The sequence below is a fragment of the Pithys albifrons genome, chromosome 5, assembly GCF_047495875.1.
Source record: "Pithys albifrons albifrons isolate INPA30051 chromosome 5, PitAlb_v1, whole genome shotgun sequence".
Lineage (NCBI taxonomy): Eukaryota > Metazoa > Chordata > Aves > Passeriformes > Thamnophilidae > Pithys > Pithys albifrons.
Genome location: NC_092462.1, coordinates 921979 through 992011, shown reverse-complemented (window position 1 = coordinate 992011; position 70033 = coordinate 921979). Strand labels below are relative to the sequence as shown.

Sequence of the window (70033 nt, the reverse complement as noted above, 5' to 3'; positions counted from 1 at the left end):
CCTTGCTGCAGCAGGCAAGCCCCTAGCAAGCTGCAGAGGAACTGCGGGGATCTTTTTCGGTCTATCGTAGCCTAGAGTGAGTGTGGTGTTACCTGAGAGCCTGCCTCTTCTATTCACTCACTTATCCACTTCAAACCGTATCTGAGTGTCTGAAATGCTGCCACTTATTTATTGCAATGTCCTCTTTGTCCCCCATTCCGTGTTGCAGGCAAACTGGGCTGTGCAGCAGGTGATGCTGCTGATACCCAGTGACAGACGGGCTCAGCAGTGGCTCGCTCTGGCAGGCTCTCTTCCCTGCCGAGTGTCTCCCTGTTGGGAGGAGAGCAGGCTGGGCAGTCCCAAGAGCAGCCCTCTGTGGCCCTGCTTCCTCCAGCTCCGTTTTGGAGGATATTGGCAGTTTCCATCCTCCTCCTAATTCCACTGCCATAAAACATCCTTCTTACTCATGAAGCAGAATACCTAGATCCACCTTCTTGCCTCCTGGCTAATTACTGTCATTATCTGGCTAGACAAACTTGTCATGAGATTAGAATCTCCTCACAAAACAGGGTCATCTCAGGAAGTTCTTGCTATCCGGTTTTGTGTAAATCAGTCACCTCTGCAGCAAAACAGCAGCTCAGATTGTTGGGAATTCACACGCTCCCAGGAGTGGAGCAGAGGAGCATTTCCACACAGGAGCTGCTTCAAAAGGAACTGGGTGTTCCCGCTGACATCAGTGGGGCAGAGCATACGCCCACTCTCTTGCACCTGCTCAAGGAGTTGTCCTTTAAAGATACTGAAAAGAACTAACCACTGGCAGCAATTTCATTGCCTGGATGGATCATTACTGTAATAAAGTCGTTATATTCTACTCACCTTCCCCTGGCCCGCTGTGCTGTGGCAGTTTCCCTCATCAGAGCTCTGCAGTGAGCTTTGGCATGCACAGAGTAAAGGCAGAAGCCACAAATTGACCTGGGCATTTTTTTGTGTTTTTTAAGGCTTTGGGTGATTCCAGCTGCAGATCCCACACTCAACTAAATTCAATCCCCATTTAGAACAGAAACTCAGCGCTGTGGGCATCGGGTGGTTTGCCCTCAAACCTGCAGGGCTTTCACACAGGCCCTCCCGGGGCTGGTTTTTTCCATGTGGAGAATGTAGGTCTCCTCGTGCTTAGGCAACTGGAGAGCCAGGCACCTCTTACCCAATTCCCTTGCTGAGGAGGTGAGCAGCAGGAATCCTCCTCCCATAAACCCCTGGTGACACTTCCCTTTGCACACAGGGGCCTGGCGTGCTGAGAGCACTGTGTCAGCAGAGCACTAAATAACTGGATGGCATTTTCACAGGCCTGTGGCATCAAGGAAACTTGTGTTACCCCACCAGGCTCCAAAACGGAAACGCACAGTTAGAGGTGACTGTAACCCTGGCTACAGCTAAACAAAACACTCCCTTCCTCAGCTATTGTAGCAACCTGAACTGAGATGGATGTGGCTGTCCTCTAGGTCTGTGATGCTCCAGTGACTCTCCTCATTCTTTAGGCAGAAGGACACAGTGCAGCATGAAGGTTTCCCTGTGAGTGTATCCTGAGGCCTTGCTGCAATCCACTCTTGGAATGGTACCTTGCAGACCAAGCCAGTTGGATTGGCCTTGAGCTTTTCTGTGCCCTCCATCCCTGCAATACCCGTGTCTTGTACACATCTGCTATTGAAGAACTCGGAGACCTTGGTTCATGTTGTACAGACTAAACTGAGGCTGGTAAACACCAAACCTAAACCCCCTCCATTCCTTCCTCTTGGTGTTTCTGCAGGACTAGTGCAAGGCTGTGCAGAGGAGCATTCAGCAAAGGGGGGCGTGCACACATTCTGAAGTGAGCAACCCTGAACACTTCTGGGTCATTCCTTTGCTCAGCAGGGCAGGAGAGCTGCCAGGTCCTCAGGGCAATTGGCTGCCCTAATCCTTCCTCTTCCTACAGTTTCCTGCCTCACTTACACACTATTGTCCAAATTCAGCAGATGTTGAAGCCGGGATGCTACACACAATAGTGTTCTCCTCTGATTCATCCTTAGAGCAGGCCCTGTCCTGTGTAGGAAAGGAGGCAAAATACAGCATTACCTGTGTATGCAACAAGGCTGTTTCATAATGTGTTCACTCAAGAGAGCCAAACGAGGGCTGTACAGACATGCTATTGCCAAAGGGACCCAAATAAAAGAAGCTTCCTACTTGCTTTTTAATGGCCCTTTTGGGGGCAGATTTGTGACCCAGCCAGCTCTGGGGTTAATCTGGGTTGTGCTTGGGAGTCTGAGGAGCTCAGGAATGAGCATGGTGGGTGAGTGGTTGTGTTGGAAGTAATCACACCTTTGTGTAGCAATGCTGTGCCTTGTCCCAGGGGCAGATGAGAGGGTCAGAACTGAAAAAGGATCTGTCAGCTCAACTTGGGCAGTCCTAGAAGAGGCTTCTTCAAAACCACTGGTTCTTAAATCCAACCTGTGCCTGGATTCTGGATTATAGCACCTGTAGCAGAGGATCTTCCTCTGTGTTAATCTCAGTTAATATCACTTTTTTCATACTATTGTAACTGGTCTCCATTGCCCTACTGGGTGTGCTGCTACAGCTGAGAGGGAACAGCACATTCCAGGGATCAGGTGGTGGCTGCAAGGATTGTCAATCAGCCCTCCAGAAAAGGCCCTTAGTGAGGTGCAGACTGGGGCTGGGACTGCCTCTTGTTCCTGCTGAGAACTTGTTTTTGAGCAGGCTGTTAAGCCAGCAGGAGCCACTTCTGCATCCCCTACCCTCCCATTGAAGTGCTTCTCCTTTGGATTCATCAGCTCTTTGGGACATCTGAGAAATGCTCAGGGTCACTCCCCAGGGTAACTTGTAAGAACAAGCTGTGCCATGTGCCCTCAAACCAGGGCATGCATCTGAATTCTTCCCCTCAGCTCAGCTTGCTGCTAGTGACGAGGAACAGTTAGATCAGAAGATACTGCTCTGAGAGTGCCACGTCTGTGAAAGGAGCGGGTTGTTCCTACCTTGTAGGGACAGCAGTCCTGCTCCTGGCAGCTCTGTTGGGCTTCAGAGAGGTAAAAATAGACCACTAAACACCTAATGGGGAAGGGCAGCTCCGGCAGAGCAGTTTGAGGGACAGGGAAAAAGACCCAGTTTACAGCTTGTTGGTTGGGGCACCTGCCTGAGATAAAGCACTGCTTCAAGTCCTGCTCTGCTGGTTTTGGGTCTCAAGTGATTCATTTCTCCCAGAGCCACCACCAGTGTGTGATGGAGCTGCTGACCTCCCAGGTCATGTTCCCCTTCCTCCATACCACCTCCAGCTCTGCTGGTGCTGTGATACCCTCAGGGCAGCGAGGGTTTCAGTGCTGGCTCTGACACGTGTTGCAACTCTCAGCACCTGTAGGCTGTCGAGGCAGCAAGGGCAGGTATTTCATCCTGGCAGCGAGGCCCTTGAGCATGCACAGAGAGGGATGATTGTTGTGGTGTGGGAAGGGGTTAAACACAGGTTTGTGATCTTTGCTTGGGCATGAGGGGGACAGCACCTTGAAGTTTAGTCTCCCATCCTCCTACAGGCTTCTGCTAGCAGCATGTCTATTCCCTCTGAGGTAGCTTAGGATGGTGAAGGAGTGCCTGGTGCTGCAAGATGCTTCAAAGTGACCTGCTCTGTCAGAAACTGCCAACTCTCCAGCAGTTTCTTGTACCTGCTGATCCACACAGCTCTGTAACCATTTGGGAAGTCTGGCAGAGCATAAATAAAATATATTGACACACATAGCAACCCAAGCCACCTGTCAGCTCAATGTGTAGGTTTTGCATTGAAGATGTAGAATAAATTAGACATCAAGCTGCTACTGTTGGATGCACAGTACCCAGGTTATCCATGAAGCTTCCTAGATACCCACCCTAATCTTGCCTGTGACTTAGAAATCAAAGAGAACAAGAGGTCAGCTTGTGTTCCAGCATTATTTCATGTGTGCTTGTTTGTGAAGTCTCTACTGGCTTTCCAATGAAAACAAATCAGTTGAGTCTGCAGACCTGAGTACTCACATTTTGTGGGGAAATGCATCATTTTAGGGTTAGTTTGGTTTGTTCATCCAAAGCAAGGTGAAAGCACTCTCCAGTTCCCTCCCATCTCTCTGGCTGCGCAGGCTCAGCTCAGTGGAGGAGCACGAGGCCTTGACAGGAAGGTTGCAGCCCTTGGCTGGCTTTCCTTCCCCACTGACTCCTGCCGGGGGATCGCTGCCTGCTGTTGGATTTGTGCTGGGAAGCAGCGCCCCAGCACAGCCAGACTGGTACTGCATCCCCTGCCTTTCCTCCTCCTCTTCTGCACCTGCCTCCCAGGAAAGAACCTCTCTCCATGTTGTGTCTCCACAGTGGGACCTTCCTGCCCCAGCAGTGAGGTGCCTGAGCCGTGTCGAGTGCTGCAGGGCCACAGCACAGACCTCTTGCAAACGTGCTGAATGGAGACTTGTCCTTCAGCAGCTGAGAGAAACAGCTTTTAGTCCCTTCCTCTCCCTGCTGAGGCTTCTCTGCTGCATCGAGCTATTGGGGCAGGACAGGCCGTGCCCCTTCACAAATCACCTGTGTCTGACCCATGGCAGAAAGCTCTTCCCCCACCCTATTCTGCTGTGGAAAAGAACAGCATTCATTTCCAGCACTGTCTCAGACAAAAAACTTGAGGGTTACAAGGTTGTCTTGTTTTCTGGCATGCTACTTCCTTCTCCTGTCCGGAGGATTTACAGTTTTTCCCTGGGGCAAGCAATCTCCCTGTGCCCTCTCCTCCCTCTGTTATCACTTCCTAAAGCCAGCCCCATCTCTGCAAACCCACGGGACAGTGAGGGGAAGGAAGGGATGGAGAAGAGTTAATGGCACTGATGTAAAACCAAAGTGTTTTTCAGTGTTTGTTTAGTACTTCACAAACTATAAACCACTCTGTGGGGGTGCTGGCAATAGAGATAAATAAATGAGTGACTTCAGAGACAGTCGAGGGTGGCTCTGCTGGGTCTGTGGGAATCCTCTTCCCCACAGGAAGCTGTGTGGCCACACAGTGGATATCAGCTCCCTCCTGGGCTGGACACGGGTGGATCATTTCTGGTCACGGCCACGTCAGTGCAGAGACAGTGGTCAAATGTTTATTAGGTTATGGACCCAGAACCAAACACACTCTGCTGACTTGGTCACAGGCCTTCCTAGTGACCAGCAGTACTTGACATCCAGGTTATGGCGACACATTTAGTGGAAAAAATGAAGAAGGATCCAATGAACAAACACTTGCAACTCTCAGGAAATGCTTCCAGGGCCGAGCCCATCCTTTTGGGACAACATGTTCCCCCTCTTTGCTGACAGTGCAAGGTAGCTTTCTGCTCCCTTGAAATCTGCTTTCTGGAAACATCTCCTCACATCCTCAGACCTCACTGTTGGCTCTTCACCACTGTGAAAGGTAATTACAGCCTATGGCTGAAGGCAAAGAGAAGCCCAGGAGGAACACAGGAAACTTCTGTGTCACAGCAAATGCTATATGGGCTGAAGAAAGGAAAGTGGGAAGGCAGGACAAGATTGAGGGGGGAAAAAACCCACAGAAACAATAGCATTACATTTGCACCATTATGTCCACTAGACTTTAATGATCTCTCTTTGAATGCTTTCAGGTAGTTTTTGAACCAGTGAATACTTCTGACTTTCACTTCAGGCTGTGGCAGTGCTTGTAAATGAAGTGTATTTGATAGGGAATTCTTAGGACAGTAGGCATGGCTGGTATATGGCACAGTGTAACTAAACCCTCACACTCAGAATCACAAGCAGAGCCCTCAAAAAACTCCTGGAGTTGGTGTAAACTTGCTATGACACAGTATTTTAGCCTACATATTTTGAACTGCATTTATTTGCTAATCAGCCTTCAGAATTCAGGGGTCAACCATTCCAATATCTTTCTGCAAACCTGTGGGCTACAAAGGTAGTTCTTTTTCCTTTCTTTCTCTGACATGGAAGGTGAGAATCTCATGTAATTGCAGGATTTTTAGCTGTAAAAGGGAAGGATAGCTCTGAGATGAGAGCAGGGTCACCATAGCCCATGACACTACAGGCTATTTTCTGGGAAGTGCTGCACTCCTCAGCCTTCTGGGAAACCCAAGTTGTTGATTCCTCTTTCCAATTTTGTTTTATGTGACTTTGGTGGCTGAAGCCTGTGTGTTGCACTCCTGATACTGATGACAGTGTCGGCCTGAGCTCTGGGGAGCAGCAACAGGCTGAGCCCTCGGTCTGTGTTTGGGAGTTCTGCCTGTCTGCTGTGGCACTGCTGCGGATTTTTTCCTAAGGGCTGACATCCCTTCAAGCTGCAACACTTGGTGTACTTTAAACAAGTATCACTGCTGGCATTATGGTATCACCTTCAGCCAAATACCCAGGCCAGCCATCTGTCTGTCTAGGGCTGTTTCTCTGGAACAAAGGAAGCTGTGGCTCCATCTCCCTCCCAGGACTTGCCCCTCTGGGAGGGACAGCTAAAGCTTCCCTTGTCATTCAGACGCTTTCCTCTGCTCCTTGCCCCAGCCCAGCCCCACAGTTCCCCTCTGCAGCAGCACCATTGGTGAGGAGCATGGGCTGGGAGGAATGTCACTCCTGCTACAGCTGGACAGAGACAGAAACAGAGAACACAACAAAGAGCTGTAGGTGGTTTCTGTGCAGACACAGGCACAGCTGCAGTCTTGCAGAACACAACTCTTTCCCCTGTCCTCTCAGTCAAACCCAAGCTTCCTCACTCAGCTCAGACTTTCCTCTTGTACAGTCACAGTGACCTCTCACCCGGGGCTTGCCTGCCCAATTTGTAAGCCCTTTAATAATGGTAATCCATTGTCCTACTTTGCACATCAAAGGCCCCTCCCATAGAAGAGAACTTGGCAGATGAGCCGTGGGTAAAAAGCACAGTGATTTATACAAATGATGCTGTTCAAGGGTGTCATTTCTCTTCCTCCTCAGCAGAAGGAAAAGATTTCTTCCCCTCCAAATCCTACAGAAGCAGTGTTTATAATCAAGCACTGCAGTATTGGGTTTATTCAGACACAAGACCACTCTGCTGTGGATGGACCGTGTTTTAAGGATGCAGCTGGCAAAGGCTCAGTGTGTCCCAGTGTCTCTGCAAGATCAGAGCCTGGAGAGGGGGCCTGGGTCAGGCAGCACTGCCTGTGTGTCTGTGTGCTGCATCACAGCTCTTTGTCACTCTGGGGTTTGTCCCTGTCTAAAGGGAGCTCGTGCTTTCTGTGATTAGGGAGCATCTCACACAAGAGGTCTCTAATTTGAGCTGAGCATTAGCAAAGTGTCTTCCTGGAGAAAATGAAATCATCACAACAATGTGTTTTGGCTTCTCTGAGACGCTTTGGCCTCTGGTATCACATGCAGGGGTGTTGTGTCTGTGCCCATGGCAGTCCCTCCTGAGCCACAGGTGGTGTTGGTGGGAGCTCCCAGCCCTGCAGAGGGGTGTCTGTGCCCATGGCAGTCCCTCCTGAGCCACAGGTGGTGTTGGTGGGAGCTCCCAGCCCTGCAGAGGGGTGTCTGTGCCCATGGCAGTCCCTCCTGAGCCACAGGTGGTGTTGGTGGGAGCTCCCAGCCCTGCAGAGGGGTGTCTGTGCCCATGGCAGTCCCTCCTGAGCCACAGGTGGTGTTGGTGGGAGCTCCCAGCCCTGCAGAGGGGTGTCTGTGCCCATGGCAGTCCCTCCTGAGCCACAGGTGGTGTTGGTGGGAGCTCCCAGCCCTGCAGAGGGGTGTCTGTGCCCATGGCAGTCCCTCCTGAGCCACAGGTGGTGTTGGTGGGAGCTCCCAGCCCTGCAGAGGGGTGTCTGTGCCCATGGCAGTCCCTCCTGAGCCACAGGTGGTGTTGGTGGGAGCTCCCAGCCCTGCAGAGGGGTGTCTGTGCCCATGGCAGTCCCTCCTGAGCCACAGGTGGTGTTGGTGGGAGCTCCCAGCCCTGCAGAGGGGTGTCTGTGCCCATGGCAGTCCCTCCTGAGCCACAGGTGGTGTTGGTGGGAGCTCCCAGCCCTGCAGAGGGGTGTCCCTGCTGGTGGTGTGTGCAGTGGGCATGCTGGACTCTGGGGGGTGGGAAGGACTGTGACTGCAAGCACGTGGGCCCTTTTGCACAGTCCCTCCTCACTGCATTTGCAACTGCAGTTGACACAGCCAATCATACTTGCCACAGCAAACCTGTTGGCATCTTTTGGATCTATGGAAATTCTGGTGTAGATGAATTCAGCAGCTTCCTCTTGAAAACCTTTATTTGGGTGACTTTTACACTGCCCCCACAGAGCCCTGTTCCTTGAAGTCAGTGTCAGACCTGGGTGTGGTGAAAAGTCAAGAACAGACCTGTAAATCAGATGATAAAGAGAAGTGAATCAGTAGGAAATGCTTTTGGGGAACAACAGATTCCTTTCCCATCAATTAAAAGCACAGGGAATGGCCCAGGAATAGCTTCTCTCTGACACGTAAAGGACTGTGTTTCAACAGTGTAATGATCTCACGGGGCTTTCTGGTAGGCTGAGGACATAAAAGCACTCCTGTGCTCAGTACACTGTTCAGGCCATCTAATAGGATCCATTTCTGGAGCAGGGTATGTAAATCTGTGTGGTTACTCCAGGGATGTGCTCAGACCTCCTGTGCACTATTAGCATATCCCATGGCAGAGCCCAGTCCCCAGCCAATTGACATGCTGTGTGCTATGCCCCAAAAATGTTTGATGTGGCTACTCAGGCTTCAGGTGCTCAGCCCTAGGGAACATATTCTGCTGTGTCCAAATCTCTTAGGCACTCTGAAAGCCTCCCTTATTCACTGGCTCCTCCTGAAATACCCATGGCAGCTCACTGTGAAATTGTGTGCCACTTCTGTCCTTCGGGTTGCTGACTTTATTTAATTAGTGTTATTCCAGCTTTCTTCCTGACTTTCGTCTCCTTTCATTGTTTCATAAGCCAGTGGTACCTGGCCTGCTGTGGGTCATAAGTCATCAAAAGGTTGCCTGTGACATCATTGTGAATAAAATAAAACTGCACACAAACGTGCCCAAGCATGCGGGGAGCTGGGGCGGGGAGACGGAAAGAGCAGCTGAGCGTGCCAGGTTCCACTGCCAGCAGCTGCAGCACTGCTGTGCCCCACTCAGGTGAGCTGTGCTGGCACCAGGGCACTCTCCTGGGCTGTGTGCCCAGAGCAGGAGGTGGGCTTGCATGAACACACAGGTGGGGAAATGCTCTTGCCATGTGGGACATCCCCACTGCCATTGCCCGTGCCCCAGCACTGCCCGTGCTCCAGCACTGCCCCTGCTCCAGCATTGCCCGTGCCCCAGCACTGCCCGTGCTCCAGCATTGCCCGTGCCCCAGCATTGCCTGTGCCCCAGCACTGCCCGTGCTCCAGCACTGCCCGTGCTCCTCCCTTGCCCCTGCTCCAGCACTGCCCATGCCCCGGCATTGCCCCTACTCCAGCACTGCCCCTGCTCCAGCATTGCCCGTGCTCCAGCACTGCCCGTGCTCCAGCATTGCCCGTGCCCCAGCACTGCCCGTGCTCCTCCCTTGCCCCTGCTCCAGCACTGCCCCTGCTCCAGCATTGCCCCTGCTCCAGCATTGCCCCTGCTCCAGCACTGCCCGTGCCCCAGCATTGCCCCTGCTCCAGCACTGCCCCTGCTCCAGCACTGCCCGTGCCCCAGCACTGCCCGTGCTCCAGCACTGCCCCTGCTCCAGCATTGCCCGTGCTCCAGCACTGCCCGTGCTCCAGCATTGCCCGTGCCCCAGCACTGCCCGTGCTCCAGCACTGCCCCTGCTCCAGCACTGCCCCTGCTCCAGCACTGCCCGTGCTCCAGCATTGCCCGTGCTCCAGCACTGCCCGTGCTCCAGCATTGCCCGTGCCCCAGCACTGCCCGTGCTCCAGCACTGCCCCTGCTCCAGCATTGCCCCTGCTCCAGCACTGCCCGTGCTCCAGCATTGCCCGTGCCCCAGCACTGCCCGTGCTCCTCCCTTGCCCCTGCTCCAGCACTGCCCCTGCTCCAGCACTGCCCGTGCTCCAGCATTGCCCGTGCTCCAGCACTGCCCCTGCTCCAGCACTGCCCCTGCTCCAGCACTGCCCGTGCCCCAGCATTGCCCGTGCTCCAGCACTGCCCCTGCTCCAGCACTGCCCGTGCTCCAGCACTGCCCCTGCTCCAGCACTGCCCCTGCTCCAGCATTGCCAGTGCTCCAGCATTGCCCGTGCCCCAGCACTGCCCGTGCTCCAGCACTGCCCGTGCCCCAGCATTGCCCCTGCTCCAGCACTGCCCCTGCTCCAGCACTGCCCGTGCTCCAGCACTGCCCCTGCTCCAGCACTGCCCCTGCTCCAGCATTGCCAGTGCTCCAGCATTGCCCGTGCCCCAGCACTGCCCCTGCTCCAGCACTGCCCGTGCTCCAGCACTGCCCCTGCTCCAGCACTGCCCCTGCTCCAGCATTGCCAGTGCTCCAGCATTGCCCGTGCCCCAGCACTGCCCGTGCTCCTCCCTTGCCCCTGCACCCTTGGGGTGGTGGCTCTGCCTCTGCCACCACCCCATCCTGGGCCATTCTGTGCTCCTGGGGCAGTGTTAGGGAGCCGAGTGCCTCTTCCTGAGCTGTTTCATCACGTTGCTTGAATCGGGAACAACAGCAGGGCCAATAAAAGAACCTTTGAGTGCTCTGCAGATGGGAGATGTCATACTGGGAAAATCAATCCACAGATCTGCTCTTTGATGGAATCTAGCTGCAGGCAGATGCTTTCATGTGTAGCAGCATCTTCCCAGACAGATTATTCCCTCGCTCACATTGCGTACAGTCATGCAGGTCCTGGGATAAGCAGCTTTGCACTGCACCACTTTTCTAAACACAACCAGAGTTCCTTCCTTGTGCAGGGCACTTCTCTTCAGGAGTGTTTGGGACAGATGGGAGAAAAAGCAGCCTGGCAGTGGCCATGTGAGTGGGTCAATGCAGACCCAGGGATAACAAGTGCCAAAGCCCAGGGCATTGCAGGAGAGACCTGCTCAGCAGTGTGAGCTGCAGTCCCCTCTGCAGCCAGCCCCAGCACAGTGCACTCTGAGCAAGGAAGATGAGAGGGCAAATACCTGGCACGGCCAGTGGCTCAGAAGAAAGGGCAGGAAGTTGTTCTGTCAGCATTTCCATGTGGTTTCCTCAACAGTTTGAAAGAGAAAAGCAAAGGTACAGCCACCTCAGCTGTGAGGAGCGAATGGATAAGGATCAGCTGGGAGCTCTGTTCAGACAGCTGTGCAGAAATGCTGTGCAGTTCTCAGCAGGTGACCAGACACACTGCAACTTGTTGTGGTACTTTGTCCTGTTACTCATTATCACATTTGCACATAGAAACAGCGTGAGACTCCCAACAGGCCAAGTGTTGGCCACGCCAACCTCCCAAGAACCTCCTTCAGCAGGGAAAAGGTTCTCTTTGTACATGCAGCTCTCCTGTCTCACACCAAAACCATAATAAACCCAACCTGTGAACTTGTTACATTTTTATGTTACATTTTGGGTCAGGAGCTGCTTTTCAGTGAGATTTTGTTTGGTGTCCAACAGGTAAAACTAAAGCCAGTGAATTGCCTCCTAATCTAGCCTTGCGTGACTCAGCTGCTTTCTCCTGGGTCTGTTGGGTTTTTATCTCAGGGTCAATTATTGACTATTAACAGCCTTCCACAAGGGAATGTGTAGCCAGTGCCAGCCAGGGGGAGCAGGGGGAAATGCAGTGGGGTGTGAGTGTTTGTGAGCTTTGAGTCCTGAGCTGACCCTGCCTCCTGGAGCACCTCCCCACCTCTTTGCCTTTGTGACCCCCACCCTTCCACCCAGAGTTGTCCTAAACACACCCTGTGCCAACATGAAGAGGCATTTGTTTAAATGGAAAAGCAACACTAGGATTGTGGCAGTGTGCTCTGTCTTTGGTAGGAAAAGCAAACAGGTGGTGTCTTAAAAAAAATTGTTGCTTTTTGTCTAGTTTTTCTGTCTTATTTTATATCTCACACATGTTTTTCTGCCTCCTTTGCAGCCCGCAGCCCTGGAAGCTGGTTTTGCACCAGGAGGGGCCACTGTGCCCTTCCCACTGCCTGAGCTCTGGCACTGCAAGCAGGAGATGGATGGCTAAAGAAGGACAGGCACAGTGAACATGCACCCAGAGCAGTTTCATTCAGCCATCCCCTGATTGTCCAGTAAGTCTTGCTAACATTTACCATTTGGCAACTCTGGCTGTGGGGCACCACTCTGTCTGTCTGCCTGCCTGCCTGTCTGTCTGTCTGTCTGTCTATCTATCTATCTATCTATCTATCTATCTATCTATCTATCTATCATCTAAAGTAGTCTGTCCATCTTTCCTACACAGCACTTCAGTGACTTCCTCATAACAGTTTGGTCCCTTAATTGTTCTGCTGTTTGTTCTTCCAAAGTGCAGAAAGGTTATTCCGCTTCAGATCTCAGAGTTAATGGCAGGCAAAAGGAAGTGGGTGTGGAGTAGCTTATATGTGCACTCTGAAAACCTGGTGCCCTTTCTATTTATAGCCCTGCTTGAACTTTCATTCATTTAGTTGCTATTTTGGTATGGCAAACATTCCATCTCCTGGGGAAAGTACGTTAGCAGTGCAGGTGAGCAGGAGGGAAAACACACCGGCCATGCAGGCAAATATTGAATGGCCCAGCAGGCACTGCTGTTCCCAGAAAGCACACAGAACCAAAGTGATACTGAAGGGAAGCTTCCCTTGCACACTCATTCAGCTAACAGGCAGAGCAGTGCCTGAGGTAAACCCAAACCTTTGTATTGACTTTGAATCTTTTATTCCATGTTAAATCACAGGAATTGTTAATGTAGCTCTTCTCGGTGGCACAGGTTTGTCTGATAAAATGAACACACTTTGGTCACTTATCCCATGCTCTGCCTTCTGGGTAAAGAGCTGGGTGGCAAGCATTAAAAAGCCTCAGGGGGGCTTCTTAGTGCTGCTCAGTGTCTCACATCTCTCTGTTACAGAAACTGTTTGTTCCCACCTCCTTTTCTCCTTTTTATCCACCATTAGTTGTACCCACCAACACAGACCTTGCACCTACTCAAATGCCCTCTCACTGAACACCTCTGGGGGCTTCACAGGTGTTTTACCTGCTGAACAGGTAAACAGCCTGGCCATTTGTTCAATCAGAGCAAACTGGTGAGGGGAGACTGGACACAGGCTGGTGTGGGCTGCACGGGAGGCCCTCCCTGAGGCCCAGCTGTGAGCAAGGAGAGGGAAGGGTTTGGGAACTGGGAGTGCTGGCATTGCAGCCTCAGTGATACTGCAGGGCCAGCTGGGAGAGGGGAGGAAACTGCTGCCCTGGCATCTCCCTGGGGCTGGAGGGCACTCCAGAGAGCCATGTGCCAGTCTGCACCAGGCAGGCTGGACCCCATGGAATCAGGGAGAAACCAAGAGACTTGGCATGTGTCGCTCACTTTGTGACAAGTTACAGATAGAAATATTTAGTGTGAGGACATTAGACAGCCTGATACAGAAACTGAGAGATCCTTTTCTTCCAGTAAGAATTAAGGCTCTTGCTGTCTTTGAGAATCTGGCCCTTCTCCCACCATTTGGAGACACCCTGACATGTTCTGGCATAACCTCATATCTCAAGTCACAGGAAACATCCATATATATTTTTTGTGTGTGTGTCCATTATTGTGGAGCTGTTAGAAAGGAAAAAGAAAAAGATAAAAAAAGAAAGAGAAGTAGAAAATGGCTTTCCTAATTTGTTTCCCTGACTGTCTCTTCCTCAGAGAAGTCAGTAGAAAAACATGAGCCTTAGGAACTTGCTGGGTGGGAATGAAGGGTTTGATTGACTGCTAATAAAGAAAAGCAGAGGATTCCAGCTAGTTTACTGGTCAAGGGACTCCTTAGTGCTTTTGGGACAGGTACCTGTCGCAGGCATCTTCCCTTCCTATGGGAGAGGCACCACTTGCTGTGATTTTCCCTCAGCTAATCCTGCCTACTCACACTCAGGGCTCTTTGTTTACCAAAGCTGCCTTTACACCGTTGGATTCACCACTTTAATCAATGTTGTAGCCAGAGGAGGGTGCCAGCAGGAGGGGCACTGACAGCTGCTGAAGGCCTCCTCTAGCCCAGGGAAGCCTCTCCCTGAGCTGTGAACGTCTGCCCTGCCAGCAGGCACCTGTGGGCTCTGTTTCAGCCGGGGGTTGGCAGGGCACGTGCTGGGCCTGTTGCATTAGCGCCGGGCTGCTCGGGTTTGGGCTCCTTCCAGAACTTCCCTGGGTGTCAGTGGTGTGAGGATCTGGGTGCCCCTTCACCCAGCACCCATCCCCAGCCCCTACCCACCCTCAGTTCCCTCGCCTCTCGCTGCAAAGTGGTCTCTGCACCTCTGCTGGGCCAAGGAGGAACCCACATCAAGCAGCTCCCCTTGGCCCTCCCACCTCACCTCAGGGCTTGGGCTATGGCTGCCAAAACCTGCTGGTCAGTGAATTAACTGGCTGCTGTTGATACACATCTTTGCTTCTGGTTAGGGATGCAAAATGAGAATTTTCAGCCCATTCCTGAGAGATCCTGAGGACAGAGATGCAAAGTGGTATTTCCTTCAAGCTGGTAGTTGTTTTGTAAAAAAGGAGTTGAATACACTCAGGGATTTTGACCCAGAGGAGCTGCTTTCTGTTTGGCCCAGGGAAGGTCAGCCAGTCATTCTATGGGAAGGAATACAGTGGAGCCACTGTGTCATTTTGAAGAAAATGGAGAACCCGTTACTTTGACCTCCCTGTAACTGCAGGTGAGTTTGTCTGAAGAGCTGGGAGGTCTTCCACTAGATGGAATAATAGAAGAGAGTTTCCTTAATCCTGCTCTGCAGTCGGTTTGCAGAGGCAAACAACTTTGCCAGCAGGTTGTTCAGCAAGCCTGGCGCTTCCCCTGCGCTCTGGGGTAAGATCTGAGGGCAGCAGCCAGCACTGGGAAGAGCCCTGTGACTCTGGGGGAAGATGTGGGCATCGATAGCGACATCTCTGGCTTGAGCAATCGCGGCCGTGGGGCGAGGTCATTGGCACTTTCATGTGCCAGCCAGAGTCGGATTCTCACACCCTTATCTCTGACACTGGCTAAGGCGTGCTCTGTTTTCTCTTCTATCTGCATAACCAGGTGTTGAGCAACTGGAATGTCATTCCAGAAATTCTGACTGGCTTGGGTGTGTGCTCCTCACAGGAGTTACTTCTGGGAATCACTTTGGTGGGCCAAACAGTCTGGTTTTCAAAAACCGTGTTACTGCACAGCGTGCATTGCACCCTTTTGCCAGGCAGGGTCTCTCTCTTGCAGAGCATCACACTCCTCTGCCTGCTGCTCCAGAGGGTGCTCCAGCTCCTTGGTGTGCTATTTACATAGTTCTGAGGTTTATTTACACTGCCTATGTGTGCCAGCAGGGAATTAAGGTTTATTTCACATTTCCCATTGTTTCAAAGTTGCACAGCACTCTTCATCCTCCCACAGCCCCACAGCTTCATAATTCAGCCCCATCTTCCATTTCACTCAGCCACAAGCAGGACACATTCCCAGATGGAAGTGACACTGCAGCAGACACAGAAGTGGGGAGGGAGGAACCTTCATCACCTTTCAAACCTAGGCTACAACTGGCCTTGGATTTTAAATATGGTCCAAAGCTTGGTCATCTAAAGACAGTCAAGGGGGTTTAAATGTGGCTGTGACAGAAAAGCAGATACAGAGCCTTGAAGAGGGCACAGTGAATGTTCTCTTACCAAGGCATGGGATGAGACAGCTGCACTGGGCCCTGGGAACAGACCAGATCTGCAGGAAGAAATCAATTCTGCATTGTGTACAACACACCAGGCTGTAGCAGTAAAGGTTGAGATTGCCCCTGAAATCCTGAGGGTTCAAGGACAACATGCCATCTCTGGTGCTGAGCTGTCACTCAGGTGCCCTGAGTGCCCAGGGACCTTCTGGACATCTCCTGAGGTTCTGCTCCTGAGGGTTTGCACAGGGAGAGCAGTGACACGGCAGAGGATCATACCACAGCTAGTGGCATGACTTTGTGACTCCTTGAAATGTGGCCCCTCCATTTATGTCAAAGGTAAATCCAGCTGCAATGGTAAGGAAAGCTGCTCATTACAAACTTTGCCTGGCAATCCTGTAGCTGGGATGTGTTCTATGCTCACTGTACAACCACAGTTCAGCTGTGCATTGTGCAACTGCTATTAGCATTAATGAGTTACAAGGCTCATATACTGATACTGTTCCTAGAAACAGGCTGCCCAGGAATGTGCTCTTTTGGACTAGTTTGGGGAGTTAGATGGAAGAGAGGGCACCTGGTGCTCTGTGGGATGCCTGGATCCAAACCCAGACGTGGGTCTGGGCTTCAACTGTGGATCCAAAGTAAAATAAAAAAAAGCTGCATCTGTCTGGAGTCACATCTGGATTCTGGTTAGGCCAATAATGCCTGCCAAATGCCTGTGAGTTTGATATCCAGCCTGATGAGGATCGAGGGGACAAACTGAAAAGCAACTATTTAAAAACTACTACTAAAAACCAAAATAAAATGAATCCCCAGGCCATGAAGGTAACCTGCCCATGGAAATCTCAGTTAATTCTTATTATGAGTAAGATGAAAATAGGTGTCAAATGTTAACATTTCTGGTGCTGGTGTATAGAAAGTACACTTAGAAGAAGCTTCCTGCCTTAGCAGGGAGATCTGCAAGGCCTGTGAGTGCAGCTTCACCCACCCCTAACAGATCACTGAGATCAAGAGATTGGCACTGGTTTCTAGTGACTGAACTTCTTACTTGTTTTTGGGCTGGCAAAGTCAACCCCAGTTGTTCTGGGGCTGCCAGGGGTGAGGTTCAGGTCTCAGGTTTGGATTGTCTCTCCAAAGGCAGCACTCGCTGTCACCAAGGGCTGTTTGCTTGTCCAGCCTAGGCAGAGGTGCAGCCATGGCCTTACTGCACCAACTGGGGCGGATTTCACTGGTGCAAAATCCAAACACCCTCAACCACCTGTGGAAAATCCCGGCCAAGGCTTGGGATTTGTGATGTGCTTGGATGTGACCCGTCCTCTCCTGTGCCCTGGCAGCCGTGCAGGGAGAAGGTGGGAGCTGCAGTTGAAAGGCAGCCGGATCAAAGGCGGGTGATTGGCATCAGGACACGGTGTCTGTCTGAGCTCAGCCCGCCCCCAGTCGCACCCACAGCCGCTGGGTGAGGGGCAGCCCCGCACGGGGCACACATCCTGCAGGCACAGGCAGGAGCCAGGCCAGCCACGTGGCTGGGCCCAGCCAGATGCCACTGGAGATTCCCGGGATGCTCTCGGCCAAACACGAGACCTGACAGACCGGTGGGAGGCGGGCAGGGAAGCAGGGCACGGAGGCCGGGGTTTGCAGCACGTAAACAAGAGAAACCACAGGACAGCCGCTTGTGCTCTGCAAAATGGGCTGCACTCTTGGGGCCAAACAGCTGGCCAGATGCTCAGGCTTGAGAGGCAGTGCCTCAAACCCAGTCCCCGGCCCTGATTCGGTGCCTCCCAACATCCTCAGAGCTGTGGCAGAGCCGTGCTGGGGAGGAAATGGCCCCGTGGTATCCGTGCTGTCTGCGTGACAGGCTGCAGTGCTGAGCCTGGTGCTGAGCTGTGGGTATGCATCAGGAAGAGCCTGGCTGAAGGAAACTATTATTCCAGGGGAAACTGGGAACAAGGAAGAAGTCTGCAGACTTCACTCACACATTCTCACGGTGTTTTGCAAGCCTGAGCAATCCTGTTCTGTAGCCACATTTATGCTGTGTGCACATACCTTGTTCTGTGCCACCCAAAGACCCTGTGCTGCTTTGGGATTTCATAGAGATTTAAGGATGAAGGAATAGCTGGGGGATTTTCTGAAGCACCAGGGGTGGGGGTTCGTGAAGGGCTGTCTGCCCCATCTTACTGTGGTTGGTGGTGCTTACAGGAGACTCCTTGAGTACATCCATTGCTTCCTGCCTGTTCCCTTTGGGTTAGGGCAAACATCTTCCAAGAGCCATGCCATAACCACGGCCCCCAGTGCCTGCACTTCTCTTAATTTCCTTCTCTAGGCCCCACAGGAAGGATAGCCTTTTCCAGGTAGATATTTAGCTGTTATTATGAACATGCAGTCAGCGTGCTCTGGCATTAGCCAAGTTCTGCCAGTAGTGCTGTCACTGCTCTGCTTTAGAGGGGTCAGAGGAGCAGGGAGGGGACCCTGCCTTTGGTCAGCACCTTTCCCCAGAGCTGGTCACCAAAGCATTTACTGGACACCCCACGGTTTCCATGGCTGATGCTGACCACACTGAGCCTGTTCTGAGCTGCAGCTTTGAGTGTTGCAGTCTGTGGTGGCAATACAGGGGTCTCAGGCAAGTGCTGCCACCCCCCTTACTTCAGGCAGCTCTTCACAGAAGCCTCTTCCCCAAACGCTGCCCGTGCTAAATTCATAGTCTGGCAGTGTCACCACTTTGGGCCCTCAGCATTGGCATTTGCTTAAATAGCAGATCCCCTGTGACTCAGCAATCAGCTGCAACTTTGGAGTGAAGGTGTTTTAAAGATTAGGACATGTTTGACTATGTGGAACAGACAAATGTCTCCTTGCTCATGGACGTGGCACTTACTGAGCTGCATGGGGCAAATTCTTCTGCTTTGTGTGTCTTGTTTTCTCTTTCATGGTGATAGCTGGGCATGAGCTTGTGGGTTTCCTTGTTTGTTTTCAAAGGCAGTGGATGGAGCTGGAAGAGGTTTTCAGTGCAGGAGGTGTGAGCCTATTGGTTTAGCTCTGAATGAGGGGATTATGGAGACAGAAACATGGGGAAACCCTGTGCTGGTAGGTGCTGTACACATTCCTTCAGACTGTGCTGGCATCTCTCCAAAGCCAAAGGTGATTTATGTAAGGTGCTGTGAGAGGACAAGAGTGTGAGTGTGCACCTGTCCTTCAGTGAGAGGGCAATGTGGGCTGTTTGCAGCTTGCTGGGGGCACAGAGAGGGACAGGAGTGTGAGTGCACACCTGCCCCTCAGTGAGAGGGCAATGTGGGCTGTGTCACTGCAGCTTGCTGGGGGCACAGAGAGGGGCAGGAGTGTGAGTGCACACCTGCCCCTCAGTGAGAGGGCAATGTGGGCTGTTTGCAGCTTGCTGGGGGCACAGAGAGGGGCAGGAGTGTGAGTGCACACCTGCCCTTCAGTGAGAGGGCAATGTGGGCTGTGTCACTGCAGCTTGCTGGGGGCACAGAGAGGGGCAGGAGTGTGAGTGCACACCTGCCCCTCAGTGAGAGGGCAATGTGTGCTCTGTCACTGCAGCTTGCTGGGGGCACAGAGAGGGGCAGGAGTGTGAGTGCACACCTGCCTTCAGTGAGAGGGCAATGTGGGCTGTGTCACTGCAGCTTGGTGGGGGCACAGAGAGGGACAGGAGTGTGAGTGCACACCTGCCCCTCAGTGAGAGGGCAATGTGGGCTGTGTCACTGCAGCTTGCTGGGGGCACAGAGAGGGACAGGAGTGTGAGTGCACACCTGCCCCTCAGTGAGAGGGCAATGTGGGCTGTTTGCAGCTTGCTGGGGGCACAGAGAGGGGCAGGAGTGTGAGTGCACACCTGCCCCTCAGTGAGAGGGCAATGTGGGCTGTTTGCAGCTTGCTGGGGGCACAGAGAGGGGCAGGAGTGTGAGTGCACACCTGCCCTTCAGTGAGAGGGCAATGTGGGCTGTGTCACTGCAGCTTGCTGGGGGCACAGAGAGGGGCAGGAGTGTGAGTGCACACCTGCCCCTCAGTGAGAGGGCAATGTGTGCTCTGTCACTGCAGCTTGCTGGGGGCACAGAGAGGGGCAGGAGTGTGAGTGCACACCTGCCTTCAGTGAGAGGGCAATGTGGGCTGTGTCACTGCAGCTTGGTGGGGGCACAGAGAGGGGCAGGAGTGTGAGTGCACACCTGCCCCTCAGTGAGAGGGCAATGTGGGCTGTGTCACTGCAGCTTGCTGGGGGCACAGAGAGGGGCAGGCAGGTGGCACGCTGGGGAGGAAGGCAGGCATTGCCAGTCTTCATTGAGGGCACTGGGATGCTTTCTCACATTAGTGTGCCTCCTCCTCCCATTTCCAGGTGAACAGTTCCAAAAAATTCAGCCTGACCCTGCCTGAAACTGTAAGAGCTTTGGCAGAGAGGTCCAGTGTCATTGGTCCAGTTCAAACTCCAGTGCTTGGGAACCCCCCGGGTGTGCAGGGATGCCAAGGCTGGGATTGCTAGGCTGTTCCAGCTGCAGCTGTACCACATAAGGAGGCTTCTGCCCCTATCACAGCCCCACCCAGGGGGAGGATGCTGCTCCCCACCAAGCTGATGCCTTGGGGCTGATCCCCAGTCTTGGCTCCAGGAGGAGGCAGGCTGAAAGCAGCAGCTTCATTCACTGTCAGGAGTCTGTCTCACCTCCTCTGTGGCCAGATCCCACCCTCCCTCCTTTCTTCTTCCACCTTCTTGAGGAATGAATGTTGATTTGCATGGTGGAAGTGTTCCTCTCCTTGTGGGCATGTGTGTTACATCCCCCATAAAGCTCTGCTAAGTTCTGTTTAGTGCCCAAATTGTCCCTGGCCCCAAACACAGCTCTCATGGACCCAATTTTTGTCCCTGTACTAAATTTCCGCCCCCAAAATAGGGGAAGTGTGTTGTTCCCCCTTTTCCTGCCTACCCTATGAATGAACAAACCTCTTCTCAAGTGCCAAACCCATCATTTTACCTCTTCGATTGCTGCAGGCAGAGGTGGTGGCAGCATCTCCTGGTGAAGCTCAGCCAGCCCACCACGTGTGGTGTGGGAGGTCGGTGTCCTCTGTGCCCAGGGATCCCCAGCACCTTCCACAGGGTGGCAGAGCCCTGCAAAGCCACGGTGAAGGCTGCCACCTACTGAGTCCCCAGGGCTGGCTCTGGGGACACCTGGGCTTGCCTTTGGCAGGCAGGCCCAGCTTGGTGCAGCGCTGGAGGGCAGGATCTCGGTCAGGGCCCCTTGGGTATCTGAAGTTTTTACTGGCAGCATCAATCTCTTGCACTGAGTTTGTGCTTACACACCTTTTGTTTGGATAGCAGGACTTGGGGATGAGTTTGCTCTGTGCAGTCTTTCCTCTGGAGGAATAATCATCTTCAAAACCACCCCAAGGCAGGGTCTCTGTGTCACTGTTCATAGCACAGGGCTCCCCTGGAGGCTGTTGGAAACTGCTGCTTCTCAGGACAGCTGAGTGAGTCTGGTGCCTGTCCATTCAGTGGGTAAATGTGGGCTGGGTGAACACAGCATTAACTTCTGTAGGTAATTCAGTACTTCAGAGCCCACTGAAGCAGAAAAGACCCCAGGAGATGGACTGACTTGGTTTAGCAGCTGAGATTTGGCCACAGAACTCTTTAACAGGAGTGGTACTAGAGGCCAGATTTACTAGAATCACATTCTTAAAGCAATTAAGATCCGATTGTATAATGAATGAATTGGAGATCTCCACAAAGCTGCGAGTTTCCCACCCTTGAGTCAAGTTGCAAAGACCTGGGATCATCTCATTTAAGCATCTGTTGCAAATACAATTTCTGGTGCTGTTGCTGGGAGGATTCTGATAAGGGAACAAAGCTGCAGAGTGCATTCATTAGTGGCAGTCGGCGGTGGGTGGGAGCTCTGCGAGGCTACAGGGTTTGCAGCCTGCCTTTCACAGGGCCCTGTTGCCCTGGAATGTGCTCGTGGCTGCTGCTGGAGGTGGGAGCAGCTTTGATGTGCAGTCCCAGCCAGTGGGGGTGGGCACTGCTCTGTCAGGCTCCACGGCAGGAGCAGGTAAAGCCCTTTCTGTAGGGGATGGCCTCGGAACGGGAGAAGCCAACAGCCCCAAAATCACATGGCACAGTCTGCAGGGCTGGGCTCTGGGGTGCCTGGGAGGGTCTCACTCTGCAGCTCACACTCACTGGGGGAAAACACACTGTTGCTGGTTGTATTAAGTGAACATGGTCAGGAAAAGATTGTTTCCCTTGACTTTTCCAGTGCATGTTTTTTTTCAACAATCGAATAAGCCCGAATGGGTTTTAGGTTTAGTTGGTGGGAAGTTTAGTTCGGTGTGACAACCTGCTGACAGAGGCAAGGCTGAAGAGCTCCAAGTGCCAGCACTGAAAGGGAATGATAGCAAGGTATTGCCTTCAAAGCTTCAAACACACGCCTTTATCACCGTGTGATTCAAGGCATCACTCAGCAAGTTGCTGCAGATGTAACTTATCAGCTGAATACCAAGCACATTCCAATAACTGCCTCTGAAAGCAGGAGAGTGCTTTTCCCAGTGTTGGGCATGGTGCATCCTTCCCCTTTTGAACAGATGGGAGAACTTTCTTCTTAGGAGAGGTGAGAGGCTGGGAAGTAGCAGCAGTGTCTAGCAAGGACTCAGCACTTTAAAACGTGCCTGGTTGTTTAGAAAAAGAAACAAAATATTTTCAAAAGCTCCGGCAGTCCAGTGGGGAGCCTGGGCTTTCAGAGGCAGAGGGAGCCATGGGAGCTGCTTCCCTCTGTATGTGTATGCTCTGGTTTGCTCCCTGCAGGAGCAGTCTCCTGGGATTCAAACTGAGCTGGCCAGAGGGGGAACTGCAAGGCAGTCAGAGAGCCCACAGGCTCCAGCTCTGGACATCAGTCCAGAGGAAACCTGGGATCATGAGCTCCTGGGGAGCAAGTGCTTTAAGCAAGCAGGAAGGGGACTGACAGAGGAGAGGAGAAACCTGTAGGAAAAAGCCCTTCTAAAGCCCATCCTTCCTTCATTTATGCAAACAGGCCAATAAGCCTTAGGGAGCTGAACCCGTTGGCTGCTGGTGTGAGCAGCTGTCAGTGCTCTGCAGGGGGAAGGACCCTGTGAACCAAGGGCTGCTTTGGCACTCCTGGCCTGTGTCAGCAGCCCAGAGCAGACACAAAGTGGGCACCTTTCTCTCAGCTGCAGAGCACAGCTGAGACTGGTCAGAAGGGCATTCAGCTACAGCTTTTTGTTATAGATCATGAGGCATGGAAAAGTAAATGACTGGGCCTCCTCATCTTGCCACTGCATAGAAACTGTATCATTCTCATAGAAATGTGTGTTACAGACACTTTCTTGTTCGCCAACTGGTTTCTCAGTTTGTTGGGTGCACTAAAATCATGTTTTCAGTTCTTTTGTCCATAGCCCTGAGGGAACAGAACATGTATTAAGGTAAAACACATTGATTCCCATTTCATACAGAAATCCCCATCTTCTGGGGTCTTGAGGAGCACTCAAAATATTCCCAAATTAGCAAGAACTGGCAACTCTTCATCTATTGTGTCAGAAAAGTTTGCATGGGTTGTGCATACAAATGGGTAATGCTATGCCAAGCATTTTGTCTCCTGCCCTTCTTGAAATGTGGTGATACCTGGACTAAAGCTGCCTGCTCCTCTCAGCAGAGCTGCTGCCAACGTGGCCATGAGTCCTGGGCATCCAAGGCCTGCAGAGCCCTGGCCAAACATGCTGTGGCTCCAGAAGCAGCCTGGTGGGAGGCAATGGCAGCCCTGCAGGGCTTGGCTGCGGGAGGTACTGGGGCCTTGCTGGTTGCCTGTAACACACACAGAAAACCTTGAATTCCTTGAGTTTGGACTATGGAGCTCACCAGTGGAGATAAACGGGCTGGACCAAGGCTCTGTGTGTTCTCCTGATTTATGAACAGCAGAAAGCAGCAGCATCCGAGCTATGCGTTCGGTGGGTGTGAAGGAGTGACTCATTAGCGTAATGGAGAGTTATCTGGGCAATAAAGGCAGGAGCAGAATTGTGACACTGAGTCACCCTCTGATTGTATGCCTGGGTGGAATGGGTGCAGGTACCATTTTGCTCAGGATTGGTGTGGGGCAGGGGTCAAGATGGGTTCAGGGGAGATAGGATGCTTTTTTCAGAGCCTAACTAAAGACCTTGAGCTGTAAGAGAGAGTTGCCAGCTTCACTGGATTCACTCCTCCCAAATAGGCTCAGTCTTGCTGGATGGAAAGGTCATGAATCTACTTAGCTAGATTTGCCCTGCAGGAACTGTCTGTAGAATCTCCCAAAAAAAGCCCAATCTTGTCCCAGTCGTGTCCAAAACAGAACCAACTTTCACCAGACCCTCTTTTTCCAACCCTGCCCTGTGCCTGTGTCTCCCCTCACAGCTGGTTGTGTGAGCTTCAAAGCCTGGCACAATGCTGAGGGTGGTCGTGTTTTGGTGTTGCCTCAGGCCTGTCAGCACTGCCAGGGCTTGTGGCCTCTGCCACTGCTGGCCTGGAGTGTTCCTAAGCCGTGCCCCTCATGCCTGTGGCTCTGCTGCGCCTGAAACTTGTGTGTGGTCCCAGAGCTGAGGGAAGGATGCGTGTGCCCCCTGCAATCCTGGGCAGGGAGCCTCACCTGGGGCTTGGAGCTCACATGTTGGCTCAGAAGGAGCTTTTGTGACTCGTCTCGGACTCCTGTGAGCTCCCCATCACAGCCTGGGTAGGGCTTTTGGGGTGAGCCACAGTTCTGATGCCTGTTGTGAGGAGGAGGTTTGGGGAGGAGGATGGCACATGCCAGCTGAGCTACCTCAGTCGAAATGTTAACAGTCATAAGATCCTGGGCCATTAGTTGTTCTTTAGAGTTCTGGCCTGGAATTTCTGATGGGTGGTAGGTGCCCGAAAGTGAAATTGCTCTTATGATCAAGTGAATCCTCCCAGTATGTGAGGGAGTTACAAAACTCCATTGGCACCATTACACAAGAAACAATTGCAGCTGGTTTGGGGAGCAGAGTCTCCACCCTGAAGTATGGTCTGTACCACTGCTCCACTCACGTTTCTCCAGGGACAGAACTGGATTTGCAGGTGCTGGCAAAGCTGCTGTTTGTGAGACTGTGCAGTAGCAGGGGCTGCAGCTGACCTGGCTGAGTCTGTGGGCCTTCAGATGACCATGAGAACAGGGCACCCAGACCTGGTGGTGCAGGTGTGGATGTGGCACTGCTCTTCCCTATGGTTATGTGACATTTCTTCCTTCAAACTTACAGCTGGCTTCTCCAAACTCAAGTGTGCACCGGGGGGCTGCAGTGTCACCTGCACTGGTGGTGTCATCCAGAATCCCTGTGCTCCCCACATTAACCTGCACCATTTGTGGACATCCTTCCTGTCATTCCCATCAGTGGAGCAACCTCCTGGAGGATCCTGTTCCCCCAAAGCTTTGGCCTGCCTGGATGCCAGCAGGGAGTGAGCAGGCAGCACAGCCCCACAGGACTGCTGGCACAGGTGTGTGATGTGGCTCCTTCCCCAGGGCCAGCCAAATTCCCACCCACCACGGCACCCAGAGCAACAGGACACACAAGCAGTGCCCACATGGCAGCACTGCCAGCGAGCTGGGGCAGTCCACAGTGCCATAACAAACCATTGGCACTGATGGCAAAGTGCTTTCCCCTGTAGCAACTGTGGAAAAGCCAGAGGCCAGCCAGTCCAGAGTGCCACACACCTGCTGGGCTTGGTGATGGAGGGAAATCATCCAGCCTCCTGAGGACAGGGCACAGCAGTCTGAGGGCATTGCTCAACCCTCCTGCCACCTTCCTGGGGCTGGGGTGGCTCCTTGTCCAGGGGATCTAGCGAGCAACAGCCAAACTGATATGGGGTGGTGCAGGGAATGCCTTCAGTCCAACCCCAGAATGCAGGTCAGCACCCACAGACATGAGTGCTCTGGGTGTGATTTGTGCTGTTGGTGTAAATGTCTAATGGGTAAACTTTACATACAGAGACTCTGCTTTCCCCCCTGCCACAGGCGTGCAACATCCAGTGAGGTCAGGGTATTTTAAGCTGTGTGTAGGAATACAGGACTGGAAAGTAATTCCTAGTGCATCAGCCAGCCCCTGGCATGGCAAACAAACACATTGTCTAGTCCTGGTAATTCATTGCTCACACTCAGGTTTAAACCCACTAAGTTGTCCTGCCCCAGCTTCCCTGGCTGAGGGGCCCCTGCAGGGTTCAGCCTGCTGAGTGCAGGCACAGCTCTGGCTCTCCATTTGGCTGCTTTTAGGCACAGGTTTGGTCTCTAACAAGTTTCACATCCACCTGCCTGGTTTATTATGGAGTCAGAACCTCAGAAAATGTGATGAATCTGAGGGAAAACAAATCCCCAAATAGACCACAACAGCCTGTAAAATTTGACACTCCTGCTTATCAGAGACTCAAACCTAATTCTTTGTGCTGGTTTTGATTTATCCTTATAACTAAAAGAAAAATACTTGTAGCAAAGAATACAAATCCTTCATTCCTACCAAGCCAACAGTGGGTGAAGGTGAAACAATTTCTGGCTGTTTTAGTACTTTCTGTAGGGCAGTTCTTTAAATAGCGTTTGGTCTCTGGGTGAAAGCAGCCACCAGTAAGAAACTGAAATAATGTAAAATAAGCTTTTCCTTGTTCCCTGAAATGGTGAGCCTGAAAGCTCAGTAGCTGTGGTGCTGATTTAGAGTTTTGTGTGTAAGGTAATGGTGCTGCTCTCCCCTCCAGGTCTGATTTTCCAGCTGGTTTATGCCTATATTCCATGATGGTCCCTTGTCTCCTTTGTAGGGCAGATCATGAGCAAGTTGCCTGTAAGGTGCTTGGTTCATGAAAACCACAAAGGACATGAAACATGAAATGTACTTTTTTCTATAATTATTTGGGAAGGCTTCTTTTTTTTTTTAACCTGTCCTGTACCACAACAGACACTGTGGTTTGTCATTGAAGGATCTTGTTGTTTCTCACTCCTCAAAGAAAGGGTGATAACATCAGCAGACTGCTCGGGAACAACTTCATTTGATGTGCCACGGGGCTGGTTGGGTGGCAGGGTACAGCTCTCCTGGAGTCCCTACAGAGGTCCCTACTCACCTCCAGGAGGATCAGACCAGGCTTGTGTTCTTGTCAGAAAGACCAGGCCCCAGGAATGTTTAATGTGAGGAGCAGGTGGTTTGTTTGTGCACTCAGCTGCAGATCAGACACGTGATGGCAGGGGTAATTATGGGGTCAGATCCAGCTGCCACTCAGCTGGGCATTTTCCACTCAGCTTCAGGCTCCCCATGGGATCCAGCCTGAGTCCAGCAGGGCTCCTTCCACAAGCCCATGGCATTCACCTCTCTGCCCTTTGCCATGTGCCACTGAGAGCCCTGGAGAGGGACAGGGAGAAGGGAGAGGGAGAGGGGACAGGGGGAGGAAGAAGGGAGAGGGAGAGGGGTTGCCACCTCTGGTGCCAAGAGCATATCCCAAAACCTGCAGCCAGCCCAGCACTTTGTGGCTTCTCTGGGTGTCAGTGAGGCCCCTCTCAGATGAGGCACATCAGCCCTGGAGCAGGAGATGTGAAACACAAGTCAGGCCCCAAGCCTGAGAATCAGGGCCCTTCACAGGGGAAAAAAAAAGAAAGCTGCTCTCCCAGTGCTACACCCTTCCTTTCCAACCTCTCCCCTAAATCCAGGTTACCCAATTCCAATGAGATTTACCTCACAGCTGCCTCTTTGACATGCTTTCCTCCTGTCACCCTTGTCTGCCCTTCACTATTAACCACTGTCACATGCCTTGCATTGCATGACTTAATCGTTTGAGACTTTGGACTCGATTTACATATATAAACAAATAAAAAGATACACCCCTGCAGTTGCTGTGGCCAGCTGGCAACTGCCTGAGCAGTAGCTGCATTCCTGGCTCATGACATTTAGCAGGGCAGCACATGGGAACTGCATGAAGTGCTCCTCGTGGGCAGCCACTGGCAGCAGCCAGGCCTGGCTCCCTGCAGGGGCGTCCCAATCCAGCCAGCTCTGCCCCAAGCTGTGCCAGCACCTCACACCTGCTCCGGCACACGGCCTGGGAGGCTCAGCCACTGCTGTGGGAAGAGCTGGGAGTCTCCTGCAGGACCTGCATCCTGGGAGCACACAGGGCCTGCTCCTGAAAGCCCTCTGTGCCCATGCCAGAGCTTGCCATGGGCAAGGACAGCTGGAAGGGTGCATAGCTGTTGCACTGACAGAATCCAGACATTTCTTCCTACAAGACTTAAGGGAAAGAAAGGTGCAGTCAAAGCCCTGCTTAGTTTCAAGGGAACATTAAGGGCTCAGTGCTTTCTGATGAGGGATTTTGGGTACAATGTGTGAGGAACTGAGGTTAGTAAATAATCAAACCTGGGTTTAATAGTTAGCATTTCTCAGCATTGGTAGCTCCTGTGGCAGGAATGAGAGTGCACACATGTTTTAAGTCAGGCATGTGTTTAAACACTCGAGTCAATTAAAACTCCAGGGCAGCACAAGTTTCATTAATAATAATCCAGTGTTTCACCACAGGATACTCTAATTGTTCCTCATCAGGAAGATGTGATCCCAGGCACAGAAAGATTAACCTTCTAAGAAGCTCAAATGATAACATTCAAAGCACTACCCTAAATGATAATGAATTGCCTGTTAGTCTTGTGGACTTTGATGATAGCAACCAAAACACAAGCACGTTGGGCAGCTGGTTTGGGGGACAGACTTCCTCTGGATCACAGCAAATTTTTGGGTAACAACCTCTCACGGTTTAAGGAGTCCCAGTACGTCATGATACTTTGCTCTTCCAGTTCAGTTTTCATAAGACCCTTGGGAACTTTGCAACCCAATAATTAGAGTCTCTCTGCTCTATTGAGAAATAATGTGTTGGAGCAGCACAGCATCTCAGCATAAGCAAGGAAAAACCCAGATGATTGATGTGATCTGGGAAATCTCATGCAGAGATGGCATCGGTGCCCAGTCCCAGGGGGCTGCTCTAAACTTTACCCACCATGGGCATCATGGTGGCCGTGCAGGAGGCACTGCCTGTGGAATTCAAACAGCAAATTAAAGCAACAGAGATCACCAGGGGAGATCAAGACTGGCTCACAGACACCTGGGGAACGCTTTGTAAGTCAGGTTTTGTTCTCTCCACCTAACCCATATTCACTCTGGGCTTCTCTCCACACTCTGCCACTTGTGACTCAAACACCCTTAGCCAGGATCCGTGCAGGAAAGGTGTCTGGAGCCAGAGTGCAACCACACGAGAGAGCAGTGTGCTAAATAACTTCTTTCTTTGTGTCTCACCTTTAGAAAACCTCTGCCTGCTTCACTCCCTCTACGCTCTGTGGGAGAACCAGAGCGGATCGTGCAGAGATGGGACATCCCACCGGAGCACTTCCCAAGGCATGGCACCAAGAGAACACCAGGTGTGGGCAGTGACTGCAGCTCAGCACCCTAGCAAGGTAATTCACTCCTGAACACAGCACTGAAGCTGACAGGAGCATATGTGGCAGCAAGGAGACAGATCCAGCCCAGGTGAAGGGTGGATTTATTAAAGGGCTGGGGAATGGTGTCCTTCCCCTGTGCTGCTCAGCCATGGTTTCCATGTGCTGTGCCACCCCAAAGGCAGGGGCCTTCCTGTCCAGCTCTCCTTGGGGTCTGGCCTTATGGGTGGGCAAGGCTGAGAGCAGTTGGATCAGAACCCATCTCTGGAGCATTGGGTGCACCCCGTGGAGGAGCAGCTGAGCTGCCTGCTGGGGTCTGCTCATGGGAGGGCAGTCCCTGCCAGCAGCAGCCACCAGCAGTGCTGGGCATGTCAGCACAGAGCACCCGGGCACTGGCTCTGCTGGGACAGCAGGGGAGCCCCTCTGCAGGGAGCAGAGTGCTGTGGGGCAGGCCCCAGAGCCGGGGCCTGCTGTCCCCATGGCCCCTTGCCAGCCCCAGGCACACCGTGGGGTCTGCCAGTGCCACACACTGGGAGCTCAGATGCGTTCCCAGGGCAGGTTAAAGCCGGACAGAAGTCAGCATTAAAGACAGATCCAGAGATAAGAAAGCTCAGATTTCCATCGATTTACCTCGCCACATCATTCACAAACACACTTTGATCTCGAGTCATCTGTTGCTATAATTACTGAGCGATGGCTGATGCAAACACACTTCCCACTGTGGCTGGGTCACTGCAGCAGGGACTTGCTCTCTCAAGCACTGACCCAAGCCTATGCTCCAATTCCTTTCCCTGTCCAAGGGGCTTCCCACCGAGGGTTATCTGACAAGTAACTAACTGTGCTTTGGAGAGGAGAGCTGTGTGACTGGCAGTCGGGAAGGCTGTGAGACGTGCATGGAGCAGTCACCGCGGCAAGAGGCTCTGGGACCAGAGAGGGATGTAGAGAGAGCTCATGGCAGGAAGCCAAGCTGCCGAGCCGTGCCTGGGGGCACTCAGGATCAGACAGTTGGGTGCTTATCTGCGGGTGATCCTGCACCTTTTGATGTTCCCCTGCTGCTGTTTGGACAAGCCCATTCAGGAGCTGTTCCAGAAAAGCCACTGCACTGTACGGTTTTAGCCGAGCAAGGCAGGATCTGCTCCTCCATGTAAACAGCCCTTCAATAAAACAGGTGCATTGTGTCTCCTGCCTCCGCGGCGGGGTCAGCCCCGTGTGCCTCCCGCTGCTCCCCTGCCTGCCATGGCATTCCCAGCGACAGGCCACAGCCCGCCCTCCCCTGCTCTGATGCTGCCTGCGGGCTGCAGGGGGTGTGCCGGGGAGGGGAGAAAACACTGCTGCGTGAAGAAGGGCGAGGGGAAACCACTGGGAGCAAGGGTGACAACAGAGAAAACCCCTACTGTCCTGGGGACAGGAGAGAGAGGAGCTCCTCTAGAGATGCTGACCCCCCAAGTGTGCTTGCAGACGTTGTTCCAGGGGTGTCTGGGTATCTCTGGCTGGCTCGGGTTTGGTGGGAGACCTCCCCCACTGTAAGTTAGAAGCTGCCTTGGTTCTGTCTGAACTCTCTGCCCTTTGTCTCTTTTCCTGTCAAGAGCAGCAATGACGTCAGAGGCCCTGAGTCATGGGCAGCCACGTTAGCCCAAACCTGTGCCCTCTGGTCTTTAAGAAAACCTTTCCTAAAGCAGGACTCTCAGCCGTGTTAAAGGCCAGTTTAACCAAGTAGGCTGTTGCCATCGGGAAAGGAGAAGACATTTATTGTGTTACCAGTCTGCACTTTGCATATCAGTGGTTTCCATGTTGGCTCACTTGTCCTCCCCATCCGTGCAGTGTCACTCGCTCCCGGGGCAGTTACAGTCACCTTCTGTATCTCAGCAACTGCCACACAGGGACTAGACTTAAACAAACAGGAACAAGTAGCACACAGGAAATGAGGACAGAAAATATTTATGGGAAGTGGAATTTTGAGGAACAGGCCACTTAGTGAAGTTTGTTTCAGATGCTCTGCTTGGAGGCTCTTTTGCTTATGTGTCACATAATTTCTTAGGCAGGAGACAGGGGCATTTCCCTGCGTATGTAACTGTAAGTTCTTTATACTAAAACCACAGAAGGGGCTTGAATGTGAATAAAAACTTTGAAAAGGCCAAGATTTCAGAAGCTGAAGATCCATGCAGGAGGTTCCAGGTTAATCCTCGCTGTTGCAGTGGTGGTACAGTCTCTAAGAGGAGCCTTTTCCAGGTTTCTTTTGCCTTGGATCCAAATCCATCTAGCTCATTCCAGGAGGTCACAGGCCAGAAAGCCTGCAGCTTGTCCCAGCCTCCGGCCATCCTGAACACCCTCAGACCTGAGCACCAGTGTGCCCAGGCCAGGCACATCTGCTCCTGGAGGGGCCTCTTGGCCTCCCAGCCTTGCTCCTGTGCAGGGTATCATCCCTTTGTCTTACCTTTGTGTTTCCTTTCCACAGGGACTGCTCCCCTTCCCTTATTCTGCCTCCAAGGGATACCCGCGTTTTTCATGGGTCTCTTTGTGTTACAATTTGCTTTAACAAGTGCGTTTATTACCATCTTAAACACAATGTGTCATCACTGCCTTTTGACAGATAAGTATTGTCACCATTGTCAAAAGGAAACACACGAATGTTATGGCAACAAAGCAATTGCACTGTCAGAGCTGCCAGTTCACGATTCTTAGGATTCCCATCCCATGGGAAATGTCCAGCTCTGGGCTTTGGCTCCTCTCCAGCCGTGGAAAAAGCCACAGAATCACTGCTGATAGAAAAGAGGCTCCACACACTTCAACCCTCCTGTTTTTCTGACATTCCCAGTGACTGTTAATGCAAACCATTGAGTACTATCTGGGGTCATTGCAGTTCCACTGCAGGTGCTTTCTGGAAGGAGGAACAGCTGAGCTCTCTCATCCCTGAGAGTAACTCACTCTGCATTAGCATCCCCGAACTCCTGGGGGCCTCCAGGCCACAGGCGCCCTCTGGCTCTGCACGGACCAGCCTGGCTGAGGCTCCTCTGTGTAACACGTGAAGCTCCTGTGTCGTAACAGCCCATTCCCAGCTCCCGGGCAGGGAAGCCAGTGGAAAAGTACTGCCGGGATGGACTTCCCTCACCCGCTCATCAAGGGCCAGTGACACAACGCAGCATGCCCGTGTCCTGCATTGCCCAAGCGCCCTCTGCGCTAGGGAGGGACCTCCTCCCTGGCTGCAATAGATGGGGCTGATAAGGTGTGCCCACGGCAGCGCGGGGAGTGGGTCACACGGGGCACCGCCGGGGGTGGCAGCGGCACCAACGGTGTCACGTCTGGCTGATGGATGTATCACCACCTCCATTGCAGAGGGGATCAAAGCAGCTATAAATAGCTTGGGCAACCTGTCCCCCGTGAAGGACTGTAAAGAATACTGGTTTTTAGGTCACAAAACAAGCAATTATGTGCCAAGAGGAAATTGCCCAAATATTTGCAATGGGTTGTTGCTTTTCTTAAATTCACCCTCATGGTGTGTCGGTTCCAAAGGATCAATCATGTTTCCAAAAGGCCCATGTTTCTGTAATGACACTGGGTGTCCAGTTAAACCAGATGTGCCCTGCAGTCTGACCCTGGGAAATGTGGTGGGGATGGGGATGGCAGGCTGGGAGCCCCTGAGCATTCTGTCCTCATACCTACCTTTCCTGGCACCTAATGGCTGCTCCACAGCCCCCTCAGGCTGGAGGGAGCCCAGCCTTCTGCCTCTGGTACTCCTGCTTCTGACACGAGTCATGCTGACTGGGAGAGGTGATAAACAGCAGCCCACTCTGAGCCCCCTCTGCAGCCCTCCTGTATTTCACGAGGCTTTTCTGGTAGGGAAAGAAGGCAGGAGAAGCCCACCCATGGGGAGAGCCCTGGTGGCAGGAAGGAGGTGGTTGGCAGGTGACATTCAGAGCTCCCACTCACAGCCAGCCCTTCCCTACCAAAAGGAAATGCTCCAGCTTTGAAGTTTATTTGGAAAGCTTTAAAAATATTACTAATTGAGGAACACTTTGCAATGTAAATATGCTCCCTTGGTACGCTGAGGGTTAGATAACAAGCTCATACCTCTTTTAGGAGCACAGCTCGTCCCCACTGCAGCCTCTCTTAGAGGCCTTGAGTTATCCTTTTCCCTTTATTCGTAACAAGTGGTTTCTGTGCCAAAAACATGCCATGTGGAAATGTGTATGCTTGGTGTCTCCCTGAGCAGCTTCATGTCCCATCTGTAGCACTAGACAGAGAACTCCAAAATTCACCCAGCCCAATCCATCTTTGCCAGCAGAGAGTAAAAAGGAATTCCCATCTCCCAAGAGCAGCAGACCTGGGAATCCCAAGAAGTGATGTCCCCCCTGGAGACAGTCCCTCCCTGCTGTGTTGCAGGGGCTGCCCCATGGCTGTGGGCACTGCTGCAGAGCTGGCAGCCATGGCAGAGTCCCCGGGGGGACAGGGAGCTCAGGTGCCTCCACAGGCTGCACTGGAGCCAAGGACCACATGGGAGGAGGGCAATAAACCAGAACCCCCAAGTGATGGATTGTTCCTGCAAGGCAAATACAAGGAGAGTTATCTGGAGCCAGTGTGAACTAAGGAGGGCATGCCGGGGCAGGGGAGGGGTGGGGAGAGGGGAGTGAAAATGGACTGCTCACAAGGGTGGGTGGATGGGTTTCAGAATGGGGTGTAACTCCAGCAAAGCTTCAGGCCAGGTAAGATGGGGTTCCAGAGGGAAAAGTAGGGGACTGGTTTCCTCCTTGTGAGTACTGGCCGTGTTTAAGGCTGTTTTGCCTTATCTGTAAAATTCACACCTGTGGATGCTGCCCTGTAATCTTTACAGCTTTTGGATCTCTGTGAGGGAGCAGTAAAGGTGGGAGCCAGCACATTTCATGTAAGCAGCAATCCTCGAAACACTGCAGTGCAGTTCAACCAAGAAATTTAGCCTTCCTTGCAGCTCCTGGGCATAATTCCCTTTCCTCAGCCCTCAGCCAGCCTGGCATGCCCTGAGACTGGGACCCAGCTGAGCAGAGAGACACTGGCTGGCAGGAGTGCTCCTTTGACACCCGCATCATGATTAAGGGCCAGTGACTCAAGGAGGTCAGGACCAGGTCTTCAGAGAGGAGAGAACCTACCACTGAGAGGAAACAGGCTGCAGGAGATAGCAAGGGCTGGTTTCTCCCTCATTTGATAATGCTGCTGTAGAACTGAGGGAACAGACGTCACTCACAGTCAGTCATTTGCAAATAATCGACCTAAAGTAAACCATGCCCAGGTACTCCTGCTGCAGGTGTAGACAACTTCCAGGTCCTGGCTGGGTGGGGGATTTCCTGTCTGCGTTTGGTTTGTACCTTTTCCAAGGCTTGTGGTTTGCCAGCTGGTTCGTGCCTTCCATTAACACCTGCTGCGTGTTTAACTCATTCTTAATTTTACGACTCAGGGAGGGAGGCCTGACTTGTTCAGCTGGCACAGTCTGTCCTGGCAGTGGAGCCTGTGCCTTCCTCTGCTGCCTGCTGTGAGCCAGAGGGTTTGCTTGGTTTTGTTTTGCCAAAAATTACCTTGATAGTGTAGAAATGGGAAACAAATGGAAAGCAAGGGAGCACCACGGAAGCACAGCTTGCAGGTTATCTCTGTTCATTTGCCAGCAGGCTGTGCAGAGCCAGGCATTGCCCCCTCAGTCTCTTGGATAGGCACCTTTTGAGGGAGAAGCCATTGGAAATGGGGATTTCCCTCCCTCTGGTTCTTTCCTGAGCAATCTGGGACTTGGGGGTTTCTTTGGGGGCCTGGATGCAATACATACACACATGTCTGCAAATGTGCCTGGAAAAGCACAGGCAGAGGTGCAGGGAGAAGCTGAGCATGGGCTCCCTCCTCCCTGGCAGCACTGTGGCCTCGGGCAGCTCTGGGTCAGGGCACCAGGGGCGAGCAGACAGCTGGGGCAGCCCCCAGGCCTCAGCCAGCTCACACCCTGCGGGATGCCAGGCACAGCAGGCACAGCTTGGGCAGCATCCTGCACGGAAAGCAGCCCTGCTTCCCACTGCTGGCAAGGAAGGGCTTCAAGAAAAAGCAAGGATCCTCTGTGCAGATCCTGCTCTCATGTGACTGAGAGCTGCTGTCAGCCCTGTCATCCTCTCAGAGATGGAAAGATGTGCTGCATCATCCATCCTCTTATCCTGACCCTTCAGGTGGGACATTCTTCAGAGAATTGCAGCAGAAAATCTGCAGGTAATAGATAGCCATAGACAGGTCAAACTGCATGTAGCTGAGGAGCAACTGTTTTGACTAATGTCCTGTTGCATACCATGAAGCAACTGAGAAGAAGGAATAACAGTCACATTATCTGCTCAATCAGAACTGTGCACCAAGCTCTGATGAGGAGCTGTGAGTGTCACCAGGAGCATTAAATAAGAGGTGAAGACTGAAGAAAATTTCTGCATACCACCCCATTGTAAAAGCTGCCTTGCAAGGGTAAGAGCAGAAATGGGGAATTTCTCACTTGGTCTTTTCTGTTGAGGTCAGAGCAGGAGGTTTCCAGAGCAAAGGGCAGAGTGACTCAAGTGTACATGAAACTTTGCCGGGAAATTGTCCCAAGTCCTACAGTTCTGACATCAGAGCACTTCACCCTGAGCACCAGGCCCAGCCCAGGCCCTCACATGCTCTGTGAGCAGAGCAGGGCCACTCCAGTTTCCAGGGCCAGGCCAGGGGCTGCAGGGGTGATGGCAGTGCCCCAGAGAGCACAGGCAGTGCTCAGCTTTGGGCCAAAGGCAGCTGCCACAGCTGCCCCAAGTGCAGACACTGCTGAGCACTGTGTCCCACCCGTGGGCTGCGTGTTAGGGGGCAGCCACACCTGGGTCCTGCCACAGGAGCAGGCACAGGGACCCTGCTCACAGTGGAAGCCTTGGAGGAGTTGCCCAAGCATCCCCCTTCCTTCCCAGGGAAGCACATAGCGTGCAAGACAGCATTGGCTCAGACAGCTGATGACAAGCTGAGTGTAGGTGTCTGAGATTTAAAAAAACACAACAGAGAAAGTTTGTTCTTATCCAAGCGGATTTCCTGCAGCGATGAGTGAGCCTGGCATGTTTCCACTCTACCTCTGGCATATGCCTGTACAGCTGGGCTGGCTGACACAAGCTCAGCCCTTTCTAGTGAGAAAGGAGCTGTTGCCCTCCCAAGTTTAGAGCCTGTTCTGTCCTGGCTCTGCTGCAGCAGCCCCAGCCCCTGTGCAGCCTCTGGGGCAGCTCTGCAGGAGGCAGCAGGGGGACCTCGCACGCATCTTGCTGCTGACACCTTGGTGATACCATCCCTGCTGTCTTTGCTCGCTGCCCTGAGCCAAAGCCAACTACCTCTTGCCACCACCAGCAGCAGTAATTCAGAGCCCGGGCAGCCCCCATATTCCTGTACTCACTCAAGGCTGTGACAGGTCAGAGAAGCCCTTTGCTCACCACAAATCCTACCAGTGCTCTTTAGCCACCTTGGACAGTGTTTTTCCCTTGTTTCAACTAAACTTGCATCCTGACACTGAGCCAGCTGCTGGGACTATTTTAGGTTGAGGATTGACAGACTTAGGTAGCAGGAGAGTAAGTTCTATTGCAGCTGTTTGTTTACAGCTCTGTTTGAAACCAAAAGCAACCCTCTAGTTAGCTTGGAAACCATTCCATTTGTGTAACCTCTGCATCTGCAGTGTTGGAGATCCAAACCTGCAACTCTGGCTCACTATGACATCTGGTGGCCACACTGGAGCTCAGAGGGCGCCGGGGTGTCTGGTAGCAAAGCATTCCCCAGGATCACTGTGGCAGGCCCAGATGGATGGAGAGCCCTGCCCTGGAAACGTTTCTTCCACGCGTGTAACCTCAGCAGCCACAACGCGTGTGTGGCAGCTGCAGCACCGGCTGGGTTTGGGCCATCCGTGGGCACACCGTGACATCTGGTGGCCACACTCGGGCTACACGGCTGTGCGCCTGTAACTTGAGTCTGGCTGGGTTTATTTCATCTGTGGTCACAGCATGACATCTGGTGGCCACACTCGGGTACACCTCTGTGAGTTTGTTACTGATTCTGGCTGGGTTTATTTCATCTGTGGTCACAGCATGACATCTGGTGGCCACACTCGGGTACACCTCTGTGAGTCTGTAACGGATTCTGGCTGGGTTTATTTCATCCGTGGTCCCACCATGCCATCTGGTGGCCACACTCGGGCTACACGGCTGTGCGTCTGTAACTGAGTCTGGCTGGGTTTATTTCATCTGTGGTCACAGCGTGACATCTGGTGGCCACACTCGGGTACACGTTTGTGAGTCTGTAACGGATTCTGGCTGGGTCTGATTCATCTGTGGTCACACCATGACATCTGGTGGCCACAGTGGAGCTCTGCAAGTGTTGGGACATCTGATAGCAAAGCATTCTCCAGAATCACTGTGGCAGGTCCTGATGGATACAGAGCCATGTCTGGGAATTCCTTCCACTCATGTAAAGCCAGCAGCTGCAACGCTTGTGTGCCAAACCTGCAGCTCTGGCTGGGTTTGGCCCGTCCGTGGTCACACCGTGACATCTGGTGGCCACACTCGGGCTACACTTCTGTGAGTCTGTAACTGAGTCTGGCTGGGTTTGGCCCGTCCGTGGTCACACCGTGACATCTGGTGGCCACACTCGGGCTACACTTCTGTGAGTCTGTAACTGATTCGGGCTGGGTTTGGCCCGTCCGTGGTCACACCGTGACATCTGGTGGCCACACTCGGGCTACACTTCTGTGAGTCTGTAACTGATTCGGGCTGGGTTTGGCCCGTCCGTGGTCACACCGTGACATCTGGTGGCCACACTCGGGCTCTGCAGGCATCATGATCTCTGATAGCAAAGCGTTGCCCAGGATCAATGTGGCAGGCCCAGATGGATATAGAGCCATGCTGAAGGATAAACAAGGGCTAAATAATCCCCTTGTCAGGGTTTTCCCTTGCAGACCTGCTCGTGTCCTCCCAAGCCACCGGGAGGAGAATGCAGCCTGCAGCAAACCCACTGGCCCAGGCTCAGTTCAGCCTCAGTGTCCTTGTGGAAGTTCAGCAGGGAGAACATGTCTCCAATGAGGGACAGGAGGGCCTGTGCTAATGGCTTAAAGCTGAGCGTCTCAGGTCTCCCCTAGCTAGTGGAGAAGCCTTGTTTCTCTTTGCCTTTGGACCATTTGTACATCTAGGGCATAAGCTCTTCATCCAGAGCCATGTCCAAAGCCGGGATGGATTTGCAGGTGTAAGCCCAGCCCACAGAGGGAGCCTGTACAGTGGGAGACGAGAGTGCAGCAACATGGCCCCTCTGCACTGAGGCAGCAGAGATCCTCCCACTGTACACCTGCTTCATGTCTTAGTCTGCAAATAGCAGCTGTGCAGAGACTTTGCTCCACTCTGCACTTTGTTCTGAAAGAGGAGGGAGGAACAGACAGCACAGGCTGAAACTTGGAGTGAGTCAGATGCAGAATGAATAAGGAAGGTCTTTCAGGTAACATCCAGGGGAGTGTGTTCAGGTGCAGGCAATAACCCACAGGTGATTGGGAGTTGAAGAAGCTGATTTAGTCATACAAGTGCTGGCAAAGCTTCTCTGTAGACTCGTGCACTTCCATGATTTGGATCCTGTTCTGTTGGAAATGATTGAGGTCCTTGTCCCCAGCACCAGCTCTGTCCTTGTCCCCAGCCTGGCTCCAATGTAGAGCCAAGAAGCCCCGTTGGGGATGCAGACCTTGCCTTCCCCAGCCTCACCACATGGCTCCCTGGTGCAAGGCAGGGTGTTTAGGATCCCCTGCCCTGCCAAGAGCCCTGGCTGCACCAGAGAACTCAGCAGCCATAAGGGAAGCTCTGGGACTCCCTCTGTGGTGGTGAAACAGGTGAGAGCCTTTTCACTGCGTGAAGATTGGGCACAGTGTTCCTGTACTGTCTTTGTTGAGGTCAGAGGCTGCTGAGCTGGGGACATATCCGTGCTGCCCTGTTCACCTTCATGGTGACACCTCCAGGCCAGCCAGTGATTCCATAAAAGTCAGCCTGTCCTTCCCTTGCCTACGTGGAGACGCAGCACCAGAAGAGTCAGAACTGGCTCATTGCTGGCTGCTGTGACCTGTGTGCTCTGTGCCAGCCCTGGGAGCCCCTCTGTTCCTGGGCTGTCACGTGGCCTGGCCACCCAGGGGCAGCACACAGATGTGATCTGGGTGCAGGGGCTGTGCCTGCTCATGTGGCTGGGGGCGCCCAGCTGTGCTGTGCCTCAGGTCTCACTGACAGTCAGGGCTAACTCACTGTTCCTGGTGCTGGGCTCCCCTGGCACGTGCTGTCCTGGGCCGGTGGAGGCCCCTCTGTGGCACTGACCCTGCAGCACGTGCTCCCCAGGGCCCCTCCTGTGTGCAAAGGCACTGCCCTGCAGAGCCACGGCCCTCCCTGACTCCCTCCATTGCTCCCTCCCTGTCTCCCTCCATCACTCCCTCCCTGTCTCCCTCCATCATTCCCTCCCTGTCTCCCTCCATCATTCCCTCTCTGTCTCCCTCCATCGCTCCCTCCCTGTCTCCCTCCATCGCTCCCTCCCTGTCTCCCTCCATCACTCCCTCCCTGTCTCCCTCCATCAGTCCTTCCCTGGCTGCCCCAGGAGCTCTTGCACTGCTTCTGGTAAGACACGTGTCCTACCAGCAGCCCTTGGTGACCTGACTGTCCCCTCCCTGCCCAGCTGTGACACTCCAGCCCTGAGGCACAGCTCTGCACCGATGGTATCTGAGGCCTTGGCCTGACCTTCACATGAGCCTCAGGGTTCGCAGCCATTGCATCACCATTTGCTCCCAGGAGCGTGTCCTTTATCCAGACCAGTGTCATAAGGGTATTGGTTTTCTATAGCAGTGATGGGAAGCAATCACAGGCTTGCCCTGCCCCTGTTCTTATTTCTGAAATGTCGTTTCAAGTCAGTGTCATGTTCTGGGACCTGCTTCTTGGAGCAAGGAGCTGGGGATGTACAGAGTTAGGAGAGCAGCTTGTAAGTGCCACAACTACCTATGCAGTGACAGGGTCACCACCTGCCTCCACTGAGAGGGTGGAACTGAGAAATAACAACATGATAGAGTCCCACCTCAAACAGCAATGGAGAGGGGGAGTGAGCAAACAAAAATGTGCTGCACTTCTCTTTTCACAACAGTTGTGCTACAGAAGCAAAGTGCACCACTTGGCCCACAACAGGCACTTTGCTCTTGTTTGATGGCAGTTGTCCTTTTGCAGCTGCACAATGAGTGTAAGAGGCCAAGGTAACCCAGTCAGCCTTCTGTTTAAAGTGGAGGTGCTGCTTGGTGAACACTTGGGCACTCAGGAGGAACAGGAGAAAAGGTCCTGCTTCTCCTGCAGGTCTCTGGGGCTGAGGGACCATGGCAAACCTTGCTCCTGGGAAGGATGGGCTCAGGGAGTGAGGTGGCCAGGGGAGAGCAGGAGGGCTGATTATCCTCTTTATGGACAGGAGAGTGACACTGTGGGTGGTGAGGGGGCACTGGAGCCATCCCAGTGTTTGGCAGCACTGAATCCCTCCCACAGCACTGCCAGCCAGCCAGAGGCTTCCACAGCCCCACACCTGCCTCCCCAGTGCCACACAGCCCAGGGATTTGATTGCTTGGTAACCAATTGCCCCCTTCCATCAGTCTCCAGTCTCCCTCCATTCAAACTTCCCTCATTCCTATAGTTGCCTATAGTCTTCCCAGTAAAGCAAGGACCTCTTAAGCTTCTATGCAGTGCTGAATACTTTGTTTTGATTCAATTTTCTAGGAAGAACTTCACAGATGAAGAGGGTTTGGCAGTTTTTGAGCTTGCAGAAGCAGAGCCTGCATAACACAGGTGAGGCTGCTTTTTCTTCCCTGAAATCTGTACTTTGCAAACAACTGATCCAGAAACAGTGTAGCAGCACCCATCTTAAATGCCAAGGGCTTCCCATGCTCAGGCAGCACGGGACCCTTCCTGGAAACCTTTCCTGGAAACCCTTCCTGGGAAGGGTGTGCAGGCAGGACCTGCCCTGCCTGGCCTGGCCGTGGTGGGTAACCCTCAGCTTACACAGGTGGGGTTTGGTGCTCTGCTTTTGGCATAGTCTCCTCAAAACTATCTGGTCCTGCTCTTCCCTGCTGGTGTTCTCTGCAGCTCAGCTCCTCCCTCTGTCTCTCTGTATCAGTGTCAGGAGGTGCAACAAGCAAGACAGACATGTGTGATGCATTTCCCTAAGCAAGACAGACATGTGTGATGCATTTCCCTAAGCAAGACAGACATGTGTGATGCATTTCCCTTCTCACTGGCCCCAGCTGCCTCCCGTGACAAAGAGGCTCTGGGGAAGGGATCCAAACACTGCAGAGTCAGGAAACACACCCTGTGTTCATGATGTGCCAGGCACGATGGGACAGGCAAAGATTCAAAGAATTAAGCATAAATGTAATTTTCATCACACAGCCAAGAATGCAGACAAGCCAATGCCTCCTGTGCAAAGGCTGTCACCTGTTTGACAGTGACACAGTTCCACCAGCATGGACACAGACCACTGGGGTGGTGCAATGAAATAATCCACAAAACAGGTGTGCTAATTGGGAAGGGCACTTTGGACAGGCTGCCTTAAAACCTGTTAGTAACCAGTTTGTCTCCTGCACTCCCTACCCCACCAAGGTATCTCTTCCTTCATTGCTTGCAATTTTCCACGTTTCAAAGTTGCATCCCAAAGGAAGAACTTCCCAAGCACAGCACTGAGGAGAATGGCAACAAAAAGCATGTTGCAGCATCCCAGTTTTTGGGAGGCCACTGATTTCCAGGCAGGGCTCCTGATGCATCAGGCAGATCCTCCATCATGTGCCTTGTGCTTTCACAACCTGAGGCCGAGTTTATTTTGTGTGATTTTGTCTCACGGTGCGAGGAGAAGGTTCCTGTATTTTCCCTCTCTGCCACTCTCCCTGCCCCTTCCCTGCACTCAGAGGCCCATCTGAACAGCTGGCAGGGTCACCTGCTCGTTCTGCCCTCAGCATTCACAGACACCTCACAGAGCAGCCCCCAGAAGACAAAACATGTCCCCCCTGGTCCAAGCCTACAGGGCACATCAGCCTCACAGGTGTTCATACACAGCAAAGCCACGGGGCTTCCTGACCCCACTGCTCCTCCCCTGGCCCTCCTGCTCTCTCCTGAAGGATCCAGCACTTCCAAAGAACAGCAGCTTTCTGGGAGGGCTGACAGAGATGGGGAGGAGGTCCCAGCAGATCAGCAGGTCTGCCTTGTCCAAGCAGGGGTGGGCAAACTCAGCAGCAGCTCCCTGGGGGTGGCACTGCTGCCCATGGGCCCTGCTCACCTGAGCACTGAGGCTGCCACCTCTGCCAGGGCTCTTCAGGAGAGGTGGTGGGAAAACTGACTGCCCGAGACTGGCACTGCAGCCCTGGGTACTGCCCCCCATGCGCTCCTGTCCCCTCAGAGTGCCCCTGTCATGCTCAGGGCTGGAGTGAAAACAACACCCCTGCAAGGCTCCTGACTGCCATGTATGTCTGCCTTTCTGCCTTTCCTGGTCTTCCTCACATTGCCATCTCATTAAGAAATTATTTTATTTTCAAAAAAGCTCCAAAGCAGTTGAGCAGTTACTGAAATCCACAATGTTCCAAAAATCAACACCTGAACTAGCACCTCCCTATGCTCCTGTGGAGAGAGCTTCAGTGTGTGCTATTTCCTCACATTCATGTGCTACGCTGGGTTTTAGACTCTCTTATGTGTGTTAAAACATGTATTAAAACAGGACAAGAGAATTAAATGAGCTGCAAGTGGGCATTCCTATTTTTATTACCAAAAGAAGAATTTGACACATATACCATTTTCAGCTCTTTTAAAATTTTCTCTTTTATTCACTCATTAAGACCCAATAAGTTATATAAATCAGAGTAGTTTTCATGTCCTCAAGGAAGTAGTCAACAAGATTTTCACTTTCGATGCTGACGGAGTAGCACGTTAGTTCTTGTCCCAGAGTGTGCTGGTCTCGGTTTTCCAGAGATCCTCCTCCAAAAGGCTGCCCTTCTGGCACAGCTTGGAATGGGAACTCCTCCCTGGTACCAGCAGAGCACGGTGGTTCCCCAGCAGGCTCTGAATGCAGCCAGCTCAGGTGGCAAGGCACACACCTGTGTGCAGGTGCACTGGCACCCCCAGGCCCAGCCCCCAGGCTGGCAGAGGCCACCCCAACCCTTCTGCCCCCACTGCTCTTCAGAGGAAGCCACAAACCACCCTGGAGCTCCATGCCCAAGGCAGGGGCAATGACTGCATGTGACAGGTGTTAAACCAAATACTTTTGTATTTAATTATAGACAAATGCACAGGACTGCCAATGACAGTGAACTGAGGCATCAGCACTGTCATCTCCCTGCTTTAAACAGTGTCTAAAGCAACTTCTAAACAAGTACAACTTGGGATACTCATGTAGAACTGAAACTGTGATTGGTTTGCTTTACCTAGTACGAAGGGTTTCCAACACTTCAGGAACTTGTAGCGAGGCCCACGCTGCCATGTCCCACCTGTTCTCAGCAGCAGCTGCTTTGCTTTGGATACCAGGAATAGATTTTTGCCCAATAACAATGCAATCTCATTATCATAGTAACACACAAAAGCATTCTAGTCTTGCTCCTCTTCATCCCCATCCTCATCTTCATCCCCTTGATCTCCAGATTCAATATCATCTTCATCCTCAACCTGAAATGAAGAGAAGGTTTGTTATGAGCAGGAACACCTCTTGCTTGATCCAGCTAGTGGAAGGCAAGACAAATGCTGAGGGAGTGCAGGCCAGCTTATGGCTAACCCCACATTACCATGCCAGATCCATTAGTGTGTAATACATGCAACTGTCACGACATCACAGATTTTACTTCTCTGCTCAGGATGGCTGAGCACTGGGGACAAGGGCAGGGGTCATCTTTTATTGATGTCTGCCAGAACAAGGCAGGAAAGCAACTCTGGCACATCTAACAACCCTCTGTTCACAGGAAGGCCTCAGCAGAAGTGTCTGGATGAAGTCTGGCTGTCCCCAGCCTGCCCAGACTGCTCAGAGCCAGGAGCTCACTGGATCCATCCCGTCGCTCACCGGGAAGCCCAGATCCTTCAGTTTGATCTTCAGCGCCGAGATCTTCTGATCCTGGTCAGCCAACAGCACCAGGAGATCATCCTGCTCCTTCTTGGACTCTGCCACCTCTCGCTGCAGCTTGCTCTTCTCCTCCTGCAGGATAGCAACTGTGCTGCTGGAGGAGTCCAGGTGCTGCCTCAGAGACTCCTTCTCCTCAGAAAGGGCCTTCACTTGGCTCTGGCAACAGGGAGAATCCCACACCAAGTTACAACACAAACACAGGAACAGCTGTTTCCTAAAGGCACATTCCACACCTTCAACAGCTCCAACCCACTGAGTGCTCCCACACAGTTACACATCCTTACCCCAGCTATTACCAGCTTGGAGTAAAGCAGGGCCAAGGGTCCCAGTGGTTCCCTCCCAGTCAGACTGCACTGCCCATGGCAGAGTACAGCTGTTTCCCAGACTGTCCTCACCAACTCTTGCAAGGCAGACAAGAGCCACATTTCCCAAGTGAAAAATGGAGGAGCCATCCAGCTTCCCCTGTATGGCCTGAACACCAAGCATGCTGAGGAGACAAACCACTTGCACCTAAAGCCTTTGCCCCTGTAGAAGGCCTCCTAACTGAAGGCTGATTGTGCAGGGCTGGTTTTGGTGTTCACCCACTACCAACCTTCAGTTCTTTCATTTCCTGCTCCAGTCGTGCCTCCAATTCAGAGCTGGCTGCTGCCCTTGCACCACTGTCTGCCAGCACAGGATCTGCAGTTGTGTTCTGGGGACAAGGAATTCACTATCAGTGCCTCACAGAGCAACACAGAGGGTAAGACATTACACAATCGTTTTTTAAAGCCTCTTGTCTTTGTTCAGCAGAGCCAAGGTGTGGTCATTGCATACAGCCCATGCTGCAAGGCATGAGCAAACACAGCTGGTTTCTGGGGTCTCTGAACTCATGCACGTGGGCACACACAATAACACAGGGTGCAAAGCTCTGTTTCACAGAAGCCAGGCTAGGAACAGACTGTCAGGGTTTCTCCAAGGCACACCCTGTAACAGCCAACCCACTGATGCTTCTGAAGGGCCAAGGATGCTTTCATTAAACACCCAAATCTTGGTATGTGAGTACTGAGAACAGCCCTAGTGACACCTCAGCCAGCCCCTCCCAGTTATAACTCCCCTGACGTGGCAGCTCTGTCACCTACAGCTGCCACACAGCACAAATTCCACAGAGCTGCCTCTGCAGCTGTGCCACCCTGGAGCCAAAGCTCCAAGCGAGGCAGGCACAGGATGGCAGTGAGGTGGCACATGGGACAGCCAGACACACCTCTGCCTCATGAGCACACACAGCCAACACATGTGCAATGGCATCTCCCCTCAGAGCAGCTGACACTTGTGACTGGAGCAGTGTTCAAAGCCTTCCTCTGACCACCTGAACACTGAGCACTTGTTTGTCAGCTGTGTGAGGCCTGTGTTTGTCACCTGTTAGCTCTGCTGTGCAGTGTCTCTAACACTTCCACACTACTTGTTCAAGGTCTGCAGCTCAGTGTTCATTTCCTAAAGCTGTTTGCTGGTTTGGGGGACAGTCACCTTGACTGAGCCATTCCACAGGGCCTTCCTGGCTGCTCAGCTCAGTCCCCAGCCCAGAGAGGCTCTGCAGCCTCTGGGGGCTGCACAGACAGAGGCCCCTCCAGCTGACACTCTGCTTTCCCAGCTTTCCCTCAGCATCCTCCACTGCTTTCAGGAGGAACCATCCCCTCTGTGTACATGAAATCACAGCTGTCTCACAAGGCTGCTGCCTCTGCAGTGCAAGCTCTCACCACCCAACAGTTGGTATTTGTCTGTTTAAAACCACCCAGGAGCAGTGCCTGCACAGAGGGGCTTGTCTGGGTAACTCATCACTTGATTTACAGCACTGCTAGAACCACTTGCTGATGTGTATTCTTAAACCAGCTTGGCTTAGGCCAGCAGCTGCAGACACTGGGAGCAGCAAGGCAGGTCTTGAAGATTTAGTCCCCAGAAATAACAGAAGCAACTTCTTCACTGGTACCATTACTTGCAGCTTTTGATTCTCCATCTGAAGCTTGGAGATTTCTGCAGACTGTAGCTGTATCTGGCTCCTGAGCATTTCTAATTCCTTTGGGAAACAGAGACAAAAATTCAGGTTAATTTGGTAAATCAAATCCAGGGCTACCAGACTAACTGCTTCCCACCAGGCAGTGTGAGAGGGAAGCTGCCTCCCTCTCAATGGGAGCACAGCAACCATTTCTCCAGGAGACCAAACTAGACAGCAACACACCCCATTTCTTACCCTGCTCCTACAAACCCTTTGCTCTGGAATGCCCACCCAAGGCAGTTGTCTGAGCTTCAATCTAAACTACCAGGGTGTTTCACACCACTGACACTCCCCTGAGCATCCTCTGTCCTGAGTGCAGAAACCCCTGGGACTGACTAACCCAGGGATCAGTTCTGTGCCCACAGACACTCTGCCAGCTATGCTTTTGAGAAGTTGCTCCCTTACATTACTGGATCTGCAGTTATTTCAATACTTGGGCTGTGCTGGACATCTAATACGTGGAACAAACATGCTCTGCAAGCCTGACAAGTCAGGTCAAGTGTCTTCTGCTGGCTCAAATCTAAGTGAAAACAACTGACTCTTTCTTTGGATGCATAATCTTGATGCTCCAAGATCAGGACCATCAAGACGAAGGTGGCTGATGAAAAGCAGCAACACATTCAGGAATCAGTGCTCCTCCCTCAAGCAGGACAAAGCTCCCTCCCCATCCCAAGCCACCCCTGCTCAGCCCAGCTTGGCTGAAACGCCACCAGCTCACCTTCTGGAGCTCACTACTGTGCTCCAGGCCACCAGATTTGCTGGTCTGTGAAGACTGCTCTGTGGTTCCCATTTCCAGCTGGGGAGAATTCTGTAAGAGCAACACAAAAATCAGCCTGAGAACTACAAACCAAAACACAGTCATGTTGTCAAAAAGAAATACACTAAAGCCACTGATTCCAAGGGTCCACAAACTCCTCATGCCAGCAGTGTGAAGCAGCAAAGGCTCTCTCAAGCCATGCCCACCACATTCCCTGTTTCCAGCATGGAATTAGTCAGGATGGCTTGGCTGCCACCACAGGGGCACGTGCCCAGCTCCAGGCAAGATGCTCCGAGCCAGGGACTGCCAGCTGGACTGAGTTCTGCTGAGACAGCACTTACCAGCTTTTCTATCACAGAATCCTTTTCCCTCAGCTGCCCTTGCAGCAGTTCATGCTTGTTTTTCCACTCTTCCAGCTCCTCTCTCAGCTTGCTCACTTCTTCTGTCTGGATGCCATTCATCTGGAAGGTGTCGCTGTGGGAATTGTGATGCTGCGTGTCCTTTCCTGAGCAAAAGGGGGTTACAGCAAAGGTCAAACCAACACCATCTCAGGTTGGCTTCCAACACACCACCTGCTGTCCTTCTGCCTCACAGGGCAACACAAGCCATTCTGGCTCAGGGAGCCAAGCACAGTACTCAAGAATTCTCCAGGTACAATCAAGGCACATAATAAAGAGCTCTCATGTGCCATTCCTTCGGGTATTGATGCTGCTTCAGGCATTCACCCCATCCAGAGTAAGGCCATGACAAATTCTGTAGAGGGAAGATAACTGATTCCTTACATGTTTTTAATCACAAATAATTGATAAGTTTTTTTAAATAATGTCATAGCCAACTTATCAGGCATTTTGACCATGGAACCAGCTGGACCATCCTGCCCTGGTGCAAACACAGGTAGCAATTTCTGCAGGGGCAGCCCCAGGCCTCCCCTCACACTCCTGCCCTGGTGCCACCTTCCCTGCCTCATGCTCTCATTCCAGATCCCACTCCAGCACACTCTGAATGTGGCCCTCATGGTCCTGTTCTGCACCTGGACAGGCAGTGGCTGGGCTGGATTAACTGGAGCCACAGCAGCTCCTGGTGGGCACAGCTCCCCAAGCCCACAGAGCTGCTGCAGCCCTGCTGCACTGCCAGCAGCCACAGCACATCCTGGCACAAGGCAGATTTTGGCTACTGGTTTGTTACCCTTGCTGAAGCCCACCTAGCTGCACTTTGAGCAGGTTGTACTGGTCCTTGTGCTGCTGGATCTGGGACACCTGCTGCGTGACAGTCGCCTGGAGCTGCTCATTCTGGGATGTCAAAGTGCTGACCCGCTGCTTCAGTTCTTCAAGCTCCTGGTCCTGTGAAAGGGAAAACAGCACTTGGAGCCAAAAGCAGTTGTACAAACAATGCTGCCAGGAAGGTGAATAAAGACAGAAAAGCCTTAACATGACCTGCACTTGTTTAGTCCCTTCCAGGAGCTGCAAAGAAGTTGTGGTAACTGCAGACATGACGTGTCCAGTAAAGCCTCCTGCTGGTTCACAAGTGCCCTCAGTCCCTCATGAACCCCAGAGCCTGGTCCCAAACTCAACACCTGCTTTCAGTTTATTTCCTTTGCTGCTCTGCTTCTCAATCTAAGCTGCAGCAACCACACAACTGAACCACTGGGAAAAAGGTTTTGGAGGTGCCCCCACAGTGGGCCCAACACACACACCACACCAAACCATTTCTTCCTTCAGCCCCATTTCATCTGCCAGCTTTCCAAAGGAGAGAGCACAGGACTAAGAACTGCATCTCTGAGGGGCTGCAAGTTCTCCAGTGACTCATCTGAGAGCAAACACTGCAACACAGAAAGAGCAGAGGTACCCCAAGAAAAAGAGAAAGTCAACTTACACAATATTGCCAACACTGCCATTTGAGTTAAACCTACACACAGGTGTGTTTGTAAGTGTTTCTGCACCCCTGCATTCCTTGGTACTTGTTTCAGAACAGGGGGTATCACACTGCACTGCAGTGCCTCTGAAAGGCAAAACCAAGAGCTTGTAAAGGCACCTGTGCAGGGTAACTCCCTCTTACCTGCTCCCTAATGACTTTTTTGTAGTGAGTCACAATGTTGTCATGCTGTTCCAGTGTCTTCTTGACCTCCTCCTCCTTTTTATCTTCCTCACTGGACTTGTAAATAGCTTTACTTATGACACCTGTCAAAAACAGTCCTGGTCACTTAGAGCCCAGCTCACTTTTTTGGGTCCTCAGAACAGTCCCACAAACTCACAGTTTGAGTTCATGGCTTGACAAACTCAACCTGCACATTGAGCAAGCAGAGGTTCAACAGGAAGAGGCAAGTATTTCATTGCAGGGTTTGCACACTGACTGCTTTACTGTGTCAGAGCAGTAAATGGGGCTTTGAGTCCTCCCCCTCAGCAAAGCCCTACTGCAGCCCAAGTGGTGCTACAGTAAGAGCAAGACTTGGAACTGCAAGGCCAACAGGCAGATTAACTGCCTGGGCAAGCCACATTTACAGCTGCTGCTTTTAAGGCTTTCTCCTGCTCTAGTCTGAACTGTAAATACCAATAAACAGGACATCAGTTACACCTTCAGCACAAGGACAACCTGTCTATTCAGTGAGGGAAACCACTACAGAAGTGTCCATCATATCCCAGTGAGGCAGGAAATTCAGTGTCCATGTGTTTTCTCAATGAAATAGTCAGGAACAGCCAACAGCTGGGTTGGTACTCCCACAAATCAAGCCTTGATGCTCATCATATGTGCTCAGCCCCTGAGTTTCCACATGAGCACAGGTAAACACCTCTTGGCCAGTGTGGTAACTCCCAGGACATCACCTAACAACATCAGGTAATCCAGTTCAAGCATTTTTACCAGCACTTGAACTGCAAGCTCAGGTACAGGATGGCTCCCAGCTATTACTGCAGCCTTTTGGTGCCATCACACTACTTTGAGGGTGGTTACACTCAGCACACTGGGTAGGCACCAGCTCATCACAAACACCACAGGAACCAGCACAGCATCTCACCTTCCAGTTCCTTCACCAGCTTGGTGAACTCATGGTCAAACATCATGTGGTCTGGGCTGGAGAAACTGGGCTGTGGCTTCTGGGCAGCTCTGGAGTAAAGTTCATGTTTGCTGATGAAGCCAAGCTTCTCAATGAAGTTCTCCCTGCCAATCCTCTTCTCAATCAGCTGCTTCAGCTTCTCTCTAAAAGCCAGAGACAAATCAATCACAGTGCATCAACTGAGAAGAAACAAACCCATCCTTCCCTCCAGACAGGCTTTGCAGCTGCAACCCCTGCCTGTCTCATCTTACCCCCGCTGCCCTGTCCCAGTACAATCCTCTCAAACCACCACCTGCCATGCCCAGAACCCCTCCCTGCAGTCCTCATTCCTACCCCATACTTACTTCCTGTAATTCTCCAGGGAATTGTCATTGTAGTAGATGGAGATGCCAAGCAGAAGTGCACACAGGCCTTGGACGAGCTGCTCCTCCTCTCCCAGGTTCTCAGCTATCTGCCCTGTGAGCTACAGCTCTTGTTAAGGGTACTAGAGATGTTTCAGCATCACACCACGTGCAGAGTGTTTCTCCCTGCACACATTCCCACTTATTTCCACATGTGAGGTCAAGCTTGATGAGGCATTAGACAACAGAGCTGATAAAACCCTTGCAAAGTTCACTCCTGCTTTGAAGGGTTTGGGTAATCAGTGGTTTCCCTGAAGTTTCTCTTTTCAGTAACTGTTTAACCCAAGAGATTGAGTGGTTTCAGAACACACTTGCAGTGTAGATAAGGTGACAGTTTAGCGTTGGACTTGAGTGATTTTTTTCCTGAAAAGCAGGCACAGAATTTCTTGTTTAACAGAAGCATGAAGCACTCCTGTGCCTCTTGAGTGTGAGCTGAATTCACACTGAAACACCACCAGGCCTGCTGCAGTACCCCCACTGGGCTGGCCAGCTGAGTGGCTGGAATGTGCCTGCCCCAGACAGGGCATGGCAGCACAAGGCTGGCTCTGTCTGTTGGCCCAGTGCATTTCCCTCCATGTCATGCAGAACCTGACCCAGACCAACCTCTGACCTGAACATGAATAACCCAAGCAGTGCCCAGGCAGGGGGCTGTGCCCACCAGCAGTCAAGGATACAAAAGGCACATTGGCTGGGTTGTGCAGGAAGTGGGTGACAGCAATGGAGCAGTTGCTCAGCCAAGTGCACAGCAACATCAGGAGTCCAACCCTGGTCTGCACTTTGCTGCCCTGCAGAGAACAAAACCCCCATCATCACCTTTGCACAGGGCATGGCCAGAGCACCAACACCAAGCTGTGCTGGCTCACAACTCACCTCAGCATTTCAAACACAACTCGTGTCTTTGAGAACACCCACTCTTTAGCAGTACTGCAAACAGCTTCAGTGCTTGGATCAAGCAAAGATGAAACCATTCACACTGAACTGTTTCCAGAGCACACCAGCAAGCAACACAGATGTGAAACATGACTCAAGGCAAGTTAGCACCAATATAAACCCATGGCACATTAGTTCTGCATTTGTCATTAATACAAGGGTGACATGAAGGAACACACACACAACCCCTGTCAAGAAGGAACAAGGGAAGGTGTACATTAGTCTGTAAGGATTCCCTGGAAGAGATGCATCACCAGCACTTGCTCTGCTGACTAAACACTGCCAGGTGTTCCCAGTATGTTCCAGGGAAAGATAGTACTGAGTGGCTTTCAGGTCAGACAGCAATGCTAACTGCAGTATTTTATTCCTGTTCACTTGAGAAAATTAGGTTTAGTCTCCAAACTGATTGTGTCAATTCTGTCTCTGCTGCAGGTTTTGGGCCCAGCTGTGCTAACACAGGCACCCACCTCTTCCAACAGCTGATCTCCAGATGGAAGCAAAGTGCTCCCTCACTCCCATTTACGGATACTGGCTCTGACTGCCCCAGCACCATCAACCAGTCCATACTGGGAGAACCCCTGGAACAGGCAGTGCTGCCCTGCAGCACGTGGGCACACCTCAAGCTGCTTCAGAACACTGGTACCAGTGTCCCTTAACTCAGACCATGGAATCACTTGTGCTCGTGCAACCCAGCACTTCCAGCCCTTGTTTTAGGCTGGAAGCAGCTGCAGACCACATTTATCCTCATGCACTGCTTCCTGTTCTCAGGGCAAATGGATGTGTTCTGCCCAAGGACCTGGACAGTCCAAACAACAGCTGTTTTCTGCACACACCATGGCAGCACCTGCTCTGAGGGGTGCAGCTCTCCATGGCTGCTGTTTCAGGCCAGGTAACACCACAGCTGTGACCAACAGGGCCAGGGAACCAGCTCCACAGCAGCAACACATTTTGTGCTTCAGTCAGCAGCCTGGAAGTCAGAGCATCCCTCAGGGGTCCTTTGAGGCCCAGCAGAGCCAAGGTTAAAGCACCTGCTGGTAAGTAGAACACAGCGAGTGTCTGAGAGGCAGTTAAACAGTTTTCCTTCCAGCAGCCAGGACACCAGCAGTGTGTTCCCACTGGAGATGGTGGCCAGCTGTTTGCCTCAGGCCACTCAGAAAACACTCTTTCCAGCAGTTGAGTTGTCCTGACACACGAGCAGGTGGTCCCTGAGTCCCCCCACTGCAAGGAAAGCACCCGTGCTGCCCCAGACCTGTATCCCAATCCCACAGTTGTGTGGAGCACCCCAGAGAATCCCCTGGAGACACAAGGAGTTGGTTATGCCAGGGAAAACCCAAACCCACTGCAACACAAAGCTGTGAGTGGAAACACATAAAAAAGCTGTTAAAGAAAACCTCCCCAGCAAACCCCAGGCAAGAGGGAAAGGCCTGATTTTGGCAAGGAAATGCCCAAGCTGGGCCAAAAAATACATACCCGTCTGTCGATCTTATCACCCTGCAAGTTACACACACATTACTGGAGAGCCTTCAAGTGCAGCACAGGTCAGAAACACCCCCAGCCTTGAGGCCCTTCCATTACTTGGGACTGCAGAGCCAAAAGCAGCTCTACTCACTCAAATTTACCATACACAAAAATGCCAGGAGAAGGATAAAAGTGAGCAGGGGCTGTTTTCAGCTAAGGCAGCTGACAGAAGTCACAGGAAGGGATTCAAAATTCCAGCCATCACTCTCACTTGCAGCCAAGTCTAATTACCCCCAGAATAATGAAGTCCTTACTATTACATGTGCTTTTCCCCCAGGTGGCTGAGGCAGAGGGGAATGTCACCAGGAGGCACAGGCTAGGGGGGAACTTTATGTGCCAGGCATTAACATGCTGAACAAGTTCAAAAAAAGCTTTTAGCTTTTCAAAGCCAACAATCAACACATGAGAACCTGCAGTTTTCTTGATGTTTCCAGTTAGCAGGTCCAGGCTCAACACCAAACTTCTTGAGCAAAAAACCCTCATGACAGGGGATCCTGCCAACTGGCCTTATCTTTTAAGCCAAGCTTAGGGCCTGGATGCTTCAGGGCATCTGAGAGCAGGCAGCAGCTGATGGCAAAGCAGGCCTGGCTGCTGCTGTCTGCCCCTGGAGCACAGAGTGCTTCAGGCAAAGCTGCACAGCCCTGTGCAGAGGAGGCCGTGGGGAGCAGCCCCGGGCACAGCCCTACCTGGGACAGGATGTTGGTGCACTGCTGCAGCAGCGACACCGGCAGGTTCCCGATGCTGGTGGCCAGCTGCACCCGCAGCAGCTGCTCCTTCAGGGTGGCATTCTCCTGCAGGGCATGGGCCAGGGCCACGGCAGCACACCAGTTGGACAGGGAATCCGTGGAGAAGAGGCCCCCGCAGAGCAGCTGGCCCGCCGAGACCGAGTTTCCTGTGGCTACCAGGAGCAAAGGGTTACAATGAGCCACAGAAACAGCCCAGGACTGAGGCAGCACACAGTTAACACACAGGGGGAAAGGCATCACACTAGGGATGCTTTACAGCAACCCCAGGCCAGACTGCCCTGCCTGGAGCAGAGCCTGGCCAGCAGGCAGGAATGCACCCAGCACAGCTGGTGCAGCATCAGTGCCAGCTCAGGGCCCTGCCCACAGCCTGCCCTGCCCACAGCCTGCCCTGCCCACAGCCTGCCCTGCCCTGCCCTGCCTGCCCTGCCCTGCCCACAGCCTGCCCTGCCCTGCCCTGCCTGCCCTGCCCTGCCCCGCCTGCCCTGCCCACAGCCTGCCCTGCCCACAGCCTGCCCTGCCCTGCCTGCCCTGCCCACAGCCTGCCCTGCCCTGCCCACAGCCTGCCCTGCCCTGCCCTGCCCACAGCCTGCCCTGCCCACAGCCTGCCCTGCCCTGCCCACAGCCTGCCCTGCCCTGCCTGCCCTGCCCTGCCCACAGCCTGCCCTGCCCTGCCCACAGCCTGCCCTGCCCACAGCCTGCCCTGCCCTGCCCACAGCCTGCCCTGCCCTGCCCACAGCCTGCCCTGCCCTGCCCTGCCCTGCCCCACCTGCCCTGCCCGCCCTACCGTCGATGGTGGATGGCAGCAGCGTGGACACGATCTCGCCCTGGCCCTTGTGGTTCTTGTAGAGGAAGCACTGGAAGCAGTAGAGCACGGCACAGCGCAGCACGAAGGGCTGCCTCTCGTTCACCATGGACATGAGCAGCACCACGATGGCAGGCCTGGGGCACAGGGACAGTCATCAGCACACAGCTGGGAACCAGCACAGCCACAGCTACACAACCATCTGGGGCCTGTTCTCCAGGGAAGGAAGGCATCTTGGCCTACCACTGCATCAATTACCACTTCAAACAATGGCAGTGAAGTCCAAGGGGCTACTCAGAAGTTTTTCAGCTACTTAGAACACAGACCAGCAGATTGTTAACCATCTTCCTTGTCTCCAAGGACTCTTCTAGACTGTCCTCTGGCTGGCAGGGGCAGTTTGTCCCAATCTGGGAATGTCTCAGCTGTTGCTCATTCACTTTTCAGTGACACAGCACAGCAGTTCTAGCCCTCATTTCTGTGCAAACACCTGACACCTTCCTGCTGTGTCCAACACACCCCACCTGAACTTCAAAGTGTTGCCTCAGATTGTAATTCCAACTCTTAATTGCAACAACCCTTTGGATTAGACTGTCCTGGCCCACACCAACACGCTACTAACAGAGTTAAACACTTCTTGCTCTACCTTGGTGGATTAGAAGGTGCATTTACAGAGGCAAAGTAGTCCTGGTTGGTCTGGCATCCTCGGATCACCTCTGATACAGTATTAATGGTCTGGGGAAAGGGCATTGAGAAAAGTTAGAGACATCTTCCCATGGGAGCCATAATGCACCCCATACACCACTTGGTTATTCAGCCTGGCCCTGACAGCTCTGTATGTACAGGCACACACCAAGTCTCAGCACAGGCTCTCAGAAAACCACTGCACGTGAAATCAAAGCATTTTCCAGCTGTGAAACACTGAGCTGAGGCTGAGGGGCAAAAAGGCTCAGGTGGCTCTGCCACACCCAGTCAGCTCCAACTTAATGTGCTGTCCCAGCTCAGTTTTGCTAAGCCAGCCAGTTCAACTGGACACTTCCTTGAAGTGAAAAAGTGAAACCTTTCAAGAAACAAAGAACTGCAATAGAGTAACCAGCCCACATTCAATCCAAGCACATCCTTTTATCAAGGGGAAAATATCTCATCCTACACAGCTGACAGGGCCTTCTAGAACCTAAAATTCCCCATCACTGGAAGCCTGCCAATTAAGAATACTTGAAGACTCACACAAAAGAAAACAATAAAACCTCCACCCCCAAAATGAGGAAAAATCAATTCAGCTGCTCTGGGATATGCTGAAATCCAACAGAAAAAGTAAGCAAATCCCAGTCCTTTGTGGCTGCAGAGCAGTGTGACCCCCCACTGATGCTGCCCACACAGGGAGCCATCTCTGGCATCTGAAACACTTGCTTAGCCAATACCCAGCTTGTCTCTGCAGCCACTGGCTGTCCCTGCAGAGTGCTGTTGGCCCCCTTGGGAGCCCCAGCCCAGCAGCCCCTGCCCCTCTTACCTCTGTCAGGATGTCAGCAGGGACCCCCGTGGCCATGAGGATGGTGCAGAGCTGCTGTAAGAGCCCACAGTGGAACATGGCCTTCTGGCAGCTGCTGGTGGCACCAGGAGGGTTGGTGGGGGACACCAGCACCCGCACCAGCTGCAAAACAGGGAAACATTCCCATGTGAAGAGAGCCCAAGACGTTCTGAAACACAATGACAAGCTCAGGGGAGGTTAAACCATGACAGAGAGTTGCCCCTCAGCATGGAGATCAGAGGAAGGCAGGCTGTTCATCTCACTGCTCCCCAGGGCTGCTTCATTCTGGGTTTCACACAGGGGCATTCCTCACACAGAACACCCTGGTGATGTTCTGATGCCCAGGCTGCATGAGGGGTGTGATGCACCAGCCACTCCAGGCTCTCCTTGCCCAGCGCTCGTGCTGGAAGCAGCACAGCCCACCAGCTCTGCCAGCTGACTCTGGGCTGAAGGGGGCACGTGGATGGCACAGCTGTGCCATGGCACTGCTCACCACCAGGGAGCTGGCACAGTGCTGGCACTCAGGAGTTCAGGGAGGGCTGTACCTGCAGCATCAGGTGAAGGTTGGTGACTTTCTGGGCAGACCACCCGCAGTTGTCATCTCCCACCTCAAACCAAGGCTTCATCCTCTGGATGTAGGAACCCTCCTTGAAGAAGTTCTGATTGGAGTTGTTATTCTTCAGCAAGTTTTGTAAGAGCAGGAGACAGTCCTCCACTACTATTCCTGATGAGAGTTAAAAAAAAGAAAAAAAATCAAAGTACAAGTCAAAAGATGGAAACAAACTAGTTCCTCCTGCAGGTGGAACAGAGCACACACATTCTGAGCTCTTCATATTTAACCCATCAGGTTTGGACCGAGAACTGTGAGCCTCAGAAATGAAGAGAATAATCAAAGGACCCTGAATCAAACACCTAGATGTTGAACCAGCATGTTTCCAAGGAAATCAGAGCTGTGCTTCCACCAGCACAGAGCAAAGTTCCAAAGCATAAACAGCTCATTAGTCAAGTGGGTAGGAATGAGAAAAGCCTCAAACAAAACCTCACCATCACTTTGTGTCAGAAGTTCACCTACTTCTGTCAGACTACACTGTCTCCATCACATGCACTCAAATGAGGTTCCCTCTGAACTGAATTGTGATTCCAGGACAGCAGTTCCTTCCTGGGTTACACATTCCTTCTCTTCAGCCACTGGCTACATCTTCAACTCACTGCAAAGCTAATTTTAGTTTTTGGGTTACCCTCAGATAAAGTCCCTCCTCTCAGAGGAACAGATATGTCAGAGGGGGGGAGCAGAGAAGTCTGAGCACCTGGGAATTTACATGCCAAGTCTCCTGAAATTATTAACTGCCTAAAAATAGCAGCTTTAGACCAAAGGCTTGCTTAATATTTCCATGCCAACATACCTGGAGTAACTGAGCTGGGAGAGAAGCATTAGCTGCTCCTGCAGCCCAGAAAAAGGTCATGAACAGCAGCCTGTCATGTTACTGAAATCAACTGTGTAGTACACTACAACTGATGGCAAACTCAGCCTGTGCTGCTTGTAAAAAAAGAGCCCCTAGTGCTGCACTATTTTTGCTCATACTTTTTCACCCTTTTTCCCCTCCCAACAGGTAAATCCCTTGGCCAGGAGCTGAGCAGAGGAGTGAAGTTATGAGAGCAGCTGAAGGAGCTCAGCGAGCTGTTGCTTCCAGGCACTCAGAGCACGCAGGGACCTCGAGGGGAATGCAGACACTGAGCTCTGTAAGTGACAAATGCAGCACACACCCCCACCTGACACTGCCACTCCAGCACACACTGCCAGGCCTGAGGCAGGCACCAACACAGCACCTCCTGCCCACGGGCTCGGAGAGGTTAACTCAGGGTTAACCAGAAGGCTCTGCTGCTTGCTCATCTGGTTTGGCTTGGTTTGTTACACCCCCTCTAAGTTTTGATCCTGCTGTGGCAAGGCCTGCAAACATCACCTTTAGCTGGTGCCAACATCAGGGGTCAGACTTTACTGTACCTCCATCACTGTTTCCTTCCTCTGTTATGATGTCCAGAAGTCTCTCAAAGGCATTTTCAAAGGCAACAATTTTCTGTATGGCTGCATTGCTTTTGGTCAGTTGCTGTAACAACAGGACTCCCTGGACAGGAGGGGGAGAGAAGAAGTTAAACTCGGGTTTTGCACAACTGCATTGCTGTTCCCCAGTCACAACTCTCAGAAGGATGCTGAATGAACAGCACAATCCTCAGCCAGGAGCACAGGACTGGGCTCCATGCCCTGCACCTCAGCACATCCACAAACCCCACCACGGGCACCAGGCAGGGGTCCCGTGTGCCTCACACAGAGGATGCCAAGAGGCCCCAGAGAACTGAGGGGTAAGTTCCTTCTGTACTTACATCATTCCTTATAACCTCCCTGGAGTCTGCCAGTAAATCCATCAGTCTGGAAACACCTGCAACAAACACATTTTATTTAAAATAGCATTAAAGGGTGCAGCTTTTTTGGCTGAAGGTCTCCCAGACCCCTCACTCAAGGCTCCTCTGCAATGCCTGCTGAGGCTCCAGCCCCACTTGATAGCAGGGACCTCAAGCACTCACCCATGGGGCTGACCAGAATGATCTGCTGCACTTGAGGCCCCTGCTGCTTCAGCAGGGAGGTGAGCAGCTTCACTGCAGGCCAGCGGACGTGGAAATCAAACTCCTGCAGGAGGGACAGCAGAGCTTCAGGGACACAGCCCTGGCACTGAGCTCACACACACTGCCAGGGGCTCCCAGCCCTCAGCACTGAGCTCACACACACTGCCAGGGGCTCCCAGCCCTCAGCACTGAGCTCACACACACTGCCAGGGGCTCCCAGCCCTGGAACTGAGCTCACACACACTGCCAGGGGCTCCCAGCCCTGGGACTGAGCTCACACACAGTGCCAGGGGCTCCCAGCCCTCAGCACTGAGCTCACACACACTGCCAGGGGCTCCCAGCCCTGGAACTGAGCTCACACACACTGCCAGGGGCTCCCAGCCCTGGCACTGAGCTCACACACACTGCCAGGGGCTCCCAGCCCTCAGCACTGAGCTCACACACACTGCCAGGGGCTCCCAGCCCTCAGCACTGAGCTCACACACACTGCCAGGGGCTCCCAGCCCTGGGACTGAGCTCACACACACTGCCAGGGGCTCCCAGCCCTCAGGACACACTGCCAGAGGCTCCCAGCCCTGGGACTGAGCTCACACACACTGCCAGGGACTCCCAGCCCTCAGCACTGAGCTCACACACACTGCCAGGGGCTCCCAGCCCTGGGACTGAGCTCACACACAGTGCCAGGGGCTCCCAGCCCTCAGCACTGAGCTCACACACACTGCCAGGGGCTCCCAGCCCTGGGACTGAGCTCACACACACTGCCAGGGGCTCCCAGCCCTGGCACTGAGCTCACACACACTGCCAGGGACTCCCAGCCCTCAGCACTGAGCTCACACACACTGCCAGGGGCTCCCAGCCCTGGCACTGAGCTCACACACACTGCCAGGGGCTCCCAGCCCTGGCACTGAGCTCACACACACTGCCAGGGGCTCCCAGCCCGCAGCACTGAGCTCACACACACTGCCAGGGACTCCCAGCCCTCAGCACTGAGCTCACACACACTGCCAGGGACTCCCAGCCCTCAGCACTGAGCTCACACACACTGCCAGGGACTCCCAGCCCTCAGCACTGAGCTCACACACACTGCCAGGGACTCCCAGCCCTCAGCACTGAGCTCACACACACTGCCAGGGGCTCCCAGCCCTGGGACTGAGCTCACACACACTGCCAGGAGCTCCCAGCCCGCAGCACTGAGCTCACACACACTGCCAGGGGCTCCCAGCCCTGGGACTGAGCTCACACACACTGCCAGGAGCTCCCAGCCCTCAGCACTGAGCTCACACACACTGCCAGGGGCTCCCAGCCCTGGGACTGAGCTCACACACACTGCCAGGAGCTCCCAGCCCTCAGCACTGAGCTCACACACACTGCCAGGGGCTCCCAGGCCTGGCACTGAGCTCACACACACTGCCAGGGGCTCCCAGCCCTCAGCACTGAGCTCACACACACTGCCAGGGGCTCCCAGGCCTGGCACTGAGCTCACACACACTGCCAGGGGCTCCCAGCCCTGGGACTGAGCTCACACACACTGCCAGGGGCTCCCAGCCCTGGGACTGAGCTCACACACACTGCCAGGGGCTCCCAGCCCTCAGCACTGAGCTCACACACACTGCCAGGGGCTCCCAGCCCTGGGACTGAGCTCACACACACAGCCAGGGGCTCCCAGCCCTGGCACTGAGCTCACACACACTGCCAGGGGCTCCCAGGCCTGGCACTGAGCTCACACACACTGCCAGGAGCTCCCAGCCCTCAGCACTGAGCTCACACACACTGCCAGGGCCTCCCAGCCCTGGGACTGAGCTCACACACACTGCCAGGGGCTCCCAGCCCTGGGACTGAGCTCACACACACTGCCAGGAGCTCCCAGCCCTGGCACTGAGCTCACACACACTGCCAGGGGCTCCCAGCCCTGGGACTGAGCTCACACACACTGCCAGGGACTCCCAGCCCTCAGCACTGAGCTCACACACACTGCCAGGGGCTCCCATTCCTGGGACTGAGCTCACACACACTGCCAGGGGCTCCCAGCCCTGGGACTGAGCTCACACACACTGCCAGGGGCTCCCAGCCCTCAGCACTGAGCTCACACACACTGCCAGGGGCTCCCATTCCTGGGACTGAGCTCACACACACTGCCAGGGGCTCCCAGCCCTGGGACTGAGCTCACACACACTGCCAGGGGCTCCCAGCCCTGGGACTGAGCTCACACACACTGCCAGGGACTCCCAGCCCTGGCACTGAGCTCACACACACTGCCAGGGGCTCCCAGCCCTGGGACTGAGCTCACACACACTGCCAGGGACTCCCAGCCCTCAGCACTGAGCTCACACACACTGCCAGGAGCTCCCAGCCCTGGGACTGAGCTCACACACACTACCAGGGGCTCCCAGCCCTGGCACTGAGCTCACACACACTGCCAGGGGCTCCCAGCCCTCAGGACACGCTGACAGGGGCTCAGCACTGACAGCCTAACATGGGACCCACGTGGGAAAAGGACAATATCACATTGCAGCTGGACTGCCAATTAAAAGCAAGTATTTGTGTTGGTCTCTTCAAGCACAATCACACTTAGAGTTTAGGAACACAAGTTTTAACAGCTGCAAGTGAAGAGGCAGTCCTTGAGGATAAACCCATTGGAAAGGGAGTTAAACATACCCTGCTGCAGGAGAGCAGTCACACTTTCCTCTTGAACTGCACCTCAGACATTACTGCCTCATGATTATTTAATGATTACCCAAAAATTCTCCCTGCACAAGTCCCACAGCCCTCACATCTGGCACAGCCCTCTCTGGCAGGGCAAAGCCATGGCCCTCTCCATCCAGCTGTGCCACCTTACTCACCTCCACCAGAGTCAACAGCAGAGTGACATTGTCCTGCTGTTTAATGAAAATCTCTGTGAACTGACTGCCCAAATCATCCACTTGCTTGGCTGAGTTTTCTTCTGGAAGAATAAAAAACAGCATATTACAACACCACTGGAACAACTTGAGCAGCTGTGACTTTTATTCTTACTAAAATAAGGCCAGGGGTGACCAAAAGATTTTGAGTCACTGCTATAAAGTTAATGGAATTATTTTCAGAACTAACCCCAAACCAGGGTGTGCACAGAACAAACTCCCTGCATTACTATTCCAGCTATAATTTTGGCTCTCAGAGCAGCACATGCCCATCCCCATGCAGCCCAGCTGATCCAGGAGAGCAGCTCCCCACGAGGACCAGGCACTGACAAAGGCACAGCACACCTCACACCACTCTGCAGGAACAGAAAACAGAGGCAGAAGGATCCCACCAAGTGACAAAAACACACATCTCTGCACTGCTGCTGCTTTCCCAGGCTGAGGGACAATTTACATAACTGCCCCACAAAGCAGTGGCATGGAGGCCCTGCTGCCTGGCAGAGTTAGGCAATGTCAGCTGAAAGACTCAGCCACAGCAATCCTAAATCCAAGGGAAAGGGCCTTTTCAATAATAGGAATGAACAGAAAATGAACAGTAAAGCCAGGGAATTTCTGACTCAATCCAGAAGTCTTAGGATTTCCCTCCCAACTGAAGGGCAGATTTACAGCCTCACCAAGGACACACTCACCAACTGTTACCAGCTGAGCAGCTGTAAAAAGGGTCAAAGCCCACACAGCATGGCCAGGCTCTGCACCTTGCTGGGGTATGGCAAACAGAAACCAAAAGACTGGCACAGAAATCTGGTGTCAGCAACATGATTTCCATTCAGTGACCCTGATTCAAGCTGCTGGCCATGGTGATTCACTGCAGGGGATCAGCAGCATCTACTTGTTAAGGATCTCCAGTGCAGCACAAGTGCTTTGTCTGGCCTTGCAGGCAGAGGGCTGGTCACTGCCCCTGGCACACAGCTCCCCTTCAGCCTCCCAGACCCCACAAGAGGCACAGAGAGGCAGCAACACTCGCCAAGTTTGTAGCTGCAAAAAGAGTAAAATGCTACAAAAAATGGTAGAAGACAGGCTGTGTGCAAGAATAACTAGCCTGGGCATGGAGCACCCAGCACAATGGAAGTCCCACAGTGAGCTCTCCGAGGGTCTCAGCAAGTCTGGGTCACTCCTGCTTTACAGAAATGAAAATAAAGACTCCACACAAGCCGAGCTTCTGCACTTGCTACTGCAGAGTAGAGGCAACTCAGCTGGGAATCAGCCATACCTGGACTGCACACACTGTATTTGCTGCAAGCCAAGGGCCCCAAACCCTAAACATCTGCCTTGTAAAATTAAGTCCAAATATCTCACTTTGTCTTTTCCATGAGCTGTGACTGAACATCTTGTCCTTCCCCCAAGCCCAGCAAGTGTTTCAGCTCTGCATCCCAGCTGTTGTCCTTGCACAGGCTGCAGGTGCCAAGGCAAAACCTGAGCAGCACACACAGCTTGCACAGCCTCCTGCAGCTTTGCTGGAGCCCCTATTTATCTACTTCAGGATTCTTCTGGGAAAGGGCCACATCACCTTTTTGGTCTCTCAACCCTTGCTCTTTCCTCTAAGTATTTATTCTACTAGGACTGCAGAAAAGGGGGAGCTGGACAAAACCAGGCAAATGGAAGCTGCACCTTACATGGATACACAGCAGCCTTCTAGCCAGAATTGCTCTCTGAATCTACACATTCCCAGGTTCTCTCAAGTAAAAGAAAGATTTCCATCTATTAGATCAGCTCTTAGCAATTCACTACCAAGCAGCACAGCAAACTAGAGTTTAGTCTTAAAATAAACAGGTGAAGTGCATTTTGATAAAATCAGTTTAAAAAGGAGAATGTGAAAAGAATTAGTGGTGACTTGGACTAAAGTGGACACTACTGGAACATGCATTGCTTAAAACAGACACTGTTAGGATGCTGGTGTGCAGCTCATGCAGTTGTGTCCAGCCCCAGGGCCTCCTGCAAACACCCAGACCTCAGCCCACTGACATCCCCCCAGTCCTGCAGCTGCACCTGTGGGACAGCCCCAGCCAGACCTCAACATGCAGCCTCTGCAGACCTGCTGGCATCCAGCATGCAGGTCTCAGGAGAAATCCAATTGGAAGCACACTTGAGCTCCAAGGAATAAGCACAGAGAGGGCCAAGTGCTGCCCCTGAGCTCCAGGTCAGGCTCTTACAGTGTCCCTTTTAAGTGGCAGCAAGTGTTACTGTGTGAGTAGCAGCCAGGGCTAAGGGAAAGTGCCATATTCATAAAGGAGAGGTTCTTTTACCTTCAGAGTCATCTGGCAGTGCAGACAAAATAAAAAGAAAGGAAAGACAGGTTTACAAGTTGAACAGCTTTCCACACAGCACAACCCATGACAGCATCAGCTCAGTTTTCCACAGAGCCATCCCAGCCTCCTAAGCAACCCTGACTCCTTTGGGAAGCTCTCATGGAAGGGCTGAACCAAAACACCCCTTCCTCTCACAACACTGGTGATCCCTCACACAGAACCCCAGTGTGACAGTCCTTTGCTCTGTGTAAGACATGGCCAGGGACACCCCTGCCCAGCCCATAACCAAGGCCACTGCCACCAACATGGACTCACAGCACTGTGACACTCTGGCCTTGCTCAAAACATACTCCAGGAGGATCAGAGAACTGGATGAACAGGCACAGAAAGGCCAGGAAGCCAAACAACCACCTGGCAATGGGTCAGAGTAACATTCAGAGGCCTCTGAGACCAGCTTTGATGACCCAGCAAGAAAGTGGCAGGGATTCTCACAGCCCAGCTGGACAGTGTCTGCTTGGACTCCTTGGGCAGCACTGGCAGAACCACCCTGTAAAGTGCCACAGCAGGGCTGAAAAACATCTTCATACTTACAGGCAGCAGCACCTTAGCACAGGTACCTGAGATCTTCTAAATCATCAGCCTGCAGTTCCCATTTGCCAGGAACAGCCAGAATTACCCTTTCCCAACAGCAAACCATTACTTGATTCTCAACTTACAACATTAGAAAAAACAATTACCCTGCTCCAATCTGACTGCTGCTCACAGAACATAGTTTTTAAAACTAAAAAGCAAGAGATCAGTGTTATTTTAATGCAAGCTACAGCCAACAAGACTTTCAGCATTGTCCTGACAGTTCCACAGTAACCAAGCAGGTCTCAGCATTAGTAAATCACAGTATTACAGCTGGTGATTTAAACCAAGCCCCAAGGACAGGAGCCCCACAGTTAATACAAGTGCTTACCTTGCTCCTCCTCTTCGAGGTCATTCGATATCACATTGTAGAGAGTGTCCAAGGCATAGCCAATTATTTCAGAATCTGAACTGCAAATAAAAGGACCACTTTTCTTTAATGACTTATTTCCAACTCCTCTTCCCACATTGCTTTTCTGCCCAGGCAGCTCCCTTTGAGCAGCACAGCCTTAGTGCAATACCAGGTAACCACTGGCTCCAGCCCCTGAATGGAGCCAACCCCCTTGTCCCTGCTCCACTCCCTCAGGGGAGCTTCAGCACGTCTGGAGACACCAGATGACCACAGGAAGCCTCACTGTAGGTGTGTCCCCTTTCCTGAGTCACTGCCTCCAACCTGTTCCTCAGGTGAAAGCCCTGGGAAGGCCCCAGACCACTTCCCAGGAAATGACCCAAGGAAGCTGCAGACAAGCTCCAGCCCCACCCCAGGACAGACCCTCCCTGCCACACCATCAGACACAGCCCTTGGAGCTCCAGGGGGATGCAGGGACAGCTGGGGGTCCTCCCAGACGGGTTGGCCCCATGGCACCGACTGCAGCTACACCCAGTTACCAGGGGGTTGGCACTCCCCACAGCCCTGGGGGGCTGCAGGGCAGCCTCGCTAAGCCCAAGGCATCACTCCACCTGCTCACAGCCAGCCCTGCTCCAGGGCAGGCCTGTCTGTTCTGCACCACCACAGCTGAGCCACCTGCAAACCCTGCACTACAACCAGGCACAGCCACGGGACCAGAGCAGTGGAGCCACTTCTGTGCTGCTCTTCAACCAGAGAGCAAAGCACAGCTGGGCAAAAACTAAAGGAAAATCAAACCCAAGAGCACAGAGGAGGTGCACAAAGACACCCCACAGGGCTTGCATGACTTGGCCAAGCACCTGGAAAGCACAGTGTCCAAAGAGCTCTCTGTGCAGCTTTAGGTGCTTTCACTGACCTCCAGGGCTCACCAAGTGAGGCCTCCACACCACAGCCCAATTTGCATTGCAAGAGGCTGCTATGCCGGTTCAGAGCAGGGGCCTGAACAACCACCTCCCCCTTTAACCCATGGAAATGGTCTCATCTAGCAGGTATGACCACATCTCCAGCCTACTTCTCTTTTCCTTGTCATTTTTCTTCTTGAATACACTACTATGAAGTCAATGTGTTCCTTTTCGTAGAAGTGAAACAATTTCACATCTCAAGAACAGTTTCCTGGAAACCTAAAAACACCCACCAAGCTGTGGCCCTGCTTTTCCTTTCCCTTGTTAAGACAAATCACAGCAGCTACAAAAGAATAAGCAAATGTCATGCACATGTGGTTCAAAGCAGGTCTTGTTTTCCCTGCTGAAAGAGAACACATCACAAAATGAGGACACAGCGTCCCACCTCTGCTGTTCACTGCCCTGCCACCATCTGCTGCTCAGCACACACCACATCTCAGGCACCACTCTGTGCAGACTGAGGCTGAAACCCAGGCCAGAAATGAGGCAAGGGAAGGCACCCACCTGTGGGCTGTCCTGCACATACAGAGCTATGGTTGTGCCTTAGGACAAGGAATGCTCTTGGGTCCTTACATCAGGCTCCAAACCCTTTCAAATGTCACCCTGAAGTTCAAACACCCTCTAATATACAGAGAAACAAAGTAGTGAAAGATCCAGTTGGCTCCTCGCTCCGGTGCCTTCTCCCACACCAACACTTAACTGGTACTGGCCTGTTCTGCAGCCAATGCCAAATTCTTTCCACAATAATCCCTGGTGGGATGTAGCAACATCAAGACAGCAAGTCAGTAGAAGCCCTTTACCATCTTCTAATTTGTATGATAAAAATAAATCCATAGCACAGGAACTCTGGTGTGTGTAAGAGTCTGGAACATGTAAAAGCTGACTCAAGTCCCAGCATGGCTGATACACAGGGCTGGAAAACAAGTCCAAGAAGTCAGTTTGCTAAAGAACAAGTTTTACAGACTCAAGCACAAGAGAGAGCTTCAGGCACTCTAGAACTGTTTAACAAGTAGAGTGCAGCTTCCATTTAGGAAATGGGATACTGCTGTTCCAGGATCAAGGCTGGAACTAATGTGCAGCAACAGCCCAAGATCCAAGGACAGAAATGAGAACAGGACACAAGAAGCACCTTCACTTATCTAATCAAAATAAAGCTTTGTCAACTTAAACTTCACAGCAACACAGCCAGTGTGCAGAGCCAGCACATCAGTGACTCATATGAATACACTGACATGTGAGAAGAGAACCTGAGTCAGTCACTGACTCCTCTTTTCTGATCCTAAGCAGCTGTGCTGCAAAGAAAGTGAACAACTAGTGGAAAGGAGCATTTTCTACTGCTGCAGAAAGCTTTAGGGTGCCTCAGGTGGCCACTGGAGCAGTCCAAAGGTCACACACCGGAACAGCAGCCACAGCACTGCCCTCTGCCAGCCAGCCTGCCCCAGTTCAACAAGCCTGTCACACTGGGCACAGAGACAGCTGAGCCTGGGAGGCACTGACCAACCACTTACTCAGATGAGCTGGCTTGGACTTGAGCTGAAAGAGACCCAAGCACCTCACCTGTACCACCACTGACAGCAAACAGAGCCCTCAGCACCGGCTCTGATCCGACACAGGGACTACAATGCCCTCCCAGATAAGCCCTGGCACACAGCACTGCCCAGCTGACACTCTGGCACAGCAAACCCATCTTCTCCCAGCTTGTTGTGGCACACAGCATTTCTTCAGCTGCAACCCCAACCAAGCAGGTATTTACCAGCTCTTTGAGCTGCAGCTTGAGGCACAGAAGACATGTGGACAGGCCCTGGATACACAAGTTCCCAAGGCTCAGCCAGAGCCCAGAAAGCACAGGGGAGCCTCAAGCCCCTGCCCTGAGGGGTTCAGGCTGCCACCTCAGCTGGGAGGGGTGAGTGTAGCCCCCCTCCCTCCTCCAAGTTCCAGTCTGCCCTCAAGAGCAGAGCTGGATGGAAGCAGGGCCCCTAACCCAGGGGTTTTTGCAGGGCTTCCCCATCAGATCAGTGACAGTTCCTCCTCTAACCCTGCCTCTCCCTCTTTGCACCAGGTCACACATTCCATTTTAACTGCTCAGGCAGTGGAATAGGGATACATGGACTCACCTAGACAGCAGCCCCAACCTCCTTCCCAGCTGGCAGAACTGGCTGGGCAAGGAGAACCTCAACCAGCAGCCCTGGGCTGAGCACTGAAGGGTTTCCTGTCCTATATCCATAAATGGAGCAGGAGGCCTCCTCCCAGACACAAAACTGCTGCTTTCCTAATTGTCCTTTGCCTTGACATCCCAAGACACACCACTCCTTCCAGTGCACACGCATCCAGGTATTCCACAAGAGCCCATAAGGCTGTTTCATATCAAGTCATCACCTTAATGGTTCAAGCCAGACTGAAAGCCTGCCCCAATCCATCTGCCTGCCCAAGCACCAGGAGCATGCAGTGTGGCAAGCTTAAATCCAAGCACTGCCAACAGGCTCCACGTTACAGCCTGAGACACTGCCAAGTACAGCAGTGCAATCAACTGCACAGATGGGTAACATACTTCAAATACTGGACTGCATAAATATTACGTTCTGGTCCACACAGAGCATTCAGAGTCATGTCAGCTGGGTTGGCAGCAGCCCTGCAGTCCTGCTCTCCTGTTCTCCTGACCCTCAGTGTCGGTGCCTGCATGACCCCCAGGGCACGATGATGCTACCAGTTCATTTTTAATACACACCAGCAAGAACACCCACCTGCTGACTGCATTCATTTCTCTTAACTGCATCTGCTTCCCCTGTTGCCCAATAACAGGCTGACCTGGCTTATTTCAAACCCTGCATTTAATCAACATTGTCATTCTGGACTCAGCTGCCCACAGCAGTGCAAAGGAGCCCCTGAGAAGAATCAAGAGGCACTTTGGTACTACCTTTCCTCTGCAGCTGGTGTTTCTGTCCTTCATCCAAGCCCCAGGAATTCTGTCCTTCTCACCTCTGCTGATGTTTGTCACCACCACAAGCCCCGGTGACAGGAGTCACGGAGCCCCGGCCGCCCTGCCGGGGCAGGCGAGGGGCGCAGCACTCACCGGTCGGTCTGCAGCACGTGGATCAGGTGCTCCATGGCCTGGATCCCGACCTCCAGCCGGTACTTCTGCGGGGGAGAGGCGGGGCCGTCACTGGGTGCCCCGAGCGCCGGGCAGGGCTCTTGCATCCCGACCCCCGGCCCTTACCTTGGACAACGACTTGAGCGCACGGACGGCGTCCCTGCGGTCCTCCAGCAGCGTGGACGAGGCCACCCGGTCACACAGTTTCTGGATCTGGGCAGGGCACAGCACGGGGCTCAGCCGGCAGGGCCGCGCCAGGCCCCGCACCCGGCCCCGCAGCCCGCCCCGCTCACCGTGTCGGCCCCCGAGGGCTGCGGGCCGGCGCTCGGGCCGCCCATGACGCCCCGCAAGAAGTTCATGGCGGCTCAGCCCGGCCCGGCCCCGCTCCGAGGGCTCCCGGTCCGATCCCGATCCCGATCCCGCTCCCGCTCCGCCGCCCCCGCCGAGGAAGCGCCGCCGCGCCTGCGCTGCCACGTGGCGGCCACGGGGCGGGACCGCGGGGACAGCCAGCCCTCGGTGGTGACACAGAGCGGGGACACGGGCAGGGCCAGCCCTCCATAGGGACACACACCGGGGACACGGGCAGGGCCAGCCCTCGGTGGTGACACATAGCGGGGACACGGGCAGGGCCAGCCCTCCATAGGGACACACACCGGGGACACGGGCAGGGCCAGCCCTCGGTGGTGACACATAGCGGGGACACGGGCAGGGCCAGCCCTCCATAGGGACACACACCGGGGACAGGGGGCAGGGCCAGCCCTCGGCGGTGACACAGAGCGGGGACACGGGCAGGGCCAGCCCTCCATAGGGACACACACCGGGGACACGGGCAGGGCCAGCCCTCCATAGGGACACACACCGGGGACACGGGCAGGGCCAGCCCTCCATAGGGACACACACCGGGGACACGAGCAGGGCCAGCCCTCGGTGGTGACACATAGCGGGGACACGGGCAGGGCCAGCCCTCCATAGGGACACACACCGGGGACACGGGCAGGGCCAGCCCTCCATAGGGACACACACCGGGGACAGGGGGCAGGGCCAGCCCTCCATAGGGACACACACCGGGGACACGGGCAGGGCCAGCCCTCCATAGGGACACACACCGGGGACACGGGCAGGGCCAGCCCTCCATAGGGACACACACCGGGGACACGAGCAGGGCCAGCCCTCCATAGGGACACCGCGA

The 70033-nt window shown here is 53.1% G+C and overlaps 1 protein-coding gene and 1 long non-coding RNA gene across 5 annotated transcripts; one reads left to right on the top strand and one right to left on the bottom strand.

Moving 5' to 3' along the window:
• Positions 1-11820: 11820 nt before the first annotated feature.
• On the top strand, positions 11821-40920 carry LOC139671991 (uncharacterized). Its single transcript, XR_011697836.1, has 4 exons — positions 11821-11890; positions 11995-12154; positions 28986-29137; positions 40867-40920. It is a non-coding gene; the product is annotated as an uncharacterized lncRNA (long non-coding RNA).
• A 1954-nt stretch (positions 40921-42874) lies between these two features.
• Positions 42875-69304, bottom strand: USO1 (USO1 vesicle transport factor). 4 transcript variants are annotated; one of them, XM_071555304.1, is made up of 25 exons: positions 69138-69304; positions 68971-69057; positions 68827-68891; positions 64780-64859; positions 61456-61556; positions 58577-58679; positions 58376-58431; positions 57999-58119; positions 56542-56720; positions 55979-56119; positions 55115-55203; positions 54454-54608; positions 53610-53815; positions 52876-52896; positions 51150-51260; positions 50419-50537; positions 50036-50217; positions 49081-49202; positions 48227-48365; positions 47367-47530; positions 46987-47076; positions 46203-46289; positions 44832-44930; positions 44180-44395; positions 42875-43791 (listed from the first exon to the last, which is right to left on the bottom strand). In XM_071555304.1, exons 1-25 carry the CDS (start codon positions 69201-69203, stop codon positions 43714-43716), a joined length of 2877 nt encoding a protein of 958 aa, XP_071411405.1. In that variant the 5' UTR covers positions 69204-69304; the 3' UTR covers positions 42875-43713. The 4 variants fall into 4 exon arrangements, with proteins under 4 accessions (XP_071411405.1, XP_071411407.1, XP_071411404.1 ...); XM_071555303.1 differs by having other exon boundaries at positions 42876-43791; positions 53610-53821; XM_071555306.1 differs by lacking the exon at positions 52876-52896.
• Positions 69305-70033: the final 729 nt, after the last annotated feature.

Excerpts from the sequence above, each read along its gene's own strand:
- USO1 (XM_071555303.1), bottom strand. The coding sequence starts at position 69,203 with ATGAACTTCTTGCGGGGCGTCATGGGCGGCCCGAGCGCCGGCCCGCAG. Across the intron at positions 53,822-54,453 it reads GCTGCCATCCACCATCGACG|CCACAGGAAACTCGGTCTCG; the intron begins GTAGGGCGGGCA and ends TGCTCCTGGTAG. Across the intron at positions 51,261-52,875 it reads GTGATAAGATCGACAGACGG|GGCAGCAAAGTGCAGACCAG; the intron begins GTATGTATTTTT and ends TGTTCTCTGCAG.